Source organism: Thermobia domestica, chromosome 6, assembly GCF_964235325.1.
Source record: "Thermobia domestica chromosome 6, izTheDome1.hap1.1, whole genome shotgun sequence".
NCBI lineage: Eukaryota > Metazoa > Arthropoda > Insecta > Zygentoma > Lepismatidae > Thermobia > Thermobia domestica.
Window position 1 is genome coordinate 126,436,677 of NC_137459.1, and position 59,604 is coordinate 126,496,280.

General features: G+C 36.4%; 2 protein-coding genes across 2 annotated transcripts; one reads left to right on the forward strand and one right to left on the reverse strand.

The window, feature by feature from the left end:
- Positions 1-12,337: 12,337 nt before the first annotated feature.
- LOC145688188 (uncharacterized) lies at positions 12,338-40,455 on the reverse strand. Its single transcript, XM_081762059.1, has 2 exons — positions 40,116-40,455; positions 12,338-17,458 (listed from the first exon to the last, which is right to left on the reverse strand). Exons 1-2 carry the CDS (start codon positions 40,160-40,162, stop codon positions 17,071-17,073), a joined length of 435 nt encoding a protein of 144 aa, XP_081618185.1. The 5' UTR covers positions 40,163-40,455; the 3' UTR covers positions 12,338-17,070.
- A 2,070-nt stretch (positions 40,456-42,525) lies between these two features.
- On the forward strand, positions 42,526-43,116 carry LOC145687300 (uncharacterized). The gene has a single exon (XM_081760764.1). The coding sequence runs from the start codon at positions 42,526-42,528 to the stop codon at positions 43,114-43,116; it is 591 nt and encodes a 196-aa protein (XP_081616890.1).
- Positions 43,117-59,604: the final 16,488 nt, after the last annotated feature.

Consider the following 59,604-nt stretch of genomic DNA (forward strand, 5'->3'; position numbering starts at 1 on the left):
GATACACGAAAATAAAAGTAAAGAGAGAAAATAAAGGCAGAGGCAAAGTTGCGACTGCCCTATAATAAGTCCAAAAGTAATTGGCAACGGCAGGGGAATGTGGAGGCCTTAAAACAAAAAAAAAATCATCTGACATATTGTGACTAGCACTTTTGATATTTCATGATCAAAGGTTTGGATGGGTTAGTGCTCCACCAAACCGCTTTTTCCAGAAAAGTACTAAACCCGTATTCCCCCATTTAATTTCTACAATATCTGTTCAAAATTTCTTCACTTCGGTTCACTTCTTCTTACCTTTCGGGCATCCAATTGCAAAATTTCACCCTAAAACCGTCTTTTCGAAGAACATAGAAAATCGTGTATTCCTTTATTTTTTTGCGTATTATCAATGCACCACCCAACACTTTTTTCCAGGAAAATAATAAACCATATTCCCTCATTTTACGTCTACAGTATCTGCAGTATCTGTGGAGAGATTCATTCACTTCGGTTCAATTATTTTTACCTTTCGTGCGTCAATTTTCAAAACTTTGTGTGTGAGCTTTTGCCCCCTAATACCATTTTCCAGCAGAACATAGAAGAATCCATATTCCTTTTTTCTGGCGTATTTTCCATACAAAAGTTTTGTTCTAGTTCTTCATGTCCTTTATGCACTTCTGGCATACTGTTATTAGCATATTAATTTTTTGTGATCAAAGGTTTGGAGGGGTCCGAGCCTCATACGACCATTTTCTCCAGGAAAATATGAAAACCGCATCCACATTTTATGTCTAAAATATCAGTGCACATTTGCACGCACTTCGGTTCACTTCTTTTTGCCTTTCAGGCTCAACTTGCAAAATTTAGTGTAGGAGCTTTTGCCCCTTAAAACCGTTTTCCCGCAGAACTTAGAAAAACCCGTATTCGTTTACCTTTTGCGTATTGTTCGCACACTGAGTTATGTTGCAATTCTTAATGTCCTTGACACACATTTGACATACTGTTATTAGCACTTTTGATATTTTGTGATCATTGGATAGTGGGGGGGTCTGTGACGCACGACCCCTTTTTTCCAGGAAAATAGCAAACCCATATTCCCTCATTTTATGTCTATAATGTCCTTGCACAATTTCATTCACTTCGGTTCACTTCTTTTAGCCTTTCCGGCGGCATGTTTCATAATTTTGGGTGAGAGCTTTTGCCCCTAAAACCGTTTGTCCATAGAAAATACCATTCTCCATTTTTTTGCATATTCCCCGTACGTAAAGTTTCGTTGGAATTCTTCATGGCCTTTACACAAATATGATATACTGTTACTAGCACTTTTGATCTTTTGTGATCAAATGTTTGGAGGGATCCGTGCCCACCTAACAGTTTTTTTAGGAAATACGGAGCCAGTATTTCCACATTTTATTTTCACAATATCTGTGCAAAATTTCTTGCTCTTAGGTTCACTTCTTTTTACCTTTCGGGCGTCAATTTCAAAATTTGGGGGTAAGTTGTTTTGCCCCCTAAAACCGTCTTTGCGAAGAACATAGAAAATCCTGTATTCCTTTATTTTTTTGTATTATCCATACAAGAAGTTTCGTTTCAATATTTCATGTCCTTTACACACATGTGACTGACATACTGTTACTAGCTCTTTTGATTTTTCGTGATCGAAGATTTGGAGGGATCGGTGCCCCACTCAACCGTTTTTTCCAGGAAAATACGAAACACAGATTCCCCGATTTGGTATACAATATCTGTGCACAATTTCATTCACTTCGGTTCACTTCCTTCGGCATTTCGGGCATCAACTTTCAAAATTTTGGGTTGAGTTTTGCCCCTTAAAACCGTTTTTCCACGGAAAATTTTTAAATATTTTCCTTTATTTTTTGCGTATTGTCCATACTCGCAGTTTGATTCAATTCTTGATGTTCTTTTACACACATCTGACATGCTGTTACCAACACATTTAATTTTTCGTGATCAAAGGTCTGGAGGGGTCCGTGCCCCACCCAACCGTTTTCTCGAGGAAAATACGAAACCCGTATCCTCATTTTACGGTGCAATATCTGTGCTTAATTTCATTCAGTTCGGTTAACTTCTTCTTGCCTTTCGGACGCCAAGTTTCAAAATTTTGGATGCTAGTTTTTGCCCCTAAATCCGTTTTTCCGCAGAAAATTAAAAAAGCCCGTATTCCTTTATTTTTTGCGTATTTTCCATACAAAAAGTTTCGTTGCAATTTTTCATGTCTTTTACACACTTCTGACATACTGTTAGTAGCAGTTTTCATATTTCGTGATGAAAGGTTTGGAGGGGTCCGTGCCTCACCTAACCCTTTTACCAGGAAAATACGAAACTCGTATTCCTTCGTTTTACGTCTGCAATATCTGTGCACAATTTCATTGAACTTGGTTCAGTTGTTCTTGCCTTTCGGGTGTCAACTTTCACAAATTAGATTGGATGTCCCTTTTTCTTTTTTATGATTTTTCTTTTTTCCATTTTTTTTTTTTTTTGTGGTGGTGAGGAGAGAAATGCTTTCCTCTGATGTCTGTTTCTTGCCATTGACCTTGTTTGAACTGCTGAAGTAAGATCATTTTGTAACTTTTAATGTCATTCAACTCCGTGACGATAATAAAATTGTCATTTTTAACAATTTGTTTTATTCTCTTATTTACAGTTTGCCACACTGATATATTTATTACAAAATTGGGGTTTGGTCCAACGCCTTTCGAATTCGCAACCAACCGAAGCGCCGAGCATTTTGGGTTGCCTGCTATTGCAGGAAAAGAAGAATTGCAGGTGGTAATGCACTTTTGGAGTCGTGTATACAATGTTTCTCTCCTAACCGAGTTATAAGTCTTTCTAAAATCAATAAATATTTGATGTACCGGGGTATTATATTCCCACTTCTTTTCTCGAATGGTAAATATTTGGGCGATAGTTGATCGATTTCGTCAAAATCCGCACTGATAATATCCAATAATTTCATCTGCGTATGGGGTCATCTTGCTAAGAGAATGTTTGAAAGAATTTTATAGGATGTTGACAGAAGAGAAATGCCTCGATAATTATTACAGTCAGTTTTGTCACCTTTCTTGTGAATTGGACCAATGATTGATTCTTTCCACTCTTGTGACAATTCTTCCTTGTTCCAGATAAGGAGAATGTGTATATTATTCCACAATTTTTCGCCTCCAGCTTAAATTAACTCTGTCGGAATTTCGTCTACACCCGGAAATTTGTGTTTCCTTAATTTCTTTATACCGATTTCTACTTCTATTCGGTTAGGTTCTGGAATATACCGTTCTGCGGTGTGTATTTCCCTTTCTCCACGTACATGAGTTTTTGGCTGCGTATTAAGCGATTCGTCAAAGAAATCTTTACATCTATTTAAGATGATCTCTGTATCAGTGAGAACTGTTCACTCAGCTTTCTTTAATGTATAAGCACGAGGTTGACAGCCATTCTTATATTCGTTGATCCCCTTATACATGTCCCGAATGATCTTATTTTTACCATTATCTTCAAATCCCTTAATTTTAGCTTTTAAAAAGCGCGTTTCTTTGTTCTATTGCAATTTGTATACCAAACGGTAATGCAATATGTCAAAAAAATGAGTTTATTGTCATCAAATTTTTGTGGCCTTCGTGAAATTTTAGGGAATAGTTCTAGAATGGCGGTGGACTACTGAATGTCCGGGCGTAGAGCTTGAGAGGAGCTCCCGGTGCGGCATAAGCTCACTTTATTTGGTATGTTGGTATCTTTTGTGGGTAGAGAGCTGAGCGGATACCCTCGGTACCTAAGCTAGAAAATTGCTCTTCCTCCCTTATTTTAGCTTTCCACGCCTGATAACTGCCCTCATTTACATATTTGGTTTCAGTTCTACCATCTGGTCGATGCAAGGATCTACAAACCTTTTTCCAGCTGATACAGACTCCCTCATGTTCGTATCTTGCTTCTGAATTTTCGGAATTACTAATTCCAGTAGCGTATCGAATTCGGAATAGTCCATTTTATAGATTTTTTTCTAGGAACGAGGATCTTCTGCAAGTAGTTCATTATACACCATTGAAAATAGGGTGTTTCCCTGTGCATTATTGAGGCAAAGAGTCCACTCCCTGGCCCAGCAGCTCCTCTTTTTTTCAGGGGGGAGGGGATTTTGTGCAAACAACAGAGCAGATATCACTGCTATGGCTATTTGATCTTGCTCGGATGGACTCATATTGTGAAATAGAAAAACAATAATATTTACGATTACGACAGAGAATTCAAGCGTTTTTCGTCTGTGTAATACAGCGGGCATGAGAGGTCTGCTGATAAAATCTACCTAGTTTTAACGATCGTCTGAAACCCCTACTTCACTTCAGGACAAAAAAAAAGCATGTTAATTTGAATTAAACAACACTGTCAAGTTGTAACCTAGGTTGTGGCCTTAGTTCAGGGCTGTGTGAGAAGGGCTTAAGGCCCATATGCTTTTTCAGACTGTGGCACTATTCCGAAACAACATTAACAAAAGTTGCGGAGCGTAATGATTTGGAAAACTCCCAAAAAATAATCCTAACTGTTATATGTATTATTGCTGAATAAAACAAATTGTGCGATGGTTGACATATACCGTTCCCGAATGAGGCCGGGTCTTTTCTATTTTGTAGTGATGGAACATTTTTAAAAGCGTAAAAAAAACGCTTAGCCAATCAGAATGTGTAATCATTTCTTTTACTAAAAAGACCAGTGGAGTTAGCGACGAACGGATTATACGAGGCTATCTAATTTTCAATTTTATTCCTATTTACGTAACTCATTTGACACGTTTTCATACATTTTTAACCTGTACGCTTTTATATTTACTACTTTTTCTAGTTTATACAGTTGCTATTTGACTGAATTGCGTAAGAGGTATCGATATCAGGACATTAAATAAGAAAATGTAAGTTCAATGCAAACTGCATACCCGCTTCCGGCAATATGGACACTAAGTACATAGTGTTATGAATGTAGAAAGTGCACCAAAAAAATATGGGTCAAATGCCGCAAAGTAGTTCCACGAATATTAAACCTAGTAAAAGGTTAACTTATCAAACCTAGCTACCCTAATCTAAGGTATCCTAAACCTTAACATGCTGGACCTACTCTGCGGTACAAAAGCCAAAGAATTTATATCAGACAACTGCTTTAGAGATTGTAGTTAACCTGTATATCTAGATATAGTATCTTATTCCCCGTCACACCCTAATTCTCTAGAGCGCAATGACTATATATATGTTGTTAGGCGAAAAATCACCTGCTAATAACCTTAAAACTGGTAACTTATTGGTGCCTTTTTTTTTTTTTAAAACACTTCGGGCGCACCATTTAGAACGTATGTGAATCAAGAAATTTATGAACCTCAAAGGTGGAAAAGGTAAACTGGACAAGTAGAAAGAGATTTATAGCACCTATGGTGCTGTTTATAGTGAACGTGGCTTTAAAGTAATTTGCATAGAACATATTATATAAGTGTTAGATTGTATGCGAATAATTTTTTTGTTCCCTTAAGATGGATGACATTGTTGTGACGCGTAGGCCTATATTAATTATTTCTACCGCATTCGCTTTATTAAAGTGGTATAGAATTAAGACCTGATGGGATATATGGTTGCCACTTTTTGGAAAATTTAGATACAATGTGTTAATATAAGAAAAAAAGAATTATATTTAAAGAATTTACTTATGTATGCGTCAGATCTGTAACAGACAATAAAGTGGAAACAGCACTCCCAAGTTATCTCAATTACCATGACACTATACTCAGTAAACAATCCATAGAAGATACGTACTTAGTTGTGCAGGTCAACTTGAAGCACACCAATCGAAATAATGGTTGAAACATGATTAATCTCACAATTTCTTTTTCTTTCTTTTTCTGTTGTCTTCCAAAATATTTACGCTGGGTGGTATGACAATATTTCACTTACCATAGATGAAATTCAACGGTGTGACCGGAAGTAATTGTTCAAAAATTACAATCCTTTCACTATTTGCATATAAATACAAAGTCCAGACATTTGCCATCAGAACTAGTGCAAAAAGCGACAGTCTGTGTTAGGTGTCCCCTAAAAAGCATGAATGCTACCTAACCGAGTCAACAGAGGGCAAAGCTCATATACCCGCGCGAAAGCGAGTTAGTGACGCCGGATAAGCGCGTAAGCAAAGTGAGTGAAAACACGTGCGCTTTCACAGTAATAGGAGTTCCTCTAGCACGTAATGGTATCACACTAGTACCGCTACATCTGTAAGAATAATATACAGTAAATGTAAAAAGTATTCATACACCTTTGAAAATGGTAACATGTAACTTATCACGGTGAACAAACACCACTTGAACTGAAAATTTGTATTTTATTTCTTCAAGTGTAGGAAACATAACACAAAAATACACTGATATGAAACAAACTAGGATTGTAGCAAAAAAAGAAGCTACTATTCGTGCAGGGAATTAAAGGTAGGGAAAAGAAAGAAATATGAATCAACAAAAAGTATTCATACATTTCACTTAGTGTCTTTGTTTTCGTCAGATTGGGCCACTTTAGTACTTCATAGGATATTCTTTTGCTGCTATAATAGCTTTAATACGCTTTGGCATCGACGTTTCCAAAGCCTTGGTCTTTAATGAGGGAATTTTCTGCCATTCTTCTTGCAGAGCATTTTCCAAGTCTTGTTTATTTGAAATCGGTCATTTTCTAATCTGTTTGTGAAGGTAGTCCCATAGGTGCTCAATTGGATTAATGTCGGAGGATTGGGGAGGTTTTGGCATGTACTTCGGCGTATTGTACAAGATCCAAAGGCGTGTGTTTAAAGCGGAATGCTTTGGATCTTTGTCCTGCATGGATATGAAGTTTTGTCTAATGCCTATTTGTTCAGCAGATGAATTGAGATTCGGTTTCAAAATATCAGTGTACTGATACTGGTTCATCGTACCATCTATAAAGTGCAAGGACCCTACACCAGACGCACTCATACACCCCCAAACCATGATAGAACCACCACCATGCTTCACTGTAGGTTTCAGGTTTTGTTTTCGAAACTCTGTATTCTTTCGCCTCCACACCATGACTCGTCCATCCGATGCAAATGTGTTGAATTTGCTTTCATCCCTAAATATCACACGGTTCCAGAATTATTGTGGTGTATTTCGGTGCTCTTTGTCAAATGTTAACCTTTTCTTCCTATTGACTTCACTCACAAAATATTTTCTTCGGGGTACCCGACCATAAAAGCCACGCTTTCTCAAGTAACTGCGAATCGTAGAATGTGAGACATGCACTTTTTCACTATAAAGCTCACTTGCATGCTCTGGCACACTCAGACGCGGATGTTTTTTTTTTTTTTTAATTTTATTTTATTTTATTTTTCGAACTATCAATGACTGATAACACGTATTTAATTTCATTGGACGACCTGTTCTATGTGCATTTTTTTAACGTTTTTCTCTGTCCCACTCTATCAATAATACTTTGAATAATCCCTCTAGGCCTACCAAGAATGCTTATGATTTCAGAAAGTGACTTACACTGGTTATGCAGACGAATTATAATTCTTCGTTCCTCTTCTATAGTTTCACGACCTTTATGCCCCTTACTGCCGCACTTCCAAACTCCGCGATAATGTGAACTTGAATGCACTCCACGGGAATGTAGAACAAACTAGAGTGCCTTTACAGACCTTGCCATTCGTTTCTGTACACGGAGAGTGAGGTATCCCTGTGAGAGTTGTGGTGCTGTATGAATACTTTTTGCACATGAATTTTCAGACTTTTCCATTTTTGTCCCTGTAAACCAAGGTCAAAATAGCATTTGTTGTTTATACTTCCCCCAAGTCTTCCTTTCCAGAACACCTTTTTCTAATTGCCCAGTGAGTTGGATTTACATATCATGGAAGAGGGACAAAATCACATTTTTTTGCAAAAATATTGCCTGTATGGATACTTTTTACACTCACTGTACATCATTTATATACTGTGTATAGTACTCAGCCTGCAGAAAATAGTATATTATGCAGTCGTATTTCAAATACACTCGCTTATTTTAACAGTCCTAAAGTAATTTTCATGATTTTACTTCAGTAATCTTACGCTTGTAAACCTAAACTTGACTTGCAATTTTACAAAGCACCGTCAAATTAACTATATATATATATATATATATATATATATATATATATATATATATATATATATATATATATGTGTGTGTGTGTGTGTGTGTGTGTGTGTGTGTGTGCTGTAAATGATCCCCTAGAAGATTCTCTACACTTATTTCTTTGTCCCTTCTCTAAATAATTCAGTAAGGATTGATAATACGCGTAAAAACCGATGTGACCCTTTATGGGCTACGCATCCCGACAAATACAATATAATTCTATTATGCAAGGAACATTAACCAACCTCTGATAGGTGACCTAAAAAGCACTTGCTAGGGCAGGAGCGCTGCAGGGTCCCCACATGGGGTGCGGCGCGTAAGAGACTAAGGGTACGGGCACAGACGAGGATAGTGTAAAAAAAAAAAAAACGCACTTGCGTGGGTTAGAATGCTTGTTACGGTTTCACAGTAGTAACTCTATACCTGTAAATGCTAACGCACTTGCATAGGTTTGAACACTTGTCATAGTTCCATACTACTAACTATACTTGTAAACAGAAAATAAGACGTTCATAATTTGCGGAAATGCTCCGCAGTTATAAATTCATATCTTAGACATTTCTGTTTCATATACACTCACTCATTTTAACCATAAAATTACCACTTTAATGAGAATGTATTGTAAATCTGCAGCTAACAGAAATGCATACTAGTACTTGTGTATTGCATTTACAAGTTCCTTAATGGGTTGGTTGGCAATGGTACGATAGGAAGACATGTTGAAGTGACGTGGTATATGGAAGCCGTGTACAAAGTGATCAAAGAAGTGTCGCAAAACTGTGTTACACGCAATAAAGAGTTCTATCACTATCCTCGTTTGTATGTATACCCACCGTCGTTGTCGTGCCTGTTTCCTCCGATAAAAGTGGGACGTAAAAGTCAAAGATTTCATTTCATTTTTTTGCTTCCTCCGAACGCTAAACTAATGCTGCGCTCCTACACTGTCTCTGTTAGTTAGCACGTGTGCTTTATAGTGGTCATCTAGCACAAGCTGCTTTGTGTTTATAAAATTGTTCGTGTTTTATGCACTGTAGTTATGCTGGATGTTCATACACTGTACATACACTCAGTCTTCTAAAGACAATCTGCACCTTTTAATTCAACTCCTCCGTCAACGTACACTTTCTGAGGCGGAAGTTTGCAACAGGCGTAATCACCAACAGTTTTCGCGACACATCAGTTTGCAGGCATATTATCAATTTATACAAAGTTATTTACACATGCGCCATGAAAATAGCAGTCTAGAACATATGAAGATACTGTTTAAAGTAAAATAACTTACGTAAAATATTTTTTTAAGGTGGCACCCGTATTTCCTATCTGCACGTTTAATTAAATTTCCTAGAAAATTTTCTATCTTTGTGAATCAGTAGATTCTAACCCTAAGTATTCGAAAGTGTTCCCATATTCCCTATACGGACCAAAAGTATATATTAAACTACATTTATTGTACAAAATAAAGTGTGTAAGGGCACCAAGATTAGCAAAATTTAGATATAAGAACATATTTCAGATATAAGAGATATTAATGTTTAAGGAACATATTTCAAATTAATTAGCATTTGTGCTGCTTCAGATTATTATCGTAGGGTTTCGCACTTGGATATTTTAGTGCACTCTAGATAATCTGTCTCGGAAATAAGAATTCTTCGACTGTACACCTATAACTTACGGAATAGGTAAGATGAGCTGGATATGTGGCGTACAACACAAAATACAATAGGATCCATAGAATTGTAGTGCATAGTAGAACGGACTCCTGGGGAAAGTGCGAGGATAATACCTAAAGACATTAGATTCAAACCTATTTTAGGGGGGCGCGGTGGCTCAGTGGTAAAGCGTTCGATCCCAGCCCCCGCCAAGTGAACTTTGTGGTGGACAAACACGTGCTCGTGGGTTTTCTCGGGGTTCTCCCGTTTCCTCCCACTTTCTTCATTCCACCATTTCACTCATCTCTCATCATCACCGTCTCCTTTAGCCTAACCGGCATAAACGTGGGACGTAAATCTTAAAGATTTCATTTTCAAACCTATTTTACTCGGCTGGAGATAGTATGCATGGAGAAAGGATTATGTCTTTGTTGCGTACAATCTTGAAGACCATGAATTTAGTCCCTTATTTATTAACAGAACACTGCAGTACTTACAACTTATTGCCGTTTTATAGTGAAAAGAGTGCTGTTCAGGGAGGATCCATAGAAAAGTTATTCAAGATATAAAATTTTGATTATTTTATAGTTGCAGTTATATTAATATTGATAGTCACTCACCATCTATTTTCTTACAAAATGCTTGCACGAAATACTCGAGAAAGTTTCTCAGAGGAACATCTTTCTATATTACTTTCTGTTCAAGAGTAGAATTATGATTTAGCGTGTCCACATATTATTTTTATAGTCTAGCATATATTCACATTATCTATTATTTACGAAAGAACGTGCAAGGCAAGAAGAGGATTTCTGATTTTGCTTGAACAATATATCGTATGTCACAAATGGTTTGAGATAAAAAAAAAAAAAAAAATCAAAGTGTGACAGAAAAATGTCCGAGGGTGTAAGGAATGGAGTACTCTACTTGTCCCACAGTGTTCTCGGTGGATTATTCGATTTTTTTAAATATAAAGGTGTATGTCATATACGCCTTATGACATTTTGCTACCTCATCCCCCCCCCATTCATTTGTGATTCCTAACCACTCTACGTTTTATCTAAATGTTCGAGAACTCACAATTAAATATTGACAATTTCGTAAACGTGCACCATACCTACAAAAGTTAATTGATTTACCATGATAGTCTTTTCAGGGATGTAAATAATTATATACCTTGGTATTTGTAGATTTCCTTCATTAATGTCAGTATGTACACATTGATAGAACGTACCCTGTCCATAAAGAAATAAAACAGATTTTGGTAGATATAATTCACAGATACGTGTCGATGTTTACTACATTATAAAAAATGACTTTTCAGACTTCTTCGTCTATCTCTGTTGCAAACTTGGTGATCCTGCGCCCGGTGCAGGCTTGAATCATCTATCACCTAGTACGCCATTTTTTGACTTATTTTATATGACCTTTTATGAATGTTTTCTACGTGGGAATTATATATTAGCTTAGCAAAAATATTATCTTTAGCCTACACATATTACTCTGTGAGACAGTGGAGGGAAAATGGATTTCCCTATAAGTAGACCAGAGAGAATTCGTACGCATGTAGGTTCATTTTGTTAGGAATAATATCTGTGTTTAATTGGATGACATTTATAGCTGCGTCTTTAGAAGCAAACATTCTGATTTGAAAGCTAAATCCAGGTTCAATCTGTATTATGGCGATCGTTATGTAACGAAGTGGCATACGACTTCTTTTAAAATGTGTAGCATTCTTACTTTAAGTACAGGTTAAATTTCAAGAAGTCATGGTAACCTAAGAAGCACTGGATGTCCAGTATGGTTGTAAAAGAAAATTTAAGAAAGTACGTTGATATTCTTATAGTTTTAATACTCTTTTTACTGTGGGTACTACTTGATTCACACATATATGTCACTAAATAAAATATTTTTCAATAATAGAAAATTTAATCTTTTTTTATTGAAAATACAAATGTACATATTGGAAATGGTGAAGACTTTACAAATAGTAGTCTAAATAATTCTAATACGAATAATCAGAAATTTCCTTTTGCTTCTATTTTATTGCCTTTTTTGAACTAACATGTTCAATTCTTTATTTTTTTTTTTAATGACTTCTAGATTCAAAGTGGAATATGTGAACTTTCCACAGAAACCCGTATAAGACATTCTTGACAATATATCAAAAGACCGTTTTGTTTATCAGTATTTTTGAAATATGAAATTAAATAAAATCAGCAGGTACTATGGGAAGTCATGTAACCACACACTTCGGAACTGAGATTAAATGGAAGTGTAGTTTCCTGAATATGAAACAGCAACTTCACATTATTTAATAAGGTTGTCCATAAAACAAACATTTCCTTTAAAATACATTTTCACTAAATCCTCTTTAGCAACATTTATATATAATACTGAAGTAAAAAAGTGGTGGACAACATCATGTCAATTTTCTTGAGGGTTCTGCTTCACTCTACATTCTCATTTCACCAATTTCATATACATTCATATCCACCTCCTTTAGCCTAAAGGGCATAACCAAGGGACGCACAATTTGAAATATGATTTCATTTTGTAAAAAAAAAAAAAAAAAAAAAAAATTGCAGACCAATCTTTTACTACCTTCAAACCTCGTTACCTTACATGAATATCTAGCGGGCATTTCACGCAACTACTCCAAACCACTACAGTTGCATATATACGAAATGTACACTTTAATCAAAGTGCTACCTTAAAGGAAATACAAAAATTCATTCTTCGGTACATAGTTGTACTAGTATACGTTTCCCGATTGCGGAAAACTGTCATCCTTCATTGATTTTTGAAGCAAGTATTAAAATAGTATTTAAAAAACCAAGGCCCAAAATTTTACGGACCATAGCTTCGTAGCCAAATGCCTTCATCCCACAATATTTCACAAGCTTGTATATCAGGTTAAAATCTACGACCATGGCAAGTTTTAACTAGATGGGATGAGTTCGGTTGAACTGGTACGATATATAGCGCCTTAATTTTTCAGGAAAAGATCAATGAAAAGTGGGGACGGAAAGCAAAGAAATATTATATGTATGATCGTAGTTAAAAAATTACGCAACGAACAAGACATTTAAAACTCACAATTCGGATATGCACAGTCATTTAAAAATAATAAAAATGTGTATCTTTCTGGAACTTTACATCCTTACTTCCAGAGTTACAGATAACATATATATTATTGTTTTCTTCCTTGATCATGTACGTCAAAACATTTTATTTGTAGGTTAGTATATATCTATTAAAATAAGAACAAATGTTCGTTTTCTTCAATATGACTGCTCACGTGAAATTAAATTAGGTTGCTGCGAATTAAATGTTCGCTCCCAGGTAAGTAGTGATGGGCAGTGGGAATATTCCCGGTGGGAAGGAATTTAAAAATGGGAATATTCCCGGGTTTTTTCCCTGGCCTATAAATTCTCGGGAAGGAATTTATTTCCATTAATTTACTTTATCTTCCAAATTATAAGAACCATATGGCTAATTACTTTATTTTAATATATTATGATTTACTTCTAAGTTTTAAAGAATTTGGAGGTTAAAAAATTTAAAATTCTTTGATGGTACTTTATATAACTAATAATATGATTTTTAAAGTTCCATTTTCATTTGCACTAAAAAGTAGGGTAATTGTTTAGTATTGGGGGGGGCCAAAACTAGCAAAAAATAGGATGATTTACGGAAGAAATGAGTTGATAGTGATGTTCAAATAGTCAAGAAAGTATCGAACACTTTTTTTTTTTTTTTTTTTTTTTTTTTTTTTTTTTTTTTTTTTTTTAGGGCAGTAGGGGATTTATACAAAACGAAAAGGTAAGTGGAATTGATTTATGTGAGAAAAGAAAGTCAATTGTTGCTAACGAAGATAGAAAACAACGTGCCATGCCTTCATTCGATAACACTCGCTCTGCAATGATGTCTGAATTTAATGTTGGTAACGTAATTTAACGTATGAAACCATAAAATAACCGCATCGGAATAGAATATCGCAAAAAAGTAGGTGCAAAAGCTGGCCCCCAATGCTGAAGAACAGCCAAAATTAGCAAAGTACTAATTTACAAATGATGAAAAGGAACCATTTTGTAAAGCAATTTAGAATTATGTAGAAATAGAGATGAAGTACTATTAATAAACCCTGAACCACCATTAGTACTAGATGTCGGTCTGTCTCCTCTCTCTGACTCGAATTTTTGAAGAGGTACTCGGACTTCTTTTGCATGTGAATTAACGTATGGAATTTCGAGAAATAGGTAGAATGAAAGGTCGTGTAAGGCAATGTTACGTGCTAAAATATAAAGATAAGTAAGTATCTTACAAATTTTGTGAACATAAATATGTATGCGCAAATGTTGATAAATTGGTGAGACATGTATCTTGTAGCATTTACCCAACCTAATTTGTTTATAACATTTATACATTTAATGTGTTTATAATATCGGTAATAGAGTCAAGTTGAGCAAATCCACTTACATATAAATTTAAATTGTTACTATATAATTTTTTCACACATATTTAATTGATAGAACATATTGTGAATAAATATCCATTTATGGGTACTCTCTAAATATAATAAACTGTTAATAAAGTAACATGGTACCGTTCAGAACATATATTTTAAAGAATCCTCTGTAGACAACAGTAATAATATGCTGTGATATAAAAATTAATTCAACTTTGAAATCATAATATAGTAATAGAATGCAATTTTCTTTCTGATTGTACATCCCGGGAATATTCCCGAAAAATTTCTTCCCGGGAATTTACCCATCACCACAGGTAAGTAATCTCCAAAGCTCCACTAACATAAAATATTCAAATACCTGGTTAATCAAAATAGTCGCCATCGCTCAGCCAGCAATTCGATTCTGAGGCAAAAGAAGCATACAATGTGAAGAAGTCCTCAGCCGCATGTTGCACCACCAGATCTTTAACCCTGCATCCCTCGCGCGGGGTAAATATGACCCCAGAGGGATATTATTTGTTTGGCTTTCCTAGAGAGTTGGCAATTCTGACCCGGCCAGCCTACTAGCTGTCTGTTGTATTGTCTACTTCAAGGCCAACAATTAGTTAGTTGTTTACTGCAACATTTTTCGTACACAAAAAATACGTTTAATATAAAGTGGGGACACTGTGACCCCACGCGAGGGTTCTTGATACCTAACATTGCGCGAGTGGTGCAGGGTTAAGGGAAGTTCTTCTCTCTTAAGAAGTGATCAAGATTTTTCAAGAAGTGCAAGTCAGTGGAAGAGATGTCAGAAGAATATGGTGGGTACGGAATGATTTCATATTGCAATTAATGGAGAGCCTGCACCGTCCTTTGCGCGATATGTAGGCGAGCATTGTCCAACATAAAGACACCATGTCTGTTGACCGTTCTGGATACTTGCCGACAAGTTTGACAAATTTCTCGCAGTTAAGCAATGTAACGATCTGGATTCGTGATTTCACTTCGCCTGTGAAATATATGACGATTCATCCCACCATATGAGGAACATCCATTATTTTTGGGTGGAGTGATGGTTTAGAAAATCATCCTAAACTTTTATCAGGATCCAACTATTGTACTGACGAAACTGTTGTTTACGATAGATAAAGGGAGTTCATTTTTCGTCTGAAGTGACAATCCCGCTGCAGGAAACGTTTACTTACTCTTGGAAAACTACACAGTTCCACATGGCAATTTTTGTTGGCCTATTTCAACTTGTGTGGCAACCTTTTTTACCTTACCGATATCATGGAACTACCGAACGACAGTGATATGATGTATGCCAACTCATTTGGTCCAATGTCACGAACAGTTTAACGAAGCTTCTGCTTCCACGTTGCTTCTGAGGATCTCGTCCAAACATGACATTGGTCGGTGTCCACGGGATTTTGCAATGCTGTGTCAGTGGAACGAAATTTTACAGACTACCGGGGAATGGTGCGTTCATTCGCCATTCCTGGTCCAAGTGCACTGTTAATGATTTTTTTCAGCTTTCTGTGCAGAACGTCCCAGTTTAAATTTGCAAAGAAAATCACTCGTAATTTTGTTGTTCATGGTACACTTTCATACGACCCTTTTCAAGAACGCACTACCTCACCGTTTCCTAGACGTTTACAGAGTTTCTGTTGTTAGACGCGTGGCTTCAATCCATCCCAGTGTTATGTTGCTGATGTAAGTTTCCACGAGACGTCAAATAAACATTTCATTCGCAGCAACCTAATACTATATCCATAATCCTTGTAGCATATGTCATTCTGGAGAGAAAAGCTTCGAAATCAGACAAGGTAATTACCACTGTTTTACTATATATACCACCCTCAAACACAAAACCATGTTTTTCAGCATATTGGATTTTATCACAATAAATTGTCTAAATATTCATTTTAATACATGTGTAGCTGGAATTTACTTTTTATAAATTTCGTTCAAATAAACTAAGGTTTTAAGGTGGATCACTAGGTGTTCTCAGTGCTATGCTAAATAGTGCGGCGTTGCCAGATAGTGTAAAATTGTTATTAATGCCAAATAATAAAGAGAGTAATGATGAATTTCTGCTGGGATACTTAATCGAAAAATTAATTTTCGACTCTTACCGCAATTCACAGCTAAGTTCCGCTTCTCGAACCGCAACGCTAGGATCCACGATGTTCTTATTGTGACTATCACAGTAAACGTACAAATTTGGCAACAACGCATTATGACGTTCTGCGCAAGTTTCTTCTCAAAATCTATTTTCTTAAATGTAAATTAATGTTTAAATAAAATGTGAAACATAACACGAAAAATGGTCAAACAATATGTCTATTTCGTAATAAGATTGTTACTTTAAAATACTTTATACATACAAATAAACATTTCATAAAACTGAGCACTTCTAGTACGATCTAACAAGTGCTATCTTGTGTGCTTATTGTAAAGCGAATCAAATATTTTCTTTTATTTGTTACCTTTTTCGATATCAGAAGACACAACCAAATAAATCAGTGTCTTATGTTGTAGCTGAAACACAACTCTATCTTATAATACAATATTTATAATATGTAACGTTTCATTGCACAGTAGTTAAGGGATGAGCTAAAATAGGTGTATGTACTGATTTCCGGGTAGTGATCCACCTTAATTACAAAAAGAAAGATACCACAATAAATGAAACAAAAAAACAAAGTGTCTATGTGTGATCCGTATAAGGTAGAATAGTAGGCACGAAGCTAAATATCCATTCATAATTAGAGTGAATTAATTTGAAGGTTATTTAAGTGAGAATACAATCAGCAACATTGAATTACCGACCCTCCTTATGATTTCTGACCATGTCTTTATCTTCATGCTGTGATGACTTGTGTTTTTTTGACGATGTAATACTCTGTGATTTGTGTGGTGATGTGCACTTCTGTTTCTCACCATGATGTCTTTTCTCCCTTTCGTGGTGTCTCTTTCTACCAGCGTGTTTGCTTAGCGACAAAGGATGCTGTCTCCCCGTCTCTTGTCCCTTGAACTTCTCTAGCCGATAATCCTTGTACTTGTTCGAACTTATAGTCTGAATTATGGTGTTTTGTAAGAAAGTCTTGTTTGTTTTCGGCAAAGGACATCTCTTCCATGCTGTAGCACCAGATATGGAGGCTCGAACGGCTCCGCGTCTTGCTTCTCTTAGCAGTTCTTCTTCAGCAAGTCTGGAAACAAAAATACACCCTTCTTAATAAATGCACATAAATCAAGTAATCTATAGAAATAAAAATGAATGTAACGATGTTTGATAGTTAACTCCTCCTAGATTGTTGTACCGATTTTGATACTTTTGACATAAATGAACCCTGGTCTAAATTCGTAAAAATAATCGAAAACTACCGATATTAGTACCCAATCCATAGCTTTTGGGGTCACTGAGATGATTAGTGACACTTGAAATGGTGTTTAGGTCCAGGTTTAACCCCTTATCGGGTTGGTATTAAGGGGGTGACATTACGAATTTTTATCATTGCAATGCAATGCGTACCCTAAGGGAGGAGGGATTCAAATGACATAGTCCATATCAATTCAAGCATTAGGGTTACTTTTACAGCATCAAATGTTATTGAATTTAATATATGTTAAAAAATTCAGGACAAATTTGTTCTGTTCAATAATAATAATAATAATAATAATTCCTGCCCCGTGATACAGGCCACGAAAGTGGCGCCATTTCTCATATGATCTATTTCTGCAATGGTTCAAGATATTTTATTGCTTTTTGCTTTATTTAAAAGATAATAATTTACTCATCCAAATTATACTCCCCGTTTGGAGTATGTGTCCAAGTTCTTGTGCTCTAGCCTTTTGAATATTAAAAAAAAAAAAAAAAAGTTTTTAAAATGCCAATCCCAAATGTTTTTATTTATTTATTTATTTATTTTTCTGTTGTTTAGTACTACATTCCTTGAAATGGGAAACTTCAACTTTTGAATTTAGCAGTTTTTATAAACAATGTTTATACTTTAACTTCTGTGGCTAATCCTTGATTGCAGTTTTTTTTAAATTTTATTTTATTTATTTATTTTTGTCTCAGAAGCACCAATCCCAGAAATTCTAAGAATTTTGCAGGAGTTGTATTTCAAAGGGTACTGGATATCCTGAAAACGAGAACACGCCAATTTTAGATGTTCTCATAATGGTTTTGTAAAATCCACCCTTGGACTTAAAAAAATCATGTGCTCAATGTGATGGAATAAAAACAATAAATTAAATAAAGCTGGAACTGATAAATTGTTTTTATTATTCAAAAACAATGTGGAATCATCCAAATTATTCAGTAATGTAAAAGAACCTTACAGAAGATTCTGAAAACATCCATATAATCCCAGAACGTAACAGAACCATCCGGATAATTGTAGAATGTCAGAATCATCTAGAACAATCCGAAACCATCCAAATTATTCCAGACTGTAACAGAACTTTCTGGAACGATCCAGATAATTCTGTGTGTTTGGCCTAGCATATAAAACGGACGACATATGAATTTACAGTTCAGTTGTCAACAGGCGAACAAAGAGAACATGTCACCGAAGTTGCCAAACATTATCTGAAAGTTTTTGTGAGGGTTCTGCTGATTAACTGAATTGTAGGGTATTTTGTCTAAAGAACCGACTTCCAAATGTGTTTTAACTGGGGCCACAAGAGAATGAAGTGTGTTGACTATTTGCATTTACATAAAAGAATGATATATGTATAAGACTAGTAAAATAACATACTTTCTCCAGGTTGGGAATAAGAGTGCTCACTTCAAGGTTTTGTTTCGAAGTCAGGATGTTTCCAGTGATGACTTTCTGTGTCCTAAATGCTTTGACAGAATAATAATGACACTAAACAAGAAATCTCTTGTCGTGTCGATGATGAAGATTTTTTTATCTACAGACGAAGGTTTACACTTCCTGAATGAAATCAGCTATAGATGTTAAAGGTTAATGTTAGTCCTGTTAAGAAACCATAGTCTGTGAAACCATAGTATTGCGCGATTGTATTCCAAATGTGTTATCCTTAGGGAAAAAAAAAAGTTTCAGTCGAAAGAAGCTGAAGTTATTTCACGTGAGCAGTTTCTGTTGTCATGGGTAATACTAGTTTCTGTTCTCATGGTAACTAACCTTGACCTTGGCCTCCTGGCGGTCAGGTGGGTGTGTAGTAGCAGGCTGACAGTGCTGACATCTATCATGTATGAATACGAAAAATAAGGAACGAACCTTCATACAGAAGAACAACAAGTAACCGACTAGATGCAGCTAAATTGTAACCTTCAAAATTTAGAACGTAAAATCTTCAGAATGTGGGCAGTTGAATTGTATATGTGCTATGAGTGTTTGGACTTTCTATTAATCAAAAATGAACATTTTTAGAATAACTAGTCGGTCTACAAGAAAACAAGTATATCGTAGTAAATTAAAGTGATTTATTATAACAGTGTTTTGTAAATGAATTATCGGCAAGTGGTGAAATTATGAAATTATTTGGACTGATTTTCGGTGATCCTATTGGAAGAAAATGAATGTGACTAATAATGTGGTTTGGTGATATGTCATTCTTTTTTTTTTTTTTTTTTTTTCGAACTGTGGAAATTATCAGATAAAATTGTTTGGATCAAAGTAGCGTACGTACCATTTAACGAGATATATTTGTATTTATTTAAAATTTGCCACACTTTCGTTTGAATGCGGAACATTTTCTTTTGTTTCATTTGTGTTATTATTAATTGGATTTCAATTAAAAATTTATTTTCATTAACTTGGCTATTTTCAATTGTCTTATTTGAATAGAGAAGCCCATTCCGCAGTTGCAATTACGGTATTGAAAATATCATGTAACAACTATGGATCAGTCGTGAGCTATACAGCGAAATTACGGTAGCTCTGTGAGGGAAAACTAACCAAACTCTTCAAAGAAGAAATTCTATCTTCAGATGAAAATCAACCAAAGAAGCATATGCAACCTATCGGAAATTTATGTGAAACATCAATTCATCTACTGAATCGTGTGAACCCTACAATGAAAAGATGCAAGTTTTAGCAATCATCTCAGTGTCGCTTACAAAGGTACAAATGTTGCACCACATTCCACCACAACAAAATACACAGTGGACAAAACAAGCAATGTGAGGTCTGCAAAAGGAGTATTTGGAAAACCGGATTCGTATTAAGGTCATCATGTGAATGAAGCACATGTTCAAACTACACAGTCGTTTTATCTGAATAGGACTGTTTTCGCTAGATCGCCAACAAAAGAGATACTATAGCAGTTGCAGAAGAAAAAGTTGTGTAAGGGAAAAGAAACATGATCGCAAGATCAAAGAAACTTTCGCTATATATAAGAAGAAACGTTTAGTAGCCTACTCAGGATGATCAACATGTTATGCACTACGACCTAAATAGATGATTCCACGCCCAACTAGAGATGTCTGCTTATGTGTGTATTGTGCCAATTTTATTTATTTATTTATTGAACAAATTCCCAGATACAGCATAACTTTGCCATTTTACACAGGGACATGCTATCAAAAAAAAAAAAAAAAAAAAAAAAGAACAACATAGAAAAAAGAGTATAAGAGTAAAACTATTCCGTCAAAGCTCGTTTAATTGCTCTTTCAAACACTGGGTAGCTCGAAAAAATGTCTACATCAGTTGTTACTTGATTATAACAGTTTGGTATTCTATAAAAAAAGAGACCTCTGTATAACAGCCAACCTAGGACGGGCAAGATGGAATAGGTGGGTATTCCGGGTGATGCAGGAAGGGACACGTAAGGATAGTTCCTGAAGTAATATTTCCGATCTTAAGCTTCCATTAACTATTTTATGTAGATATTTCAGGTCAGAGATAATTCTGCGTATTTCAGGAGTCTGAATATTAAGATGTCGCAAGAGCTCCTTCTTAGATAATATTCGAAGTGCAGGAACACGAAAACGGACTATAGCGATGAAGAAATTGAGAACAGAATCAAGTCTGGAGAGATGTGTAGGTGCTGCCATGGCCCATATGGGAGAGCAGTATTCGATCTTGGGCGCTATTAAAGTCTTATAAAAAGTTGCTAATGAAGAAACAGTGCATAGTTCGGTGAATCGATAAAGAAGTCCCAACATGCGCATTGAATTCTTTAGTATTGAGGAGATATGGTCAGAGAAGGTGAGTTTTGAATCAAAGATAACACCAAGAGCGTTATGACTAGCAGAATGTGTGATAGGGGAATCGTTGATATGGTATGTGGAGGGAACAGGAGACTTTTTCAAAGTAATAGTAATACTGTCACATTTCTTACTGTTGAGTTTCAAGTGCCACATTTCACACCAACCTGTAAGGTAATTTATGTCTTCCTGTAGAGCAATTGTGTCATGGAGACACGATATTTCTCTGTATAACTTACAATCGTCAGCAAAAAGCAGAAGGCCACTAGGTTGAGCTGATAAGTGCGTGTAGAGATCATCCATATACAGGACAAACAGCAGAGGCCCAAGCACACTCCCCTGAGGCACCCCTGAGATCACGGGTTGGGGGTTAGAAGTCGCCCCTGAAAGAACAACTCTCTGTTTACGGTCCTTCAAGTAGCTTGTGATTAGAGAGAGAAATTTGCCATGTACATTAAATCTATTGGAGAGTTTATGAAGAAGATGAATGTGACTGACATAATCAAAGGCCTTCGAGAGATCAAAGTAGATAACATCTAATTGAGTATTGTTATTCATACATTTGACTGCACAGGAAAGAAGAGTACTTAAGTTTGAGAGACTTGAGCTTTTCGGTAGAAAGCCGTGCTGAGAACTATGGATGTAAGGTGAGGTGAATTTAAGTAGCCTGTCTTTGATTATTTTTCCGCAGATAATTGATATTACAGAAAGAAGAGATATTGGCCTATAGGAGGATACATGATCTTTAAGTCCTGATTTATATATTGGGGTCACGTGAGCTAGTTTCCAACTGGTGGGATAATACCCTTCCTTGAAGCATCTATTGAATAAGATAGATAATGGAACCGCAATAACTGAAGCAGTTTTGTTGAGAAAGAGAGGACTAATTTTATCAGGTCCAAGTGATCTATGTGGAGATAACGATAGCAAGAGAGCCAGAACTTCGCCCGGGGTGGTAGAGAGAATGGATTTTGAACTTTGCATAGTAATTTTGAAGAGCTTACCCATAGGCGTGACATACGACACCTTAGTTGGATGTGTGAAGTCGTCAGTAGCCTGTAATGTACAACGAGAGATTTCTTTGCTTGAGGAATGTGGTGACTACCATAGAAAGGAAAGATTCGCCTCACAAACGCTTGGTGTGAAAAACATAGCAGATGACTCTTCTAAGGTTACATATGCAACATGGGAGGAAAATAAACTTATTAAGAAAACTGTTGCCATTGATACCTTCATTGACAAACTTGCGAAATAACAGTGTAAGCAGTAACACACCATCTGAAGGAAAACATTGCAACAACAAAACATTGCAAGAGCGAAAAGACATGTAGAAGCTCAACAATTCTGTTTAGTGCTTAATGTGATTTTGTTAAGAACTGATTTGTGATTCTGCCATAACAAGTACAAGGGTATCATTGAAGTAATGTCCAAGTTTCAATTTTTACAGGAGTTATATTTTCAAAACAAGATCACAAGTGTTCGAGTTATGAGAGATGAAAGAGGACATGACTCAGTACATGCACTGTTGTCAGTGTGCAAAGTTCAACAGCTGCAGTCAGAAACAGAAAAGATCATTATTTATGATAGTGTCCCTAGCCATTTTAAAAATCGTTACCAACTGTTTGAATTAACGAAGTCGCTTGTGTCAATGGAGTGGGTATACAGTGCTACTTGTCTTAAGAAGGAGTCTTGCGAATGGTGATGGGGCCTGCTAAAGCACCACGCTACAAAACATAATCTTTCTCTTTCCAGCCCAGCTACAGTTGCAATTCAGAATGTCAAGGATTTTACAAGAATGGTAAAGTCATACACATCATCAGCCCTCGTCCTGTTGACAAAGAGGAAGTGGAAGAACTCTGCCAGCAGAAAATAAAAGAATGGTCCAACCAAACTAGCCCTGTGAAACTAATTCGTAAGTCACATGTTTGGGCTCATAGTGGTGGGCAAACTTATATTTAAAGAGCCAGAAGTAAGAAATTTAATTTGTCTAACCAAGGTCTCAGAAACGGCAGAATATTTAGATCTACAACTACAAAGAGGTATGTTGAGTGGCCTCTGTGTACGACTGTGACTGGTAGCTTGCAGAGTTTATAGATACCAGTTGTGAGTTAAATGAAATTGCCTTGAACTTTATGACACCACATTGACCAGCTGCTGGATATAAATTTCCACCTGTGAGACAGCAACACAAACATCAATGCTTACTTCCACTTAGTGATGTTTTAATGATTGTAGGTGCCCTAGTTCCCAACAGGAAGGTATCGCTCAGTATCAAAGGAGGATGCTCATGCAGTTGAACATATTTAAAATCACTGAATTGCTAATTTCAGTTCTAAGCACAGTGCAAGTAAATGGTATGCTTTCGAATCTGTAATATGTTTTGGAGCTTACACATGTATTGTGGAAGCTTTAATATGTTTGAAAGCTGTCTATCTTTATTCAGAACTAAAATGCCATGTAAGACTAGATTTTGATTTCACGAGACCAACATGTGAGAATGTGGTAACAGAAATTGCTTTAATGTGTGGCAAACTTTTCAATTGTTTATTGTTCAACTCAGAAGTAGATCACCTTTTCAGACCATGTAGTACTGTATGGTACTGATCAAGTCACAAAATCAAACTTTTCGGGACGGACATACACACACACACACACATATATATATATATATATATATATATATATATATATATATATATATATATATCAGAAGGTTACAGTGCGAGAACTTGGACTCACATCCCCAAGCAGAAGATATAATTTAAATTGGTAAATCATTATCTTTCAAATAGAACAAAAGCAACTAAATATCTTGAGCCGTTCCCGAGATAAAACACTGTAATATTCTGCCGAAATACGCACGTGTGAAATGGTGCCCAAGCGCTATTTTTGGCGGCCTGTATCTCGAGCCATGATTTTTTTTTTAATAAAACAAAAAATACGGATTTCTTGCTTTGTCCTAAGTCCTGATTGTAGTTACTTCATGAATTCGTTATTCGTTAAAAAGTAAATCTGAAAGCTAGAGTCTGTGCTTTGAAATTTAAAGAAATAGTAAAAAAAAACAAGAGGTCCTAAAACAGGCCTTTCAGAAACATTACAATAATTTATATCGTTGATATTGCAAATGGCTAGTCGTCCCAATGATATACAGCAAAATCTACCATATTGACGATCTACCTAATTTGATAGCGTATTATGGTACTAGATCATAATATCATGGGTTATAATTCTTTTCTAAGGTAGAAACTAGCATATGCAAGTTCAACAGACTTCACTGTATTAAAATCTCCATTTAAAGCCTAAGTATTTGGACTTCTTCCGTACCGTTGTGATAATATGGTCTTCTAAAGCCATGGGGGGGAGGGAGGGAGGCAGAAGATTTTTTAAACAAGACTGTGCATTCAAAAGAATTTTGTATAAGAGGAGTCAAATCTTGCAAATTTTGGTACACGACACTTCTGTATTTATTACAGTACAATTAAAGCAGGTTAAGATTCAAGGTATAGCCCCCTCGTGTTAGACTGTTTGCAGCTACCTTTCCGTCCTCAGAGGCAAAGATGTTAGTCGTTTCCATTTCAACCTCCAATTTCAGGTAGTGCGCCATGGCCCGAAACAGTAATCTGAGGGGCAGAGTCAGATGAGTATATAGCAGGTGACATCAGTTTGATGCGTTTTTTTTTCTTTCTTTTCTTCTTCTTTTTTTTAAAAAAAACAGGGTGTGGTTTTGTGTTACCCTGTTGCAGCAGGACGCGCCTTCGTTCGCAAATGCGGCACATTTTTGCAATGCACGAATGCAGGTGTAGTGCAGCATACATCCGATTCAACTGTTCGGAATAAAGGTTGATATTGATACTATGATCGTTACAAAGGAACTCGATGTGAATAACCCCCTCGTAGTTCCATCACACACAGGGTATGAGTTTATACTCGAAATGGCCCAGTTTGAAAACCGGTTCTGGAAGATGACCCTCGTTAAACCATTGTTTTTGCATATTCGGGAAAACACCCTCTTCGTCGCATGCGACAATCCATTTCAGGAAACTCACATCATCCAGATTTTGTAGCAGTTGTCGCCACATCCACTCTTCTCTGCCTAAGCTAGGGTCAACTCACGTGGCACAACGCGGCAGCAACTGCTTATTTTCCCAAGTTCGTGAAGGTGACCCACTACAGTGAACTGGAATATGCCTGTACATTTGACTATCGTCGTGTACTGGTAGATGAATTTTCCTAAATGGCGTGTTGTATGACCTCAGAATCTGTTACCCAAGAGCAACTGTACATTGATCTTCGACATTTTTACAACACACACGAAATTTCTGGAACCAACGAGTTGCTGTACCGTGAAAAACTGCACATTCTCTTTCGCATGACAAATGTTTTGGGTTGGTGGCACCGGGTTATGATCGAATTTAAACTCATGTAGTAACAGTTCACACATCAGACATTACTAAGCATTTATTGTCACTACTATTAAAAACTGACAGAAGATACAGATGCAGTTGCAGCGTTCGTATCAAGTAGTCCGCTTACCACACTACCTCTTAGGCCAGTTCGACCTTTTACTTATGATAGATCGCAGCGTATATACGCATCTACTGTTTCGGTTATGGGAATATTGCAAGACTTATCCCTATATACATAATAATGAAATCTTTGAGTTTTACGTCCCACGGTTATGCCGGTTAGGCTAAAGGAGACGGTGATGATGAGTAATGAATGAAATGGTGGAATGAAGAAAGTGGGAGGAAAGGGGAGAACCCCGAGAAAACCCACGCACACAGTGTTTGTCCACCACAAGGTTCACTTGGCGGGGGCTGGGATCGAACCCGTGACCCCAAGCACCAGAGGTGAACGCTCTACCACTAAGCCACCGCGGCCCCTAATTATATACAAACTACGCTAATTTATTCGATTATGATAAAACATAGTGTATACTCAAAAATGAAAATTCAATTTCCCCCCTCCTCCCAATGATTAAAAAACATGTTCAGTTATTATTTTTATAAAACAAAAGTCATTTGATATCGATAGAATATTGCGTAAATTTTTCTAAGAATTCTCAATCATTTCTGTTGTAGTGGTATTATGGCTCTGTAGTAAGAGTTGTGTAATATTCACATGAGTTTAAGTCAGTTGAATATGGAAAGCGCAAATCTTTGATTACTATAGAACATAATTGACCAGTTGATTCATCCGCAATCTTTCATTATCACATTTCATTTGCATCAATTTTTACATAAGTAACTAAGACCTAAAATCTACACATGAAGATATAAAACCGTAATTGATGTTATGAAAGAGGAATAGAATAGGATAGAATATAGGTAGTAGTCAACAGGATTCTAGTTATTAAAGGATACTAGATGCAATAAAGGAAGAGAATATTCAGAAGTTATTTGTTTAGAAAAAACGAATTAAAATGTTCCATGAATCTAATTATCACATCGGTGCATATTGGAAAGAAGCTCACGCTTGGAAGTTGCATGTTTTGTATTTTCTCGCCTTGAAACATGAGTCATAAAAATCAATTTGTTTACAGAATGTGTTCATTCGAATATAATGAAAGTTACCGTGCACATTAAGATATTGGGACCCTTTTCATAAACTCCTTTCTGATCACTTTTGTGCTTTTAAATAATACCTTAATGTATTCTACGGTGTTATTTTCTTCACGCATGCACAAACAACTGCGTACAGGTCGATAATATATCTACAAACCAGGGTTGGCAAAAAAAAAAAAAAAAAAGATTTTTTTATTGAAATAACCAAAGAAACCCGGAATTTTTGGTTTAAACCCGGTTTATTTGGTTTAAACTAAGTTTTTTGGTTTAAATAATTTCTCTATGTATTTATATCGCATATGGACAGAAATAACTTTTGTTTCGCTTTGATGTTATTATGCAACAACCAGGTTATGCTGGAAGGGGTCACATAAGCTTCAAGTTGAATCCAAACCGCTTCTCGGATTAAATCCGAGAGAAATTGTCCTCCATTTGAACTCGAAACCGGGGGCTAATTGGCCACAAATGCGACATGTCTGCCAACTCACTCACGAAGGACTCCTGATAAAAATACGTTGTACTGATCTTTACATATCTGTTAATATAATTGTCAAGAGTCACTTCACAAGAACAAAGAAATAAACAGTTGCACAAGTGAAACCATTATACAGAATTACATATGGGCAATTTCAAAATACTGCAGAGTACAGAAGAACTAATTTAGTTTAAGTTAGTTCACTACGACTTTTATCAGTCCAAGTTAAAGAAATACGTTGAGCTCCTCCGTGGCTAAGCGGTTAGCGTACGCGCCTTTGGCGTGGGAGGCCCGGGTTCGATTCCCGGCGGGAGCTCATGTGGTTCGGATTCCACGTTAATCAGTAGGTCCACGTCTCATATAGCCTCGCTGCTGAACGGGACGTTAAACTCAAAATCAACTCAACTTAAAGAAATACGACTTAATTTGCATATCAGTAAGAAAAGTGAATAAAAATACGAATCATTTGAGTTTACTTTGACTCTGATACATAAATAGATACCAAAGATACTTCTGATTTCAGTAAAGCCTCTCGTGGGGTTTGTATGACCCCCTTCAAAAAAGTACGACATTTCGATGTATTTTATCAATAATAAACAGTATTAAAACGAAATAATATTTAGAATTTTCCTTTGATTGCAATTGCATAACAATAATAATAAACTATAAAAAAAAAATCACAGAAGAAACATAAACTTACATATATATATATAAGTTGCTTTTGTAGTATAAACTCTTTGAGTAATGAATGGGGAATTTAGGACTGAATATAATACAAATAATATACAGGAGTGAAACGTGATAACCCACAAATGTGTGTTCATCAAGATTTTAGGAACATGTTTCGTTTTTTGGTTTAAACCAGTTGGTTTCTTAAAAAACTTGATTTAAACCAAGGTTTAAACTACATTCGTTTAAACCAGCCAACCATGCTGCAAACTGATATGTTTCAAACAAAACCAGTTGAGAATGCTCCAAGAGCATTGCTAGAACGAACTTTAAAAGAGTGGACTGATGGAGCGGGAAGGATAACTGTCACTGTTCCTAGATATAAAAGTAAATCTTTCTTCCGTACCTTCTCTTTCCCGCAAAAATTAGCAAAATATCACTTACGGTTCTCGAGATATGGCTGCTTAAATATCTAGAAATTCCAACTTTTTTGTCAATATCTGGGAAACGATGGGCAGTTGGCCAGTAGACAGTTAATCAGTGGCCACTGGTTACTATTTGGTACCAAACATTCACCATCCTCTTAGGTATTGATCAACACCAATACAATCTCTGTGGGAATTCCGGTTCCCAAGATTTGGCTCCTCAAATATCTAGAAATTGGCCATTTTTTGGTCAATATCACGAAAACGGTAAGTCATAGAGAGATAATATTGGTGTTAATGAATCCCTAATAAAATGTAAAACACGTTCGTACCCATATTAATTGATGGCCAGTGGCCATCGTTTACTATTTGGTACCAAAACATTTACCATCCTCTTAGGTATTGATCAACATGAGTATCATCTCACTACAACTGATGGCTCCAGTGCTATGGATTCTTAAATATCTAGAAATTGGCCACTGTTTGGTCAATATCACGTGAACGGTAAGTCATAGAGAGATGATATTGGTATTAATCAATACCTAAGAGGATGGTAAACATTTCGGTACCGACATTAATTGGTGGCCATTGGCCAAACTAGTGGCCAGTTGGACAAGAGCCATCTGTTACTATTTGGTACCAAAATACTTACCATCCTTTTAGACATTGATCAACATCAAAATGATCACTCTATGACTTACGGCTCCCGAGATATGGATCCTAAAATCTCTGGAAGTCGGCCATTTTTTGGCCAATATTTCGGGAACGGTAAGAGTAACGCGAAAAATTTAATCACTTTCTCTGATAGTTTTTTATGCTCTATCGAATGCATTGTTCAAAATTGAAAAACTCCCAAATAACAGACAGACACTTAAGACAGAGAATTCAGTAACGAACTTTAGTTAAGTTTGTTGAATATTTCTGTCGTATCGTACGTAAAAACAATATTCGATTTTCATAAAAACACGGTGTATATTTTCTTTATGGCATTCCGCTTACGTTCATTGGTTGCGGTTGAAATCCGTCAAGGATTCTTGAATAAAAGTATGTAAGTCTCCTAAGCTTTCGAATTTCCTTGGTTAAATGGATTGGAGTTTAGTGTTCCTTTCAGCATCAAGTTTATATGCGATAGAGATCTACAGCTTCCGAACAAGGGAGTTCTATGAGGGACTTCTTTGGAGTGTTAGTATTATTATTTAAATAAATTGTACAATGGAATAAAACCTGCCCCAAAATTAGACATATCCATTGAGTAGAAGGAATAATATGCAACAGTGTAAAAGCTCATGTGTAGTTTTCGAGTAAAAAAAAAATAACTTTATGGAACGATTTTACAAATTGATTAGATTTTGATGTAATACAGCGTGTCTTTTCTTTGAGATTTTACAATAATCCTCAGTATGTGAAGGTGAAGTTCCAGTTCGCCAAGAGCAAAAAAAAAAAAAAAATTCTACTCTCTCCCAGATATTTTAAAAACAAGTTTTTCGATCATTTTCATAAAGATTATTTGATTTTATACAATATTGGGTAATGTATTCCTTTGAAAGTTTTCTGCTTGAAATTTAGATCAATTAACAATCTCAGATAAATCTCTCCCTCCGCTTTGAGTGTGTCCCATGGCAACTTTCGTATCAAAAAAAAAAAAAACTTTTTAAAAAATGGTGCAATTTGCCGTATATTATTTCTGGGCTTCATAATAATCATCACTGTTTGACAGGGTTTGAAAAAAACCTGGGTATTTTTTTAAAAACCCAACCCACCTGGGCCCATGTGGGTTTTTTCGGGTTTAATTTGGTTTTATCGGGTTTAATTGGTTTTTTCGAAATATTTCAATGTCTTTGGGGTAAAAATGTTAAAATATGATTTACATTTCAAGATTGTCATTATCACAACTTGCAACATTTTTCTATTCTCTGCTGTTTTGAAAAAATGGCCGCCATTTTGAATTTTTTTATTGGATAGCCGAAAAAATCTATACAGCAAATTTAGAATGTCTCGTGCTTCTACCCTCAAAATTTGAACTTAAAAAGTATGAAAATTGTACCATGTAGCATGGATACACGCTATTTTGAATAACGGCAGCCATTTTGAAATTTTATGCCGCCAAAATATATACAGCTAATTTAGTCTCTCGAGCTTTTACTCTGAAAATTTCAACTTGAAAGACCGAAAACTGCCCTTTGTAGCGTGGATATCCGCTATTTTTTTAAAGAGCCATTTTGTAATTTTACGTTCGTATGCCGCCAAAATCTATACAGAAAATTTAGAGTTGAGTTGAGTTGATTTTGAGTTTAACGTCCCGTTCAGCAGCGAGGCTATATGAGACGTGGACCTACTGATTAACGTGGAATCCGAACCACATGACACAGAAAATTTAGAGTGTCTCCAGTTTGTATCCGGAAAATTTAAAAGACCGAAAGTTGAACACTGTGTAGTACAGGCAGACAAACGAACAAATGTAGATCATCCCAGGAGCCTGAGTGACGTTCGGCAAATATGAATACCAAATAGCTATATTATTTTGAAACAAAGACATAATTCGTCAAAATGTCTTATATGATATAAATATTTTTTAACATAAAATAAATGGTTTTATTGTTGAAGTTCACTTTCGATGCTTTGTGCGTTCAATTATGGGAATTTCCCGAGCACTTGCTGCAAGACGGTTCTTTTCTAGGAACCAACTATGGAAAGTAGAAAAACCACACCCCCGCAAAATTCCCTATGATATAGGTCTAAGTGTAACGTATCTCTGTTCGGACCCCCTCTCCCATGGGAAGGAAAATACTATCGTGAACAAAAGTGCATTAGCACCTGTATTTTGCATATCCTTAGTACATTCAATAATAAGCTTAATGCTATAAATTAGGAATGGCCAAAATTTTCCGGATTCCGGAAATTTCACTTTCCGGATTTCGGAAAATTCCAGAATTCAGAAATTTTTCCAAATTCCAGAATTGGCCACCCTTACTATAAATGAGAAACTGAAATCGGCATTTTTTTTTTTTTTTTTTTTTTTTTGTATTTATCACCACTTCTTTAAAATTATCGAAACAAATGAATAAATTAATCTTTACGTGACAATTTTGGATTTGGAAAATGAAATGTATTCTTTAAATTTACACATCAACTACAGGAAATTGCTTTAAGAAGTCCTTTTTTTTACTCTCAGTAAATGTATGAAGTTTCTTACAAATAAATTTCAAATTTTCCGTGATACAGTCCCTGTCATCCCTTCAAAATTATGTAAGCAGATGAACAAAATATATTAATCGTTGATAGATGGTGAAAGGTAAGTTTTGGATTTACAGAATGAAAGTTACTTTTTAAATCTATATTTTGAACTAGATACAAGTTTGAAAAAACCGGTCATAAATGGGCTGGTAAGAAGTTTGCACCGGTCACCGTCTTTAATCAAAATAACAGCAATATTTCCGGCCAGGTCGGTGAAAAACCAACCCTATTCTTTTCCGAAAATTAATTTAAAACAATTGACAAAGATAGGCCTATAATTCATAATTTATAAAGTAAATGTTTCAAGATGTAATAGCGTAAAATAAATAGCTTTATTGTTGAAGTATTCACTTCCGATACTTTGCGCATCCCATTGCGGGAATTTCCCCGAACACTTCTTTCACGACAGGTTTTCCCTGAAAATGCAGCTTGCTTTACTGTACATCGAAACTTCAATTAATACTGAAGTTTGAATTCAGCACTTGAAATAGTAACAGTTACGTAGTCTTGGGAGCTCCGAGCATTAAGCTTCTTAATTGTGACAAGAAATTTATGCTATTGCTGGTGTTGATTCTACAGAATACTTATTTGAAGGGTAGCAACAAATGACTGTTGTTGGAAAACCAAATTGTTGTTGTTGGAAAACCAGATTTTACTGAATACTTTTGTTACCACCAAAGGTAAGAAATAATAATAATAGTTTTACTAATGTATTTACATATTTACTGTTAGTACCGGCACCTATGACCTTAAACCCGTCAACGTATGAGGGATAACGTCTCTCGGCGGCGCCGAGTCAGCAAGCACACTATTCACGGAAAGTATTTTTCTAAAATATAGAATTGCTTATTTTACTTCAAATAGGCTATAAGCATAATCCACACATTAATTTGTTCTATGATTATCTTAAGCTAAGGGAAGTTTTTTTTTTTTTTTTTTTTTTTTATTCGTTCATTCAGTTTATTCAGAACTTTATAAAGGTCTTATGTTGAATGTTGTTGTCTACCTTAAAATGAGAGCATCTAATTCGCCCAAAGAAAGTTCAAAATCTGATAAAAATCACTTTCAATGTGATCACCTTAGTTGTACCAATAATATACTAACAAAAAGCTCAAAAACCCAGGTGGGTTTTAAGGCGGTTTTTTTCAGGTGGGTCCAACCCTGCTGTTTGAGTTGTAATTCAATCAAGAATAAAGAAACTTATTTTCCCTTGTCCCCTTATTCTGCAATATTTAGAAAGACGTTTTGCGGCATCATTCGTAAAAAAGTATTCAATTTTTACACAATACGATGTGTACATATTCTTAGATGTTTTTTGACGGTTCAAAATTAGTCAAAAATGGGATTAAATTCACCCCGCTGAGGTAAATTACGCTCCCGATTATAAAATAAGTTCTACGATTAATTTCGTAAAATGTATTCTAACTTGGTGCAATATGTCGCTGTATGTCTTAAGGCTTAATAATTGTCAGCATAGGTTGTGTTTAAAATAAATTAAGAATGGGCTAGAGAATTAATTACCCCTTTCTATGATATTTAAAACGCAACTTCCGCGATACCTTTCATAGGAAATGTTTATTTTTTTACAGAATAGGCTGTGTGTGTTGAAGAATTTATTATTATTATTGGGCTTAAAATCAGTGAAGAATGAAGAGAATTATCTCTGATTTTTTTTTAAATGTTCTACGGTAACATATGTAAAAATATTCGAGTTCTACTACCATTGCTTGGGTTGAAAATCAGTCAGAAGTGAGGAAATGAATCACCTGCACAACTGATTCTCGTGTATATGATGAATGTTCTTCTCAGGCTTTCTAATCATCATCACTGCCTGGGTCGAAATGTTTGAAAATAAGGGAGTCAGTTTATACCCCATGGCTAATTTAAAAATTAAGTTCGCGAAAATTTGGATTAAAAAATATGGACAAAAGTCTATTTTCTTTAAAATTACAGACTAGCATTTGTTCTAGATTGAAATTACTTAATGAGAAGAGAATGAGTTAACCTCATCCTATGAAAACATTTTAACGATGTTTCTATAAAATGCACGATTTTAATGCAGTAATGCGCATACTTTCTTTCAGATTTCCAATTAGATATATTGTTTATGGTTGACATCAGTCAATGACAAGAGGGCAAATTGACTCCTAACTTTTTAAACTTCGTTTCAAGTAACTTCCAACACGATATATATATATATATATATATATATATATATATATATATATATATATATATATAATAGTTTTATTTCCATTAAGCAGATCGTGAATTTTCTTGGAAACTAAAAAATTACTACTGTTGGTTGAGATGGCAGTTGGTGAACGGAAGGTAAATTAAATGTTATATATATAGGCAAGAGTGCACTTTGTGCAGAACAAGTGATTTTGTCACATTCTTGACATGACGCAAGGTTGGAATAAGTAGGGTAGTGTCGGATTAGCTTAGCGTTAGGGAAGTTTGGATCTATTTTGTTAAAATCAATAGGATGTAATTGCTCGTATCTGCAATGCATAACACTAGTTAGGCCAATTGATGGAGGCACAACCAGTGTTGGGTAAGTTACTTGTAAAAATGTAACGCGTTACAAGTTACTTTACTTTCTGTTAAAATGTAACGCGTTACAAGTTACTTTACTTTCTGTTAAAATGTAACGCGTTACTTTCCCCAAAAAAGTAACTAACTGTTATTTACTTCGAAAGTAACGCGTTACTTTTAGGTCCGAAACTTTAAAAATGTGAAAAAATATGGCTTCAATTTTCCGTACTACTATTACTATTACTATCGCTATTATTATTATTATTATTATTATTATTATTATTATTATTATTACTGCATGTTTTAAATCGCTTTATGTAAATGCAAGGACAAATTTTTACTTGACCATAACGTGGGACGTAAAACTCAAAGATTTCATTTTTTTTTTTTTTTTTACTTGATATATGAACATTTTCATATAATGTAAACATTGATAAAATGCCATACTGCGTTACTCGTAGGGATGAACACGAGCGAGTTTTCTTTGACACTCGATTCGACTAGAAACAGACACCTTTGAGCTTGACCCAAGAATTCGACTCGGAAAATTTCCTCTAGCTCGACTTGAATTTGGGTCGAGTTCCGAGTCAACTCGAGCCAAATCCGGTGTGTAGTTTCGAGTACATTCTTCAAGTATATTACATAGACAGTATAATTATTATCAATTACACTACTACTACTACAACTTATATTATTATTATTATTATTATTATTATAACAACATTGTATATAAAAAGAAAGATAGGTGGTTTGTATTTGAATACTAAAGAACTAGTTGATTGCCAACCTCGGTAGGCGTGAAGTCTAGGAGTCAAGGACATTGTGCAACGATAACGTTGTATGACGTTGTATGTAATATTATCAATCTGTGCCTATTTTCAGAAAGGGATCAGAGGCGAATTATGTGAGCAGTATAATGTATAAAGAAAAGAAAGACATATTGAGATTTCAAGATATTATTTGTGTAATCGGTAACTAAAATAAGAGTTGTTGTTACTATAGCAACGACAAAAATAAATATACATGTACGTAGACATCTTGATGAGTAAATAAGTGTGTGTATAAAGGTCTAGATATTTTGTTGGATATGCAGAAAAGTTAATTATGTACACTTCGCATGGTCAAATATTAAAAAACAGTTAAGAAAGTGTTAAAATGCGTTGAATTATTTTGAAGATTAACTTAAGATACGAACCAGGCCCTTACAAAAATTGGTGCCTCACCACTGGAGTTATATAATTGTCGTTTCGAAGGTTAGTAAAAACGGCAAGCTTTCAAGGCGACCTTAATATTACTATATTGCGAAGTGGAAAAGTAATTAAGCGAAATATGGCCATGAGTACGGAAAGTAATAATATGATTGGTGAACAATGTGTATATCCTGAATTGACTCCGAATAACAATTTGGCTGACATTCTAAAAGACTTGGCACAACAGATAAGAAATCAGTCCGAGCAAATCAAGGACTAAGTACGAAAAGGTGATGAGTTGGCGCAACAGATAAGAAATCAGTCAGAACAAATTAAGAGCCAATCTGAGCAAATGAAGAACCACTCCGAACAAATTCAAGAAAAATTGGATCAGAAATTAACTGTTAGCCAACGACTTTGATGAAAAAATAGTGAAATTGAATCAATGTAATGAAGACCGATGGGAGCATGTTCAACATCAGTTAAACCAGATGAACCTACATGTGGTGGAAAAATTCGAAAAGTACGAAGAGAAAATAGAAAAAGTTGTACAAAGGAGCACAGAAATGCAAGAATCCATGGATGTTTTAGAAACCACAATTAATGCCCATGAAAACCATCTTAAAGTGCTGTGAGATGAAGTAAATTTCCTCAAAAAAAGATGTATTCCTGGAACTCCATTCCAGGATGCCGAAGGAACGAATCATCCTATAGCCACAGGTTGGGTACCTGATCATCCTCCCAGAACAACATTGGAATTCGATGGATCTTCGAGTGGTGCAGAGAGTAGTGACAGAGAAGAACGAGTGAGGCAAAAACATCCAAGCGCAAACACATTTCCAGTAGAGGTATGAAGACATCCACAGGTAAACAGTTGCGGTTTAGCGAAGTCAAGTCGCTCACAAAGTTTAGTGGCGTGGCAGGAGATATACCCGCTAGGGCATTTCTCGAAAAATTTCAAGACGAATGCGAGCTTATGGGTATAAATGAGTCTCAATTCTTAAAATTATTACCGCATATCTTGTTGCCACCTTGCTTAACATGGTTTAAAGCTATTAGAGGTAATCTTCATACGTATTCAGATTTTAAGAATGCTCTCTTATCAAATTATGAAAACGATTTTATGGTAGCAAATAGAGATGCTGTTTTGCGAACGAACCACTACAATCCAAAGTTACACCGTAGTATTACTGAATTTGTAGTGTCGACATATCATGAGCTAAGATCATTAAATCCGAACCATCCGGAATCCCGAATTATAGCTTCTATTAGAATCTTGTTGCCATTTAGACTACAACAGTTGTTAATGTCGGCTCAGTGCATTAACTTCAATCATTTAATTATGCTCATTCAGAGTTATGAGAGCCAGTCTGCAATTCAGAATAACAATAAGATGCAGGATAGAGGTCAGGGTAATTATGCACGTAATCAAACACAATATGCTCCTGTTCGTAATGTAGATATAAACCTGAAAATGATTCTAATGTTCGTAGTTTCAATAATAGAACGAGTAGTTATAATGGTACCGGAAATCAAACACAACCTAACTATAGAATTGGAGCTAGGAATTTCAGAAATAACAACAGGAATTTCAGTAGGAGTAATAATTATCGCCGATTCTCACAAAATCAATTTGCAGATGGCAGGAATTTTGTAAATAGGAATCAACATATGGTATCATCCTATGAAAGACAAGCACGTACGCAAGATTGTGCTATACAATGTTCCTTAAATGAATCCTTTGAACGTATAACTTGAACTGACAAAAAGGCGTCCGATAGATTTGTATTAATTTGACCTTTGCTTACGTCCATGGTTATTATGTTCTTTGTTCGATTTATTATTATAATGTATGTTAAGTAATGAAATTATGTTTGAAATTCATGTCTTTTGCAAAGTTATCTCATAATTACTTATTTGAATATTATGAATATTTAAAAATAAAAGATCATAATTTTAATGTAAACTTATGAAAGTAATGACAGATATACCAAATAAATGCACCTTATTATATGGAAAGAGTAAGAATAATGAATATCGAATCTCTTAATTTTTCAAAGTTTATTAATGCATTAAATGATGACCATCAATGCGTTTATATGTTTCAACTTTGCTGACTTCTGATCCTATCAATATTTAATATTATGAAGATCCTTGTTTGTAAATAGTGTTGTTTGTATATGAAGGAATAATTAATTTGTACCCTAGAAGGAAACTATTAGTTAGGTTTAATTCTTGAATAGCTTTACTTATAATAATTTGTAATTCGTCGTTATTAATATTGAGATATATTGACAGATATAAAAATGTGTGATGTTATAATATATTATATATAAATGGAAAAGTAGAAAAGGTGATATTATATATGTGAGGGCTATTCAAAAGGTAAATGTTTCATGATGTCTAACCCAGGGTTCTTTCCTTCATAGTAGAACTATTATGGAAGTCCCGTTCGAGGCGACATCTACAACGATAACGTTGTATGACGACGTATGTAATATTATCAATCTGTGCCTATTTTCAGAAAGGGATCAGAGGCGAATTATGTGAGCAGTATAATGTATAAAGAAAAGAAAGACATATTGAGATTTCGAGATATTATTTGTGTAATCGGTAACTAAAATAAGAGTTGTTGTTACTATAGCAACGACAAAAATAAATATACACGTACGTAGACATCTTGATGAGTAAATAAGTGTGTGTATAAAGGTCTAGATATTTTGTTGGATATGCAGAAAAGTTAATTATGTACACTTCGCATGGTCAAATATTAAAAACCAGTTAAGAAAGTGTTAAAACGCGTTGAATTATTTTGAAGATTAACTTAAGATACGAACCAGGCCCTTACAATTGTTCACGAGCTTCTGAATTTGGGTTGAGGGTTTTGAGTATTCGGGCTCGAGCCACACTGTTAAAAGTTATAGGGCACTAGCCAAATATCTTCAAAACTGCTCGGCCTGGGCTTAGAATTGTCAATGACTCGAGCAGCTCGGCTCACAGCTCATTCACTGCCGACCCGAACCGAGAAGTGAGCCGAGCCAACAGCTCACAAAACCGACTCGGCTAGAGCCCTCGGCTCAGTAGAGCCGAACTGAGCAAATGGCTCATCCCTACCAAGCCAGCTCGAGCCGATGGTTCACCCCAAATGAGCCGGCTCGAGCCATCTTCTCAGTTGAGCCGAGCCGAGCTGAGCTTGTTATAAAAAATCTCTTGTAGTCTCGCTGTCGAGATGCAAGCAGTGTCACCTCTCGTGAGCAACACTAAAAGTATTCCATATTACTGTTTAGCTTACATTTCTCATGTCTTCCGTTTTCCAGTGTAATCAGGCCATGATTTCAAGACGACTTAAAACGAACGAGCCATTTATCAAACTCGACTGGACTCGAAACTCGACGCGAAAAACTGAATCGGCTTGGAACTCGACTCGAGGATATTACCCTTGACTTGACTCGAAACTCGACTTGAATTCGAGTTTTAGCTTGACTCGTGCTCATCCCTTAGCGTTAGAAAAAATGGTTGCTTATTATTCTGCTAAACTAATTATACGAGTATAATAATAACAATGCTTTTATGTAAAATTAAAAATAAAGAATATAGAGAAACATTACATTACTCTATAATCAACGGGACTCTAGGATAAGCAAACTGATCTGAAAGAACTCCAATATTACATACCATCAGCAAACTATTTTCTAGTAATAAAGTAGGCCTGCTCATCAGAACACAGTTTATTCATATTAACTCCTTACTGTAAATCGTTAATTATGGCACCCTAGTTGTTGATAAATATTTTCCGCCGGGGCACTTCAGACACTTTACTTTTAAATTCTGTCCACCATCATCCTCAGCTCTTAAGAAAAAGTATTCTTAAGAGCTGAGTAAAATGTTCGAACGCTAAAATATTTTCGTTCTCCATCTTTATAAAAAAAAAAAAAAAAAAAAAAAAACACCAATCAAAGTAAAATAGACTACCGGTATCATTGCACTCCTAGTTCACTCACTGAATGTATTGATTTGGAGCTGTCAAAATCTACGACAAAATCTTCCGGGTGCTTGCAATCAGTACACGTGATTTCCCTAAGGTTGTCCTCATCTTCAAAAAACAGCAAATGGCACTACGAACTTATCTGTTTCTCTGTGTGTCTGTGACTGTTGGTCACTGACATACGTAGTTCATGCTCGATTGTTTCATTCTGAGAAATTCACTTACAGGAAAGAAACATTTGTTTCCGAAAAAAATATACATATATTGTAGTTACTCATCCGAAATGTAACGCGAAAAAAGTAACGCAAACTAGGTACGTTACTTAAAAATTTGTAACGCGTTACCGTTACAGTTACTTTGGAAAAAATGTAACGCGTTACTAGGAAACGTTACTTAAAAAGTAACGCGTTACTTGCGTTACGTTATTTCCCAACACTGGGCACAACATATACTAAATAGGAACTATCTAACATTGTAAACTTGACACACCAAAGTTGTGGTCTCTCTCTCTCCTAAGGTTCCGCAAAAATAAAAAAGAGGATATGAACTACGGAAGTAGACCCACATATTTTTATGTGCAAACTAACCAATATTCATCTTTCATACCTATTTAACATTTGTTCTTCGGTATTATTCTCAGAACAGGAAGACATCTCAACTAGCCGTCACACCTATTTCCCTTAACAATTTGCTGACTCTGACGCATCTCGGCGCTAAGCGTCGTTATATGTTTACATTCTTTTGATATTAGTATCACTTGTGTTGTTTACAACCTGACGGGACGCAAACTCCCAGCTCTGAACTTCCTACAACCATTCTAATATAACAAATGACGATCAAATACTTGATCAATGTTGCCCAAATGAAAAGTTTTAAATTTGTTTCTAAGTCCACATCTCTTTCACTGCATATCCTTTAACACCGTCAATCTCTTTCATCAGCATATAGCAATGTGATACACATTCAATACCATTACAACTGGATGAGCCTGATGCACGAAAAAAGTGAGAGGGAACGGGAGAACGCCGTTCTCCCACTTCCATAAATTGTATATGGCGTCCCTCCACTTCCTAAAAAATTACAATAGACAAAGATAAGCACGGAGGACGACGTGATGTCATATATCCCCGTACCTTTTCAGATCCATTTTTATCCCTGACCTGATTTAATGCTTTAAATAATATAGTCGCCTCTATGGCAGAGGGGCGTAAGTTGCATTTTTAATTTTTTTTACAGGAAAGAGGAAAAAAAGATTTCGCTTGATTTGAATCTCTCGGTACTCTCTCAGATTAGAAACAAACTCAAATCTTTTTTGTTATTTTGATATTTAGAGGTCAAAGTTTATTTATTATGCCTTTTATCATGTACATTTTCATACATAACATTTTTAATTGAATTTCTACATGTTAGTGTCGTACATACGCCCTTATGTCATAAACAATTTATTTCCAACAAAATACTTAAATGAATTTGCACATATCACTGATGTTTACTTACGCAATAATAAAACAGTATAAAACCAGTAGAGAATGCTCAAAGAGCATTGCCAGGACGGAGTTAAAAAGAATGGAGAGATGGAGTGGGAAGAATAACTGTCATTGTTCCTAGATGTAAAAGTAAATCTTTTTATCCATACCTTCATTTCTTTCTCGCAAAAATTAGTAAATTGTCATCTCTCTGTGACTTACAGTTCTCGAAATATGGTTGCTTAAATATCCAGAAATTCTAAATGTTTTGTTCAATATCTGAGCAACGGTGGCCAGTTGGCCAGTAGACAATTAATCAGTGGCCACCGGTTACTATTTGGTACCAAAATGTTCACCATCCTCTTAGGTATTGACCAACAACAATATGATTTCTGAGTGACTTATGGTACCCGAGATTTGGCTCCTTAAATCTCCCGAAATCGGAACTATCTTTTGGCCAATATCACGGTTACGGCAAGTCATAGAGAGATGTTAATCAATCCCTTATAGAATGTTATTAACATTTTCGCACTGACATTGATTCATGACCACTATCCGACTGGCCACTGGTCATAGGCCACCGCTTAATATTTGGTACTCCCATGCGCAATAAAAATTGAGCCTATACTGTAACTCACGATTTTTCGCATTTATTCCATTTTCCTTACGTTTATGGGTAAAATTCAATTATTAGTATATAAAGATAATAGAAAGCAATCCATCTAAGCAGATATTTCCAAAAAATATAAGCAAAAAATAAAATTATGCTCGGTTTTGTGTAGGGGAGAGTCGTATAATATCGGATGTCGGCTAGTATCGGACGATATTCGTTTCTGATAATTGGGCTATAACTGTCAACACTGCCTATGACGTGTTCGTAGCCTCAAACGAGACAAAGTATTTGGCGCCATTGTGGATTAGTTGAGTGCGTCGTTTGGAAGCAGCAACATCATATGTGTTTTCGTTGTGATTTTCCATGGGTAAGTAGAGAATCGCATAAACATATTTTAACAACGTGATGTCATCTTGCGAATATGTACATGAAGGAATGTTCGTGTAATTTTACTTCATTTGACTTGGCAAGATATTTTCTTGGTCTATGTCAATCGGGTAATATCGGACGAGGCATTGGCGGCCAGTACCGGACACACCGATGAGAGAACTTTGGCGTCAATGCTTATGGGTTTTTTTATTTTTCAGCTAAACATGGGGAAAACAAGAGGAAAATGGACGGAAGAGAATATGAAGCTAGCCATAGTTGTTGTCAAAAGTGGACAAATGAGCATCAGAGAAGCAAGTGCACGTTTTCAAATTCCAAGAAGCACGTTATGTGATAGAGTAAAGACTGTGAATTCAGGGACAGAATTTAATATCAAGCCTATGATGGGGTTCTTTCGAAATACGTTTACACCAGAAGAGGATCAGCAGTTATATGATCATCTGAAAACCCTGGATAACCAGCTGATGCCATTAACTAGAAAGGAATTTCTTAAACTTGCTTATCAATTTGCAGAACACTTGAGGATTATCGTTTCAGCAAACAAAAAGGTATGGCAGGTAAAGATTTTTATTATGACTTCATGCGAAGGCATTCTGATTTGAGTCTGAGAACTGCAGAATCTACAAGTTTACAAAGAGCTGTTGGTTTTAATCAAGAAGAAATTGGGAGATTTTTCTCTAAACTCACCGAACTGATGGATAAGTTTTCATTCCCTGCTTCAAGAATTTTTAACTGTGATGAAACTGGGTTGTCCGTAGTGCATACAAATCAACAGAAAGTAATGACTGTGAAAGGAAAGAAACAAGTTGGAAAATTGGTATCCGGTGAACGGGGACAGAATATCACTGTCCTTCTGAGTATCAACGCCACTGGTGACATTTTTCCACCACCACTCTTCGTTTTTCCGAGATCGAGAATTGACAAAGAGCTGACAAAAGATGCTCCACAAGGCAGTGTCTTTGATGCACAGTCAAGTGGTTCGATTACAAAAGTTGGTTTTCTTAAACGGCTCCATTCTTTTGTTGAACGAGTGCATCCCTGTCAAGAGAAACCTGTGTTATTGATAGTTGATGGTCATACTAGTCACAAAGATTTGGAAGTTTTGTTATTTGCTCGTTCCAATCCATATTCACATCCTTAGTCTACCCCCCCCCCCACACACACACACACACAACACACAAACTGCAACCATTGGATAGAACAATAATGAAACCATTCAAGAATGCGTACAACGAAGCGTGCTCTGATTGGATGAGAAAGTACAAGAACTTTAAAATAACCCTAAAAGACATTGCCGGATTAGTCAGAACAGCGCTGGTTAGAATGTGTAGAATGGAATTAGCTCAATCAGCATTTGCCTGTACAGGAATCTGTCCATTGAATAGAAACATTTTCACAGACTTGGATTTCGATCGTGATATGACAGAAGCAGAAAATGATCATCCACGCCAATCCCAATCCGCCAGCACACCGCCAAGACATCGTCATACTGAAGCAACACAGGCCGATGTAGATATCTCAGATATCCCTTCAACGTCTGGGCCTAGTACATCTCGTCAAAGCTCTAGATCTTGTCTGGAAGAAACATCTCCACTTCCAGGTGACAGAAAATAAATATTGAACGTGAGGAAACGACGTGGAGAACATAGTGAAATTCTCACTTCAAGTCCCTATAAAAACACACTAGAAGAAATAAGGAGACGCATGGCTACAACTGCTAAAAGTGGCACAACCTCGGCTAGAAAAGCAGGCTTAAAACGAAAACCTGACATGGAAAATGGTGAGTCTTTTTCATCGGCAAATAAATCATTGTTTTTAAAACCTAAAAATGAAGAAAATACTGTATGTTTGGTCTGTGGAGAAAATTTCCAGGAAGACTGGATTCAGTGCAACTTTTGCTATCGATGGGCCCACGAAAATTGTGTCGATCTTGGAGGAGATTCTTTATTTTACAAGTGTGATGTGTGTAAGTAAGGTGAAGTTCTCATGAAAATAAGAGTGTGTCATGGTGTCCGATATAGGCATCCAATGTTTCATGTAGTGCAAATTTAATGTTTCAGAAAAATGTACATTATTACTCAATTATTGTATGTTGTAAGTTCGTGGTATAATGTAATTGTTCAGCAAGGAATAAAGATTTCAGAAATGTATTACCAATGTATATTCCGCCAAACACTTACCAAATAATTGTAACAAAGCTATCTATGACGATACTACCCGACTCTCCCCTATACTGGCAATCATGATTTCTAGGGATTTTTTCAGTAGCAGAGCAGTATTGCGGAGGGAATTCAGTAGGGAAGTCTAGGAGTTGGATCAAGGAGCTGGATAGTGGAGTAAAATGTTGCATTTATTGGTTAAAACCTAGTGTGTAGATTGTCTGCCAAATATAAATTAGCTTGTGTAACCAAGATGTCGTACGGAAATATAGAAACAAAGAGGAAATCTCCTGTCTTGAGGTTGGAAGTGACATGCGCTATGGATATTAGCATTTATTTGTTAAGAAAAAGAGGACAAACAAAAAGTAGTTTTTGTGGTTAGGTGGGTAGCGTGGTAGTTCTGACACTATTTTGACACTAGATCGAATCCCATCCCATCCTATCCTTTTTTTTTTACAAATTATAATTTTGATGTTAATAAGAACCGAAGCAATATAATAAGGACATAACTTATTGATATTTTGCTGTAATGACGTATTTATCCAGTATTAGAGTACTATTGGTAATAGCTATTGTTTTCAGTTCATGCTGTTGTATAGCTTCTCATCCTGTTTCCTTGCGAAAAGAACAATTTTGTCTCCAAAAAAGTGTGAAGGATATATACGGACAGAAAAAAGACATCTTAGTACCAAACGTGAATTATCGTGATGAAATGGACTAGTTTGCCATTATTAAAAAAAAGTAAATTATTGAAGTTGGCCTCTCTTTAGCTTTTAGCTAAAAAATTTTTTCTTTATAAGACTATGCTTTATAAGGCAAAGTGTGTGATCATATCCACAAATTTAGCTAGGGAGTGAAAGATAATTGTTTATACAAACATTTTACAGATTTAGGTGCGTGAAACACCAATACACCATGGTCTCGCTTATCTGACCTTCCTTTGTTCCACATACCGTATAATCCGACATATCATTGCAGATAGCACCAATCGGCAAGAAGAACTGCAAGTTGTGGTCTTAATCTATTTTTCATGCTCTGGAGTCTATCGCCTAGCGCGCCCGTCTACACCTTGACTCATATGTCTATCATTCAGTACAGACACGTATCCAGGTTTTCTATTCGGAGGGGGCCCAACACGAATCCTCGTAAGCACGTAATTCTAATGTTTTAAAAAATATCAATAATAATAATAATAATAATAATAATAATAATAATGCAACAATTCTGTATTTCTCTTAAACTTTTCATAGTTTTCATTTATAACCGGTTTACTTTGGAAACTGCATTATAGCACAAACAAAATGAAACATATTTTCGAGAGAAATGTAACTAAAGAATATTGTCTGCTACGTATATCACATAACAAAAATAGCAAGAAGACATTGAGTGTATCGTTCTAATATATTAAAGTTAAAAACAGAACGGAAACGAAATGTTAATCCTATTTACAACTGTTCTTTAATTCCACCTGGTATAATGGCATTATGGTATGTTCTTAGAATTATAAGAAGACAACAGCACATTGCCCAAAGTTTGGACACTGACTCCAAGTAAACTGATATAAAAGAACCTCAAACGGGTAAAAGCAAGTTTATTAAAAAGTGCTTAAGTTTCGGAGGGGGACAGCACTCAGGCCCTCACGCTGGACACGTCCCTGATTCAGTGCAGTGCATTTATTTGTTATAAAACATGATTATTAGATGCGTAATATGTAAAATTATATCATAAGTTTTACTTTTAATAGCTCTTTTCATAACACATTCATATTATCCGGTGTTCTGTCTGCCTGTTTATGTCGGATAAGCGAAACTCTACTGTATTTCCAAAGCTAGCATATACATGAACTAGAATTGTATCGTTCTAGAACAGACAATAGTGTGAAATGCTTATATTGAAAGGCTGGAATAAAAAAGCGTAAGTACTACTTTTGTAGCGTGAGAACAAATTAAAAACAATTCCATATATTTCCTAGCTATCAGATTATCATCTTATTGTGTCGATGTGTATTATTTTTTAAACATAGTTTTAAAAGTCATACCATTCGCAATATTTCTAAGGAAATCGAAAGAAAAACTCCTATGTGCCTCTTGTGGCAAAGTGGCTTAAGTGCATGGTCTGAAACCGATTCCCACGTTAAGGTATAGATAGAGTTCCCATATTTCGAAAATGCAAATCCGGGATGCAACTAAATTGCGAGAATCTTTGAAATTGAAAGAAGTGTTGAATACTAATTTACTTTCCTCCATTAGATAGAGTTGTTCAAGTATTACGTTATCACATTTTTATTCATTTCACTAGACCTTCTTCCAAGGGCGCCGATTTCTCTGTAAGTTTGGGGGGGGCACTCAAATGCAGAAGATATATATATGAGGATTTTAAGACAAATTGCACTCAAATTATGCCAAATATTGTATATTCATAAATACAAAGGAGGCCCACATGAGCTTTGGCCCCCCTCCGGCCACCCAGAATCGGCGCCCTTGCCTTCTTCCTAGTTAAGCAAACGTAAGCAGATGATTTACTCCCTCCCCTTGGTAAGCAAAATTTTTTTTCCCTCAAGATCTGTTGTGTTTCGTGAAATAACAGCAGCAATTTCCTGATTACTTAACCATCTAAATGAATGTTTTCACTTAGAGCCATCCCGTCAATTCGCGTTGTCTAGGACTAAAATAAATTAAGGGTCAATAATGAAGATGAGACTTCCATATCAAACATGAAGAGACATGTGGATCGGAGATCTTTCTTTGTTCGAACTTTGATTTTTTCAAATCCATGATGGGAAATTATATTATGAGTACAATTTTCGAAAGCAATAGTATACGATCGTCAAAATATCTTACAAAACGATGGTTTATTGCAAAATACTTTGACTCAAAGAATAAATTACAAGTAATAAACTTGTTACTTTTCCTGAAGAGTCTTACAGCGTTTGCACACGTCCCCGGCAATGCCGGATCCGGTTCCGACAATGCCGGCGATGAAATCGGCGGCAATGTAATCAAATGGTAGCTTGCACACGCTTTCCGACCCGGCAAAAAATCCGGTGGAGCTCCCGGCTCCGGCAAATGCAGCCGGACTAGCCGCCGACATGTCGGTGTCGGCTCCGGCTCCGGTTTTGTCGGCGGCAATGTTTTCTTATGCGTGGATGCACACGCTGCCGGTAAAGGCGGAGCCGGCTTGCTGATAGGTTTCTTCAATCTAGCTACAGTGAGTGAGTGGCAAGGCGTTGTGTATTTTTGTTTCTTTTCCTATATTTGGATTTTTGTTTACTTCAGTTTTTTGTTATTTTCTTTTTTTCACATCATATGAATATATAATGAAGAACGAAATAATCAAAATGACTGTGAGGTACAACAAATATAGCGGCTTGTTATTTACATAAATTCTCAGCAAGGGAAATTCGGATCTTGTTTGAATTATCCAATTACGGCAACGCGGAAAGTGACTTTCACAGATGTATGTATGTAGGCCTATATTAATTTGTTGTCTTCTACAGCTGAAACTTATTTAAACGATTTAAGAGTCGGCGGGATTCAAGTGACCTTGACAAATCGAAGGTATCAGCCTTCCTCAGTTTCCCCATCCAGTGCAAAGTGTTTCCTTATTTTGGCAACAGATGGGGTTGTTGCTGAAATGCCGTCAAAGCAAATGGCACCCCTCCTTTTCCTTCGTTTCCCCCTGCATGTGGTCAAAGTTGGACAGCGCAGGAGGGGGATGGTTACGGCTGTAAATGGGAAAGAAGAGTGAAATTCCTTTCTTTTGCCTAAAAGAGAAACAGAACTGAAGAAAAAAATAAATAAGAGGGACCAACATGATATCAGCCCCGTGTCTAGAGAGCCACTCAAATATCTACAACGGTCACAAACATATCATAGAGAACTAAAGCACTTGTCGCCTGTCTTTTTCTCAAAAGATTCTACCTATGGTAAATAACAGAATAGTACGGGAAAAGTCTGACATAAAATGAAGAACCATGCCAATATTAAAAAAAAAAAAAAAAAAAAAACACGGGAGAGCCGATATTCTAATTTACTTAGGGCCTTCGTGGTTTAAAAAACTTGGAATTGAAAGGCAGAAAACCCAGGCAATGATCTGAAATATGTTGACAATGTGACTCTTTTCTTAGTGGAATCCATTTTCTTATTTTCTTTTCAAAATATGACCACCAGATTTACCCTCTCTCTCGCCTTCACATTCGAATGGTCCTGGGTTCGATACCAATGGCTGACCATCCTGAGTTTTTCCTATTACAATAGGAAAGGGCCCCAATGTTACATTCAGCCTTGGGGACCCGCTTAGAAGGTCAGGGGAGGCATATGCCCTGCTTGGTGTTGGTTTTTATTCGGGGAAATAGACCACTTCATTAACAATAGAATTAAAAGATGTGTCGCCTCTTCAGGAAGGTACACTCATGTCCAAAATTATTGTCGCATGTCTATAAATATGTTGTTGTAGGAATATAATTTGATAACGAATTCACCAGGTATTTCTCGGCAAAGACATGTATGTGGCAAATTTCATGTCAAAAGAGCAGTAAATAAGAACAATAAGACGAAAATAAAACTTTCGTGTCCATTTAGCAACATTTTGTTTTACTCATTCTAATTTTCGTATTTATAATAATTTTCGTATGAAATTTACCCCATATACATTTCCCGATTGTACACATAGTATCAGTATTAAAAGTACCCAGCAAAATCATTATAATATTATATTCTTACAAGAAGACAGTTATAGATATGCGACAATCATTTTGGACATGAGTGTACAAGGACATAACAGGTGTTTGTTTCAAACATTAAATAAGTGTTCGTATAAATTGAACTTATTTCCTGACGTCATAGAACTAAGAACTGTTGCAGAGCGACGTAAGCCCGGTGACAATACAATATTCCATTGTTACTTTCATACTTTGCAATATATCTACTTTTCTAAAAGCAAATTTTAATATGTTTTTATTTTCAACTTCTTTATTCTAAAATAAATACTAGCCTTTAACCAGTCCTGGTTTCCCTGGTTCCATATCACTTTAGGATTTGGAAAATGTGTCCAACGAATTAAAAAAAAAATGATAAAACGCCTTTTAAAGATATTCTTTTGTTAATCAATTCGCACTAAAAAGTTAAAAATAATTTTGTTTATGCAAGGCTAAATAAAAAGAATGGGGCACGTCATTTTAAGAATTTATAAAGTAACTGTAAGCCTATATTATAGCGCATCTTTTTTCTTTTTTTTTTTGTCATGCATAAACAAAATTGTTTTTTACTTTTAAGTACAACTTGATTAATGAAAGAATGTCTTTAAAATATTTATTATTATCTTTTTTATTATTGTTAATGTTTGCATCCTCGGCATAGGGTGCTTATTTTGGTAAGGTACCGTATGGTGCGTTTCTATACTATTAGCGTATATTAAAATTTAGTTTCCTATTCATTACTAGGCCTACATACATTAAACAACACTTTCTTTTTAAGAATTACTACAGAATTACGAATATAGGGTGTTTCTCCGCTAATAAGGGGGAGACAGATTGAGGGTACCAAAAACCCCTACCGTTGATTGAGAAATATTTAGGTGTCGACACTGATTAGCAATATCTACATTTGAATTTGAATGTTTTATCGGCTTTAGACAATTGATTCAGACCGGGATACATGGGGGACAGAATGTTGGAAGCAAGTAGTCCAGTCCCTAGTTTTATGCCTGGAATGAGTAAGGACTCTTCCCCCTTTGGTAAAACCTTCCGGAATTGGAAGCAATATCAAAGAAACACTGCTTCGAAAAGAGAGGGAGCAACCATGCATAAATAGATAGTCAGAGTCGAATTTAGGTTTAGTGAGGCCCCAAGCTGTTGAAGGTAATTGGGTCCTTTATGTGTCCAGGTGAACATAGGCACCCTACATCCAGAAATGAAGAAACTAGGAAGTAATTTAGGAAGCAGACTAGCAGAAGGAGCCCCATTAATTACATGAACGTAGGCTACACAGCAGGAAGCACTGTTGCCACGTATATAAATTTTATTTTACTTTTTAATTTTCTTATATTGTAGAAATGTATATCCAGTTTTTCTTTAGATTTTGGGGCTCCCAAGAGAGCGGGGCCCTAAGCTATAGCTTGTTTAGCTTATACCTAAATCCGGCACTGTAAACAGTATACATATACAGTCGCGAATCCAAGGGTGGCTGTAGAGTCTATACTTCCCCCCCCCTTGACGCTCAGGTATACACAGGATAAAATGGGCTTCAATCCTGTTTACTCTGGATAAAGATGCAAACTATGGTTTAGCTCCTCCCTTGATCCAGTCTTGGGAAGTAACGTAACGCAAGTAACGCGTTACTTGTAACGCGTTACTTTTTAAGTAACGTTTCTTAGTAACGCGTTACATTTTTTCCAAAGTAACTGTAACGGTAACGCGTTACAAATTTTTAAGTAACGTACCTAGTTTGCGTTACTTTTTCGCGTTACATTTCGGATGAGTAACTACAATATATATTTTTTTTCGGAAACAAATGTTTCTTTCCTGTAAATGAATTTCTCAGAATGGAACAATGGAGCATGAACGATGTCAGTGACCGACAATTCCTGCACTGTTCGCCTTTTCCCGTTTCGCCTTATGACCTCTAGCAATGAAATTAGCATATAAAACCTGGTATCACTTTTCATCTTAATGCAAGGCGGAACGGAAAATCTCGATGTGCATTTTCCCGTTTCGCCTTACGAACTTTACATTGGTAGGCTTGCAAATACATTCATGGATACAATTTGATTTGTTTATTTACATAACAAAATATAGTGCTACTTGCTGCTTTTGGAAGATGAGGACAGCCTCAGGGAAATCAGGGAATTGCAAGCACCTGGAAGATTTTGTCTTAGATTTTGACAGCTCCAAATCAATACATTCAGTAAGTGAACTACGAGTGCAATGGTACTGGTAGTCTATTTTACTTTGAATGGTTTTGTTTTTATAAAGGTGGAGAACGAAAATATTTTATCGTTCGAACATTTGAAAGAATACTTTGTCTTAAAAGCTGAAGATGATGGTGAACAGCAGTGGCGTATTTAGGGGTGGGGCTTCCGGGCTTAAGCCCCCCGGAAATCTTACTTACTATAGTAAAGTATATAAAACATCTTGCAGAATTTTTACATTTTCAGGCAAAGCCCCACAGAAACAAAATCGTAAGTACGCTACTGCTGAACAGAATTTAAAAGTAAAGTGGTGCCCCGGCGGGAAATATTTATCAACAATTAGGGTGCCATAATGAACGACATTCAGTAAGAGTTTAATATGAATAAACGGTGTTCTGATGAGCAGGCCTACTTTATTGATGTAATGTTGATGGTATGTAATATTAGGGTTCTTTTAGATCAGTTTGCATATCCTAAAGTTCCGTTGATTATAGAGTTTGGAACAACTAGCTTTAAAAAGCATGTATCGATTTTAGAGTTATTGGCAATTTTGATTCACCCCCAGTTCATGTGTTTTCATTTCGTCAGTTGTAGTGTAATGTTTATCTATATTCTGTATTTTTAATTTTACATAGCAACATTGTTATTATTATATAATTAGTTTAGCAGAATAATAATAAGCAACCAGTTTTTCTAACGCATAGGGATGGGCACGAGTCAAGCTAAAACTCGACTCGAATCCAAGTCGAGTTTCAAGTCGAGTCAAAAGTAATATTCTCGAGTCGAGTTCCGAACCGATTCATTGTTTTTGGCGTCGAGTTTCGAGTCGAGTCGAGTTTGATAAGTGGCTCGCTCGTTTTTGAAATCATGGGCTGATTACACTGGAAAGAGAAAGCCATGAGAAATGTAAGCTAAGCAGTAATATGGAATACTTTTAGTGTTGTTCACAAGAGGGGACACTGCTCGCATCTCGTCTCGTCTCGATAGCGAGACTACAAGAGATATTTTTATAACAAGCTTAGCTCGGCTCGGCTTAACTAAGCCTTTGGCTCGAGCCGGCTCTCATGGGGTGAACCATCGGCTCGAGCTGGCTTGGTTGGGATAAGCCATCTGCTCGATTCGACTCAACTGAGCGAAGGGCTCTAGCAGACTCGGTTGGATAAGTTGTTGGCTCAGCTCACTTCTCGGTTTGAGTCGATAGTGAATGAACTGTGAGCCGATCTGCTCGAGTCGTTGACAATTCTAAACCCGGGTCGAGCAATTTTGAAGATATTTGGCCAGTGCCCTATAACTTTTAACAACGTTTGACTCGAGCCCTAATACTCAACCTAGACCCTCAATCCAAATTCAGAAGCTCGTGAACAATGTCCTTTACTCCTAGACTTCACGATTACCGAGGTTGGCAATCAACTACTTTTTTAGTATTCATATATAAACCGCCTATCTTTCATGTTTATACACAGTGTTGTTATAATAATAATAATAGAAGAAGAAGAAGAAGAAGAAGTTGTAGTAGTAGTAGTATCATTGATAATAATTATATTGTCTATGTAAGATACTTGAAGAGAGTACTCGAAACTATACACCAGATTTGACTCGACTCGACTGGAAACTCGACCCGAATTCGAGTCGAGTTGGAGGAAATTTTTCAAGCCGAGTTCTCGGGTCGAGCTCAAAGATGTCTGTTTCTAGTCGAATCGAGTTTCAAAGAAAACTTGCTCGAATTCACTCGTGCCCATCACTACAAGTAACGCAGTATGGCATTTTAGTCAATGTTACATTACATTAAAATGTTCATATACAGTAGTTGCCAAGTAAAAATTTTGTCCTTGCAATTACATAAATCGATTCAGAACGTGCAATAATAATAATAATAATAATAATAATAATAATAATAATAATAATAATAATAATAATAATAATAATAATAATAATAATAATAATAATAATAATAGCGGTAGTAATAGCAGTACGGAAAACTGAAGTAATAAGATTTTTTCCACATATTTAAAGTTTCGGACCTAAAAGTAACGCGTTAGTAACGCGTTACTTTCGAAGTAAAGTAACAGTTACTTTTTTGAGGCAAGTAACGCGTTACTAACGCGTTACATTTTAAGAGAAAGTAAAGTAACTTGTAACGCGTTACATTTTTACAAGTAACTTACCCAACACTGCCTTGATCATATCCTGAATCCGCCATTGTATATATATATATATATATATATATATATATATATATATATATATATATATATATATATATATAATATGTGTGTGTCTAGTATGTTGTACGATGGAAGCTGATGAAAGAGCTTTATATTATTTTTGATTTTTTGACAGGTAAACAAAGAATATTTCGGGGAGTAATCTACCCTAAAGATTATAGTAATGTATCTTATCTTCTCTCTTGCATATATTCTCAGTCCTGCAGGAAGTTTTCATTTCTTTCTTGGAATAGGTAAACGAAGACTTTGGTTCGGCTTCTCCTTCACAAATCTTTGACGGAAGGTTGACTTCATCTCTACAAACACAAATTATTTGTTCTCATAGAAACCATCTACAAATACACTGTATTGCTGAAACAGAAACCATCAACTAAAGAGGTCATAAATTTTGCCAATCCTCGTGTTTGAAGTTCCCGTTCTTCACAATAATTTCCTTCCTCCCGCCCCTGTTAAGAAGTGCAAAATAGGTTTTCAAAAGGACTGACTCCCACTGAGAAGGAAAGTGGGATGAGGAATGACTATACTGTCATCTAGCAGTTAGATGGTCAAGTACGTGAACACGAAAAAATCTGATTTCTGTAGATTCAATGATGAAGGATATAATTTCTCATCGATTGTGTAATGGATGTATCTGGAAACAGCGAAAAAATAGCACAGTAGCGCACAAATACAAAGACAGTACTCCGTTCTCAAAAAAGTCCGAAGTCTTTGTCTCTTTTCCTTACTGTAAAAAAACAGAAGACTTTTCCCTCTAATGTTGATCATTTTCTTATGGGAATTTGGATTATAATTATCTGTATTTATAAGAAGAAAATATCACGCACAGAGTTCAAATTGCATCTTTAAAATGAGATGCATCATATTGAGTGAGCTATTGAGACATTTTTGCGAAAGAACGAAATGAAACCATGATTTGCCTTAAAAATGGTTGAGATCCCATGTTAAATTGAACACCAATATTCCGACCGCTGTGGCGTACTCCTTCTCCCTCTTAAACAAAGGGGTCGTTGGATTCGTTTTGATAGAGAATATGTCTTAGCATATATGAAGTCATAATTTAAAAAAAAATCAACATGGCGGAAATGAACAAAATGGAGATACGAAGAAATTATGAATCTAGGATAGTTGTCCAGTGTTTATCCTGCTAATTATGCAACCCAGTATGTACCGTATAAATATCCATCATAATCGTAGAAGTAGGCATTCCCAAGCATAACAAAGGTTGTAAATAAAATTAAAGTAAATAAAAACTACAACACAACTACAGAAAGAACTGGAAAAGTACAAACAGAACAAGAAAATTTCCATTCTTGCGGTTGCATACTGTTTTACCCTATAGATCATAATAAAAATATTCATGTACTCTGTCTTGTCTGGCATTTGTTCCATAGAATGACTGTGGACTGAGTGAATAGGTAGCCGCAATGTTGCCTTTTCAGAACCTATTATTATTATTATTATTATTATTATTATTATTATTATTATTATTATTATTATTATTATTATTATTATTATTATTATTATTATTATTATTATTTTATAAGCTTGATCTTAGTCTGTTTCAATTTTGAGAAACTTAAATAGATGTTAAAATTACGGCAACAAAAGTAAAAAAAAAAAGAGAGAAAGAAACCAAAAGAAGGCCATATATCTCGTGCGCACACATCCACACACACAAAGAGCAAATAACCTTGTTTTTTCAATCTTCTGTTTAGTCTCCCCCGAGGGGAAAATATAGAAAATTAATAGTTTGCAGGACTCCTTGCATCAATCATTGATAACGATTAGGTTTCTCCCAGGGGTGTAGCCAAGGGGGGGGCCATCGGGGCCAGGCAACCCCCAAATGGTTTCCTGGCCACCCCAAATGACCAGCTTTTGAAACATCATAATAAAATTATCTCCCTTCATTCATTTAAAAGTAACAAAGTTTATTGACAGTTAATAATTTACGGTAAAATAGTATGGAGAAATGGTTGTTTTTCCATATCGATCGAAAAATAGTATATAGTATTTCTTCCTTATACCGATCGAAAAATAGGATACTTTTTTGTGACAGCAGATTACACAATTTATTGCGATTTATATGTGACAGTTTGAAGACAAACGTTTTAGCAAGGTACTACAAATACAGCCATAAAACAAAGGTACTAAACTGATTTGTAAGTATCCTCGTCGCCAAAAGTGCCTTTACATCGCCGTGACGGGTATGTGACAGCGCAGTACTCTAAAGAAGGGATGGTTGCATAAGAAATTTTGATTAATTTTGAAGAGCTTTTATTTTGACTAGGGAAATAACGTAGGTGTAGGGAGTAAGGGCATAGATTTAAAGCATCAGTGCACTGTCATCTCTAAAAAAATTTGTATTCTCAGTTTTTCAAATTATTGTCTTATATGTTAAGTTAAAAACTGCTAACAACAGCTACTAGCGCTGTTACTCTTCAGGAATTTACTACGGCATGTTTGGGCTTGAATTATTTCATTCGCCTCACTGTAATTATTTGAGAATGGAAACTGATTAAGCTGAACGTGAATATGTTTCTCGTAAGGCAAGGGCCGTAATAAATGTAAATAAGGTTCTCATTATTATATAAAACACATAAGTATTTATTCCGTGTATAGAATAATATAATACAGTAACTAGGCACCATCATAATCACTAACGCCCGCAGGATTTTTTCCAACGGGGGGGGGGGTGGAGACCGATATAATGTTTTTCGTTTTATTCCATATATATATTAACAGTCATAACATTTATCATTGATAACGTATATCGTCTTTCGCCGCTGTAGCCTATTAGTCAGAACATTCATCTCCAGATATGATGTTGAAAGAAAAACCTAAATTGATATGACAGTGATGTGATTAATTTTACTGTACCCTGGATCGATCTATCTTCGATTTACTCATACTCCCCCAGGCCCCCTGCCCCAGGTATTTCAGCTGCTGCGTTATATATATGGTTCCATGTCAGAAGGGCCCGACAAAAGGGCAAAGACAGAAAGACCAGAGTCAAAATGGCCCGCGACAAAAGGACCCGAGTCAAAACGGTCCTGCTTCAAACGGACCCGGGTTGAAAGGGGCCCCGCTAGAAAGGGGCCCGAGGCAAAATGGCCCATGTGAAAAGGGCCCGGGTCGAAACGTCTCCGCAACAAAAGGGCCCAAGTCAAAAGAGCCCGAGTCAAAAGGGACCACGCTACAAAAGAGCAAGACCACAATGGCCCCGCAATAAAAGTGCTCGAGTCAAAAGGTTTCCACAACGAAAGGGTAGGAGTCAAAAGGGCCCGAATCAAAACGACCCTCATCAAAAGGGCCAGGTCAAAAGGTCCCATGGCAAAAGGGCCCGAGTAAAAAGGGACTTGCCTCAAACGAGCCCGGCTGAAAAAGAGCCCTGCTACAAAACAGCCCGAGTCAAACGGCCCGGGCTAAAAGGCCTCCGCAACAAAAGGGCCCGATCCAAAAGGGGCCGAATCAAACGCCGCTCATAAAAAGAGCTCGGGTCAAAAGGGACCTACGACAAAAGAACCCGAGTCAATAGGCCCCGGAGCAAAGTGGGGCATCGCTGCAAAATGGCCCGGTTCGGAAGGTCTCCGCAAAAATGGGCACGAGTCAAAACGCTTTTCATCAAAACGACCCGAGTCAAAAGGGTCCCACGGCTCGAGTCCCAAGAGACCTGCGTCAAACGGACCAGGGTCAAAATGGGTCCCGCTACAAGAGAGCCCGAGTCAAAATAGCCCTCGTCAAAATTGCCCGGGTCAAAACCTCCGCAACAAAAGGGTTTGAGTCAAAAGACCCGAATCAAAACGCCCCTCATTTAAAGGGCCCGTGTCTATAGGGTCCCACGACAAAATGACCCGAGTCAGAATGCCCCGCGTCAAACGGGCCTGAATCAAAATACCCCTCATCAAAAGGTTCCCACTACAAAGGGGCTCGAGTCGCAAAGGCTCTGCGTCAAACGGGCCAGAGTGAAAAGTGACCCCGCTACAAAAGGACCCGAGTCTAATGGCCCCGCGTCAAAAGGTCTCCGCAACAAAAGGGCCCAAGTCATAATGGACCGAAACGAAATCCCCTCATGAAAATGGCCAGGACCAAATGAGTCCCGCTACAAAAGAGCCCGAGTCAAAACTTTCCCACGTCAAATGGGCCCGGGTCAAAAGCTCTCCGCAACAAAAGGACAGAAGTCAAAATGGCCCCTCTACAAATGGCACGAGTCAAAAGGGACCCGCGGAAAAAGGGCTTGGGTCAAACTTCTCCGAAAGAAAAGAACAGGAGTCAAATGGGCCCGAATCGAAAGGGCCGCGTCAAAAGGGTCCCAAGACAAAGGAGCCCGAGTCAAAAGAGACCTGCCTGAAACGAACCCGGGTCAAAAGATGCCCCGCTAAAAAAGGGCCCGAGTCAAAATTGCCCTCGTCAAAATTGCTCGGGTCAAAACCTCCGCAACAAAAGGGTTTGAGTCAAAAGACCCAAATCAAAACGCCCCTCATTTAAAGGGCCCTTGTCTATAGGGCCCCACGACAAAATGACCCGAGACAGAATGCCCCGCGTCAAACGGGCCCGAATCAAAATACCCCTCATCAAAAGGTTCTCACTACAAAGGGGCTCGAGTCGCAAGGGCTCTGCGTCAAACGGGCCAGAGTAAAAAGGGACCCCGCTGCAAAAGGACCCGAGTCAAATGGTCCCTGTCAAAAGGGCCTGGGTCAAAAGGTCTACGCAGCAAAAGGGCCCGAGTCAAAAGGGGACGAATCAAAACGCTCCTCATGAAAAGGGCCTGGGTCAAAAGAGTCCCACGACAAAAGGGTCCGAGTCAAAAGGGCCCTGCATCAAACATACCCGAGTCAAAAGGGGACCCGCTAAAAATGCCCGAGTCAAAGCAGCCCCGCGTCGAAAAGTCCCGGGTCTAAAGGATTGTGTGACAAAGGGGCCAGAGTCAACAAGAAACTGCGTCAAACGGGCCCTAAACGAAAGGAGCACCACTACAATAGGGCACGGGTCAAAACGGCCAGGCGTCAACTGGGCCCGAGTCAAAAGGTCCCGCGTCAAAAAGGCACAAGTCAGAAAGACCCCGCGTCAAAAGGGCCCGGTAAATACGGTTCCACGGGTAAAAAGCTTGAGATCAAAGCAAGAGTGGATATCAGGCATACACAAGAGGATTTTGTCCCCTTAGTAAGTTGAAGTGTTTGTGCAAATGAAGGAAATATATCTGTAGTTATTAGTAACAAACAGGAAATTTGAATGCTAATATTAGTTTTGTTTGCTTGTTGATTATTTTGGAACACTTGCTGTCGCTTAAGTCGTTCTCCATGAAAGTTTGCTTGCATTCCCGTCATAGGCGGACTGGGTGTATTAGGGCCTAGGCCGCGGTTACCATGGAGGGCCCTCAGACTATAACACCAATTTCTAAAGTAACGTACAATCAGTGGCGCAACCAGCTATGAACTCGAGGCCCCATGCCCTCTCCGAAACAAACCTGGTCTATCTTATACAGCAGCGCTGCAGACAAATTTTGGTGAAATTTCAAAATAGATCAATGCATAAATGAATGTTGAATTAAGTCAAAGCACTGTACGAAAGGAGAAATACCCAGTGAAAACCCCTACATTAATTTCTTAAAGTAATAAATGTTAGTAAAGAGTGCGTCATTTTATGCAAAAATAAAGATGTTCAAAATAAATATTATAGCGCAAATTTTAAAACTTGTAACCGTTAATAATAGGGATTTTGTGAATTGGAATTTTCATTTTAAGGTTTTTTAGAACGTTAATAATAAGGATAACTAAATTGCTTGTAATGAGGAGAATTCAAAATTTCAATTTTGTCCACATCAAGTGGTGCAGCACGTCGTTTGCAGACTACTGTACTGGATATGCTTAGCCCCTCCCGAAATAAAATCCTGGTTGCGCCACTGCGTACAATGAACATCTGCGATGAGCCATCGCGTTATGCAGTTGTAAATTCGTTGTTACTTGATAATTGTTGCAAGCTATAATTTATCATTGGTCATTGGAAATTTGATGTCACAGCAAGCACAGGGTTTCCAGAAACATAAACTATCAAGAGAATATTTTATAATTATTATTGTATTACCACACGGGGTGTCTAAAAAGTCCCCTGACATGGATAACTCTGTTATTATCAGAGTTACAACAAAATGTACGAGGAGAAACCGCCTATTTTAATAGACAGTAAGTTCATTCATTTATGTTGTAGGTCCGAGTAAATGGTAACGTTGCATTTTCATGTAACATTGGGCGCATATATAGTGTACAGCCCAAACTGCTTGTCCGATTTGAAAAATTCTTGCACTTTAGATTGAAAACATCATATTTGGAGACCGTTTTCCCG

What these genes read in the sequence shown, in the direction of transcription:
- LOC145688188 (XM_081762059.1), bottom strand. Translation starts at nt 40,162, where the DNA reads ATGTCTTCCTGTTCTGAGAATAATACCGAAGAACAAATGTTAAATAG. An exon ending in GAAGAACAAATGTTAAATAG is followed by an intron (nt 17,459 to 40,115) that starts GTATGAAAGATG and finishes TTTTGTTTCCAG; the next exon opens with ACTTGCTGAAGAAGAACTGC.
- LOC145687300 (XM_081760764.1), top strand. Translation starts at nt 42,526, where the DNA reads ATGGCAGGTAAAGATTTTTATTATGACTTCATGCGAAGGCATTCTGAT.